Source organism: Natrix helvetica, assembly GCF_964273705.1.
Source record: "Natrix helvetica genome assembly, chromosome: 1".
NCBI classification, from domain to species: domain Eukaryota; kingdom Metazoa; phylum Chordata; class Lepidosauria; order Squamata; family Natricidae; genus Natrix; species Natrix helvetica.
This window is the reverse complement of record NC_138548.1, coordinates 254,274,166-254,346,254: the sequence shown is the minus strand read 5'-3', so window position 1 is coordinate 254,346,254 and position 72,089 is coordinate 254,274,166. Positions and strand designations below refer to the sequence as shown.

At 40.5% G+C, this 72,089-nt stretch overlaps 1 protein-coding gene across 1 annotated transcript; it reads right to left on the bottom strand.

Moving 5' to 3' along the window:
* Positions 1-26,721: 26,721 nt before the first annotated feature.
* On the bottom strand, positions 26,722-70,732 carry LOC309398741 (heparan sulfate glucosamine 3-O-sulfotransferase 3B1-like). Its single transcript, XM_081965910.1, has 2 exons — positions 70,026-70,732; positions 26,722-29,838 (listed from the first exon to the last, which is right to left on the bottom strand). The coding sequence occupies exons 1-2, from the start codon at positions 70,586-70,588 to the stop codon at positions 29,220-29,222; spliced, it is 1,182 nt and encodes a 393-aa protein (XP_081822036.1). The 5' UTR covers positions 70,589-70,732; the 3' UTR covers positions 26,722-29,219.
* Between the last annotated feature and the right edge of the window lie 1,357 nt (positions 70,733-72,089).

The window sequence follows — 72,089 nt, the reverse complement described above, 5'->3', positions numbered from 1 at the left end:
CTAGAAATGGGAGTGACTTTTCATTCCTTTACTATACCACTAGTCTAGATATTCTTCCTCTTCATAAGAGATTGATGATAGATCTGATTGGTGCCCAATTTAACATACTGGAAAAAAGAAGTGAAAGGTGACCCGTGAGTTTGGAATTATTTGCAACATTTTGAATGTTACTCCTTTTCGGTACAACAAGTATCAAGGTTAATTTAAGGGCTGGATATTTCTAGCCACTTTCTTCCAAGACCACAATGGGTTCTCCAAACTGGTATTGTTTAGTTAAACTGTATGAAACAATAACAGTTCATTTACACATTCATTCCTGAGAAAAGCTTCACTAAACGTTGCATCAGTTCATACTTCTGCAGGGTGGGAGGGACAGAGGTGTCCCAGTTCTGAAATGGCTCCGTATTTCTGGAGAGTTTCCGGTTGAAGATCTGAACTATAAACTATATAAGATTCCTAGAAACCAATTTATTTATCCAGACATTTTTTGTCATTCACAAGATCCCTATAGTGAAATAATCTACTTTTGTTGGCAGATTTAGATCATAAGATAGCCCAACAAGTGACAAAATATGCAGGAGCAGTGAGGAAGAATCAGGGCTAGATCTATGGCAGCTATAGCATTCAGCTGTAAAGGCAATAAATTGATTTAAAGATTGTATTTATTGCTGCTGCTGTATGTATTTATGTATAAAGGCCTTGGTGGTTTACTTATTCAGCAGCTTTAAATATATGAGTCTTAAAGATGAGACATGTCTCCTGAAGTGTCTCTTTTGTTAAAAGGGTAGCGATAATTTGGTTGCATACAGTGCAATCATTTATATATACATGCACGCTGCTGTCCACTGAGTTTTAAAAAATATACTTTCCAGGAAGGATTACAGTCCAGGTGTTTAAATATTAAATTCAAAGATCTGATGATTTAGTGTTGAATTGGGATAGTCTCTAATGTATAATGAATAGTCCTCCTTCCAACTGTTCCATACCTGATTTGTCACGCACACTGTAGTAATGAGCCTTAAGATCACTGCTGGTCCTTTACAACGTGTTAGTATGTGCTGTCCTAAATTGGTGTACTTTACAATCTTCAGTCTAGAAGTAACCCCAGGTTCAAGGTGCCAAAGAGCCTTGAGTTGCAGTGTCCAGACAAGCATTGTTGAAGCGTCTTCCTTCACTTTACACACAGTCATTTCAGGCAATCCATTCACATTCAGTCTAAAATAGATACAGATGCTGCTTCCAGATGCTGCTGTGCTTTTACACTCTGGCCAAGTCTCTCTATGAACCTCCTCTGCGTGTAACTCAATCAAGATGATGGAAACAACAGGGAATGTTATATTTGTGGTGGGATTTGCATCAAAGCTTGGAATCTCAGACTGTGTTGAACATAGGAAACATGTGCAATGTTACATGATTTCCCCATGCTCTGCATCATTCAGGTTTCAAGACATTGTGACAGCATTCGACACCCAATGAGAATGTAACACAGAGAAAGAGGCAATACCAATATTGTCTCCAATATTTCATGATTGTTTTCATAGCAATAACATTGTTGATCTCTTCTTCCTCTACCAAAATGGATACTTGGGCTGGAATTGTCCACACTGCTTGTGGAGTTGATTCTCTCATTACAGTAATTGTTGTGCCAAAACTAAAACACAGGGAGATACCTTCATAATAATGGGTAAGTTCTAGACAGATACAGATATTTTGCCGATCAACTCTTAAATCCTTAGCATGCCTGTCTTTCCTTTGGAAGCAATTACACCCATTAATCCTTTATCGTACATTAATCCTTTGCACATGACATTTATACTAGTTGCTAGTAAGGAGTTCTCCTATAATATAAAATTGCTGAGACAGATTTAAACTACTTTCTGTTGTAACTTAGTGTCTTCAATAATTGAGAAACAGACTCATGTATACCAAAGCTGATGAACATGCAAGTTTCCTACGTTCCTGTTTGTGAATCTGCAGGCATGACTGTTTGCATACTGGCATGTACTATCCTAACATCAAGAGTTAATTAGCAGTATGATATGTTAAATTAAGTAGCTGTCAGACAGCTCAGGCCTTTAGCATTAATCCTTTTAGAATTCTAAATTGAAAATGCAGTTTGCTATTTTGATATATCCCTAAATCTTATCCTAATCTCTCCCTTCATCTAAGCCGAAATGTATTCTGCCAGATGTGATGGATTCTTAATTAATATATTTACAAGAAATGATGATGTGCAAATACTTTGTCTGGCAGTCAAAGCTGGAAGAGTAAAGATCACAGATTGTAGTCACATTGATAATGGATGCCTTTATCAAAGTAATGACTTTTGTTTTTCTTTCTTGTATGGTGTTCTGCATGCAGAACTCGCTTCAGTCTAAGGTCAATCTATAGGCACTAGCCTATAGACGCCAAAAGTTTTTTTTAAAGACTTCCAAATATTCAGTAAAAAAAGTAACAGTGAACTCCATGAACCAGCACATCTATCATTTCACAAGATTGTTGCTATATGGCAACAATAGGTGCTGATGGAATTAAAAATATTTAGTCGGTAAACAGCATTAAAATGTTAGAGAACAGGGGAGGGAAATGTCCAGGATTTAAAAAAACACTTTAGAAAAGCCAAACTAGGGAGCACCAAAAATGACTTCGCTTAAGATCTAGTCAAAAGGTCTAGAGCCAGCTCTCTGTGCATGGGTGTGTGTGTGTGTGTGTGTGTGAGAGAGAGAGAGAGAGAGAGAGAGAGAGAGAGAGAGGAGAGAGAGAGAGAGAGAGAGAGAGAGAGAGAGAGAGAGCATACGTGTACTGTATACATATTTGGTTCCATTGGAAACCTTCCGATGTGAGACAAGAGTAATAGCTTTAATTAGAGGCAGATTTCCCCCATGCCTGGCTATTAGGTAGAATGATGCTTGAAAACCTGAGTTGCTTCATATATAAATAATGAGATTTCATTGTGTGACTCCCATATTGCATATGGGCCATAAACAAACAGACTTTCCGTTGAATTGTGGTTATAGGTACCATTTGTTTTCATACAATAATCTTCCCTAATCCCGCACTCTGTGGAGTTTTTCAGATTATAGCTCCCAGAATAGCCAGCCAGCATAGCTTTTTCCCTTTTCTTGGTGGACTTTGGGGGATTGGAGTCCCAGTATCAGACTGGTAAACATTGCTATAGTGTTATCACATGTAGAAATGGAGCTAATGAATCTGGCTTTGTACACAAAGAAGTTGAACATATAGTCAAATCAAGCTATCAGATCTGATTTGAAATGAATAAGCCACTTAAAATATATTGTCTCATGGCTGTATGTTTCTAACAGTTAATGCAGAATCAGAGTTCCAGCATTCTTCACCATTGGCTGTCTAAACCTTGCCTGCTAAGAGTTGTCACAGGGAGAAGGGTATAGATTTATTTATCATAGCTATGGAGAATTGGATAAGACCCAGTGAGGAACTGCCTATCTACTGCAGCTGTGGATGCTTCATTACCTTCAGCCATTTGTCAGAGATGCTACAAGGATTCCTACCCTTCCAACTATGTCAAGGGTGTCAAACCCACATCATTATGCTAGTGTCATGTGACATATCATGACTTTTCCCCTTTCGCTAAACTGGTCATGGGAGTGGCCAGTGTGTGACGCATCCAGCCCACAGACCCTGAGTTTGACATCCCTGAACTATGTGATTCCATGATTTTATGATTCTGTATCTAACAATTCCTAACAAGTCCAGAATCTCATCCTGGAAGGAAGGCAGCCCTTTGTGGCTGACCCCAGTGCATAGTAACTAGTACAAAGAAGTAGTATAATAGCAACCAGATTTCAATACTGAGCTTCTCCCTATATTGTCTCCACGTGATGAGTATTACAACAAAGCTAAACTTCTTTAAAGACATTTGTTCTGCCTTCCAGATTTTTGAATATTTCAACCAGTTCTTTGCAGAAATTACTTTACCTACTCCTCAAATGGACTAAAATCCTGAATTTGAGCCGATGTAAAGCATTGGTCAGGCTGCCAGTGAAGATTAGTTTTCCATAAATGAAAGGATACAAAAACTAGAGGGGGGGACAAAGATGTTGTACTACCATGAATGAAGAATGTTGAGATGCCACTTGTAGATAACTCTAGGTTTTTTTACCAGAGGAATTAAGAAAAGGGCAAAAGATCTTGTGGCCTCGGGTAAAACTTCAGCCCTAAAGGAAAGTCATCTGTCTCTCTCACCCGTGGTGGCAGACAAATATTAAAGAGGAAGCTGCTTGTTAACAACCAAAATTTTGCATTTTGACTGCTCAGGGTCCAACCCTTTGGTGACCTTGAGGTCAAAGGGTCCACCTCCCATTCATCTGTCCCTTTCAGGTTAGGTTCAGTTATTGCATAAACTGAGAACTTTCCTTTCTGTACAGAGCACAGATGGTGTGAGCTCATGTTTGCGTAGAAACAGATCTTCAGCCTGAGAGACAAAAGTGCTCATTAGATGCCTTTCTCCAAATTCACATTGTCATTTTTGTTTTAAGTATACTTAGTCTTCATGGTCCTTTAAGGCAGTGTTTCTCAAACTTGGCGACTTTAAGTCCTGTGGACTTCAACTCCCAGAATTCCCCAGCCAGCGTAGCTGGGGATTCTGGGAGTTGAAGTCCACAGGACTTAAAGTCGCCAAGTTTGAGAAACACTGCTTTAAGGACTAAACTTACTACTTCCTTTTTTAAACAGGTTTCATTCTTTCTTTAGCAAATCCAATTGGCTTCACTTCACTTAGGTGACATAACAATTGATCTGCTGGCTTCAGCAAGTGATATGTCCTCTTTTTAGATGGCTATCATCTCCTGGGAACATTTTTATTGTTCAGCTGGTCTATAATTTGAATATAAAACTCACCTTGAATCTATGGTGACACTATTTTCCACTGGTCATATTCACACATACTTCAAAATCCACAGACCCACAAAAGGCACTTATTTTTCCTTGGGACATCAGCATATTCATTAATTGAATCAATGTTGCATTAAAAATATTATCGCAAATAAATGTTCTGTTTTGGCCTCATAAACAGTTTTATGTGGTGCAAAAATGTTTAAACAGTTTAAAAATCTAAGAAATAAATAAATAAACAGTTTTATGTGGTGCAAAAATGTTTAGATCCTAACCATTTAGCACTCAATTTTAATAACGTGCTGTTTTCATTTTCAACACTCTCTAATCTATTGCATCTTGTTACAAATTTTCTACCCTTAATTCTTTACAAGAATCCCCAAATTAGTGGCATTAAGCCACTTCATCTGTGTTTGGCATGCACATGCACAAAGATACATGCACAGAGGTAGTGGGGGGGAGAAGAGAAAACTGGGGAAACAGATATATTCTGGCCAGCCTAGTAAGTTGCATCCAACTATCTGTTATCCTCTGCAGGTACTTAGAAGTAATATTTCAGTCCCAGTTCCTCTCTACAATCAAATTACTTTGTCTACTCAGATAACTGCTAAAATAAAACAATCCTGGAGGCATCTGGTTTGTCGCTTTCTATCTGGGAAGAATGTGTACAACTGTGCTATAATATGACCAAACCAACATTATTGACTCATAGCTATGCAAAATGAAAAGATAGTTCAGCACAACAAATTATGAATGTCTGTACTCTCTTCCTTCAAGGAAGGCAGTTGATGATTTCATCCAAATGGGGATAAATTGAAGTGAGCTTCAACTTTAGTTTGCCAAGACAAGCCACCTTCAACCCATGATAGCTAATCATCCCTGTTTTGGATTAAAAATAACTAAATACAAAGACCATCTGCTAATAGTCCAAAATTGAAGTAGATGTTTCAGATCATTTCCTAGAGATTGCAAGGAAGGTAGAGAAAAGAATAGGCTTTTCTCAAACAGGGTTTAGGGCAGGGGTGTCCAAACTTGGGAACTTTAAGACTTGTGGTCTTCAACTCCCAGAATTCCCCAGCCAGCTGGTGAATTCTGGGAGTTGAAGTCCATAAGTCTTAAAGTTCCCAAGTTTGGACACCCCTGGTTTAGGGGGTATTCAAGCTTTCCCTGGCTTCATCCCCTAAGATTGTCCAGTCAACTTGAAAAAGAGTTTAAATTCACTTGCATGTATGCACACACTAACATTGAGGGAAACATTTGGTTTTTTAATATTGATTTTGGGATGCACAGTATATTGTTAGTATCAATTAGGAGGTGAAAGAAGAAAGTTAGAACCACAAATAGTCTATTAACATGCCCCCATCATCTTGGTTTTAAAAAATTGAATTGTGAAATCCATGGATGCCTTCTCAGAAGTTTACTCAGCTTCCCAAGTAAGCACATTTGGGACTGCTGCTAAAGAATATGATTCTACCCAGGCGTATTTATGAGGTAAGCTTTCTTGAGTCCAGTGAGGCTTATATCCAGGTATAAGTTGCTGATTTGAACCTGGGTGATAGAAAAGGAAGCAAAGCCCCTAGTTGAAAAAGAGCATCAGAGGATTTTCAGTATGGGCAGCTGCAGAATTCAGTTCAGGCCCCTAAGTATCCAAATGTCCAATATGTGGTGGTGGATTAAAATTAGAAAGCTCTATGGTAGGTTTAGCTCCAGCCTCAGCCATATTAATTCATCAGGTGACATTGAGCTTATTTTATTATTGCCGAACCTCTTGTCTCTTACATGATGTTGTTGTTGGGAAAATTGGAGGGGGAAATGCTATGTCCTTTACCTTGCGCTCCAAAAGAAAGACAGTATATGTAAAAAGTAATAATTGAAAATAAATACTGAGCTTGAAGCATCAGCCTGGTTCATGTGGGTCTATTCACAGAATCACTATGTCATTTATTATGGTGTCACCTTTGATGCTTTCTTCTTCTATAATGCTGAATGCTACAGGTACTAGCAAGCAGCATCTTCAGGAGGATGGCAAGGAGGAGGCAGCATGACAAAAGCAGAAGGTCAGAGACATGACACAATTCCCACTTTTATCTACATGTACAATGCCATTACATGCATGAAAGAGGCATTATTTGTGGCATGATAATACAATTTCGTTGAACGCAGCAATGATGGGTTTATATACAATATCATGTATATACTCATCAGTATATATGCAATACTGGTGAGTATATTTTTAACATCTATAAATGTCATTGGTTTGGGGTTGTTGTTTTTTTTTGCAGGTCTTAAGAAGAACCAGTTCTTGGGAGGAGGAGGACTGTTTTGCATTACACAGTCATGGATTTCATAATTATAATGCATGCATCACAGTTGTTCTGTCTGCAATTGGCTACCCCATGCATGTATTGAAATGCGTAACATGGCATTCCCATCACTATCCCTTGCCAGGCAGCTATTATCAAAGAGTCAAGTTCATATACAGGGCCTGGCAAGTATATCACCATTTGAAGCAAACTGTTCCCTATGATGGAAAATATCCCCACCACCACCACCTTTTCTATTCAGACACTGGCTCAGCCTAACCTCGCTTAGCTCAGAAGAGTTCTACGTACAACAGCACGGCTGTAGGGAAGCCAAGAAACAGATGTCAGGCTAGATGTCATCGCTCATTGAAAGACTTTATTCTTCCCATGTATTATTGATCCGATATTTGCTCCTTGGGTCAATTGGTGTTATAGTGAACTCCAGCCATGCTTTCATGCCCAAGGCCTTTTCTATGAATAATAGCAGGAAACTGAAAAGCAGGTGCAACAAATGAAATTACTCTTCCTCATATATTAGGTTTGGGGCTTAAGAACCACAAGCATTTTCAGGGTATTTTTCATTGAAATGACAATAGGAAGTTATTGAGAGTAAGACACGTCCTGTATGAATCTAGAGAATCTCCCTTTTTGCTATCCTAGTCATAGTTACTGTAAGGATGAAGGGATGAATAGATAAGGATATTTCACCTCATATCTAAACACACATAGATCCTCGTGGAGTTTATACCGTAGATTTGTATCTTCATATTTCCATTATAAAATTAGAGGTAAAGACTACATTGCAAACTATAACACAATATTTTAGAAATATGACAAAATATGACAACATTGCAAGGACTTGTCCAGCCAGCCACCAGGAATCAAGACTAACCTGAAAGCATAGAAAAGGACATAATTCCCAATAACAAGCTTTTTTTTCAAGAGGCAACTGGACTTTCTGGTTTTTCTTTGAAGACATTTCACTTCTCATCCAAGAAGCTTGGATGAGAAGCAAAACGTCTTCAAAGAAATACCAGAAAGACCAGTTGCCTCTTGAAAAAAAGCATCTTTGGGACAATTGTGACCTGGATGACTGAGAATCTCCATAGTCATCAAGCTGTTTTACAGTTTTACAAAAAACTCTCAAACATGGAATCAACATATGGAATTAAAGTTCAGTAAATGGAGACAGGACAATCTGTGCAGGGTATTTTAAAGGCGATTACTAAGCCCTTATTTGTTTTATGAGTTACTTCAGGACACTAATTACTTCGGGGTTATAAATGATGACTTACTTCAGTCTCTTCCGATAAACTGGGAGACAAGAGCCTACCAGGAGGCATATTATGAAGGTGAAGCAGGCTACAGAAGACTCAGAGACAAAAGATTCACAACTTGTGTGACATCAGCAGAGAAATGCTTGATGTTCATTAGCTATGGTTTAATACCTGCTGCTTTCATCCAAATTATTTGTGCATAAAAATGCAAATTAAACATAGCTCTTGGGTTCATTGTGCATTTTGCAAATTCCTCATAATATTGAAGAAGTTGATTACCTGTGATTTAAGGATGCAAAAGGCAGAAAAGAGAACATTGCATTGATGAACTAATTGAAATACAGAGTAAGAAATAGTCTTCTTTTTGGTGTAGACTTTATAGTCCAGCTGCATATCTCCTCTCATCAGCTTCAGTCAGCATTTTTTTATTTATTTATTCTTCGCACTTCTAGACCGCCCCCTCTCCCAAAAAGGACTCGGGGCGGTGTACAGTCCACACAGCAAATAACAGATAATAAATATAAATATAAATATAAATATAAATATACATATGGAGGAGGTTAAAAATTAAAAGAACTGTACAGAAGAATATGAATATGGCTCTAAAAGCCCTAAAATCAATTAGATTTAAAATAATACCCTTAAAATACCAGTTGAGATTATATTTCCAGGAGGTAACAGTTGTAGCAGTTATAATTATGCCAGGCCAGCTAATCGAAACAGGTGAGTCTTCAATTTTTGTCGGAAGGAGCGGAAGTCCGTGGTGGTTTTAATATCGGGGGGGAGGTCATTCCAGAGGGTTGGGCCCATCACAGAGAAGGCCCTATTCCTTGGCGCCGCCCGCTGGCATTGCCTAGTGGACGGCACCTGGAGGATTGGCCGCAGGGATGTATGTGGGAGGATGCGATCCCACAAGTAACTAGGTCCTGTGCCATGGTCTTGATCATGAAAGATTGAACTGTCTTTCAGCAAGATGAGCTAAAAATTGCCCATCCCTATTTTTAAGAGATGGGGCATCTGTAGCAGGTGTGGCAGGTATGATCAAGGGAATAGAGGCTAGCCCTTTTTAGAGGGCATGGGACATATTTTACTTTACTTTTATTTAGATTTTTATACCGCCCCCTCTCCCCAAAGGGCGGTGTACAGTCAAATAAAAACACATCAATAAATAGAAAATACAAACACAAAGAGGAGGCAATAAGAAACTGTACATATCTGAAGTAAAGTAGTTAAAAGCAATATTTAAATACCCTAAAAATACCAATTAAAATATCTGCCAGGAGGTAGAATAAAACTATAAATGGGCCAGGCCGGCTAAACGGAACAGGTGAGTCTTCAGTTTTTGTCGAAAGGAGCGGAAGTCGGTGGTGGTTCTGATATCGGGGGGGGAGGTCATTCCAGAGGGTTGGGCCCATCACAGAGAAGGCTCTACTCCTAGGCGCCGCCCGTTGGCATTGCTTAGTGGACGGCACCCGGAGGAGTCCTTCCCTGTGAGAGCGAATCGGTCACAGGGAAGTGTGTGGTAGGATGCGATCCCGCAAGTACCTAGGTCCTGAGCCATGGAGCGCTTTAAAGATAGTAATTAACACCTTGAAACGCACCCGAAAGACCACAGGCAGCCAGTGCAGCTCGCGCAGGAGCGGTGTTACGTGGGAGTACCTAGTACTCCCCATAATAGCCCGCGCGGCTGCGTTCTGGACTAGCTGCAGTCTTCGAGCGCGTCCCAAGGGAAGCCCCATGTAGAGGGCATTGCAGTAGTCCAGCCGAGACGTCACCAGTGCATGAGTGACCGTGCGTAGGGATCCCGGTCCAGTAGGAGGCGCAATTGGCGCACCAGGCGAACCTGGTGGAACGCCCCCCTTGCCACGGCTGCCACATGGTCATCCATTGACAGCCGGGCATCTAGGAGGACGCCCAAATTGCGCGCCCGTTCCACAGGGGGCAATTGCTCGCCCCCTATGGTCAGTGATGGAATCAACTGACTGAACCGGGGTGCCGGTAGCCACAGCCACTCAGTCTTGGAGGGGTTGAGCTTGAGTCTGTTGTCCCCCATCCAGACCCCGACGGCTTCCAAACACTGGGTCATCACCTCGACAGCCTCGTTGGGGTGGTCTGGGGTGGAAATGTACAGCTGCGTATCATCAGCGTACAGATGATACTCCACCCCAAAACCACGGATGATCTCCCCCAATGGCTTCACATATGCATTGAACAGAAGGGGCGAGAGGACTGACCCCTGAGGCACCCCACAAGTGAGTGACCTCAGGGTCGACCTCTGCCCCCCTGCCAACACACATTGCATCCGGTCAGAGAGGTAGGAGCCGAACCACCGCAGAACGGTGCCTCCAACTCCCATCCCCCCCAGCCGGGGCAATAGGATACCATGGTCGATGGTATCAAAAGCCGCCGAGAGATCTAATAGGACCAGGATAGAGGAACAACCCCTATCTCTGGCCCTCCAGAGATCATCGACCAACGCGACCAAGGCCGTCTCCATGCTGTGTCCGGGCCGGAAGCCGGACTGGCGTGGGTCTAGATATTCGGATTCCTCAAGGTGTCGTGGAAACTGCTGTGCCACCACATTCTCTACAACCTTCGCCAAAAAGGGAAGGTTGGAGACTGGACGATAATGTGCTTCAATAAATGAGAAAAACATACATAATCTTTGAATGAATGGCTCTTCTCAAAGAAGCTCTAAAGATAGATTTTTGTCTTCCTACAAATGTCTTCTACAAAGGCAATGCCTTATATGTTTAGTTTTCAACTTGTACTATTTGTTTAAAAGCTGTTCAAAGTTATGAAAGCTCTGAACAAAGTTTTTTATGACTGTACTTGCACTTACTAGAGAGCCATGGTGGCACAATGGTTAAAATGATGTATTTCAGGCTAATTCTGCCAAATGCCAGCAGTTCGATTCTCAGTGGCTCAAGGCTGATTCAGCCTTCCATCCTTCTAAAACCAGTAAAATGAGAACCCAGATTGTTGGGGGCAATGTGCTGACTCTGTAAACTGCTTAGAGAGAGTTGTAAAGCACAGTGAAGTGCAATTGCTATTATAACTTTCATAGATTCCTCTCAATCACATGATCAGAATATGATACCAGTATATATTATTGATGATTGCAGAGTCCCGAGGTCATATGATCGTCATTTGCAACTTTCCCAGGGAACCTCTGATAAACAAAGTCAATGGAGAAAGTCAGATTCATTTAACAACTGTGTGATTTGTTTAATGACCATGACAAATAAGGTCATAAACTTAGATGTGATTCATTTAATGTTCTGCTTTGCTAAGCAATGGAAATTCTGATCCCGGGTGTGGCTATAAGACAAGGACTACTTGTACTTTTGCTATAGGGGTTCATCATACAATGTAATTCAAGGGTATCGTAAAGCTGGGAAATTCATCAACCCTCCCAGTTCCTGTGATTATGGCATTTACCAAATCACACTAACAGTAGCAATGGCTTTTGTAGGACACATAAGTGGCAGCCTATAAACATAAGTAAAGATAAAAACATCCACATGTACTTTATAACCATTGAAGATCCATGGGATTATGAATGCATTTTAAAAATGCTTTAAAAAGTGGGGGGAAAGGTTTTCACAGCACAGCTGATTGTCATGGAACCTTTTTTATTCACTTTTTAAAGTATTGTTAACTACCTATTCACCGGAACCGGTAGTAAAAAAAAAATGCTTTAAAGAGTGAAAAAATGATTCTGACGATCGCACAGATCAGCTATGAGCTGCATGATCGTCGGAACCATTTTTAAAAACCTTTAAAGCCTTTTTTTCTACCTATTCACCCAAACCGGCAGGGGAAAAATGCTTTAAAAAGTGAAAAAAAAGTTGGCCATGCCCACCCAGTCACATGACCCCGCCCCACCAAGTCACACCCACAGAACCAGTGGCATAAAAATTTAGATTTCACCACTGGGGTATAGGTAGTAAAAGAATGAATGAATATGACTTCACCACTTATTTAAACCAAAGGTTGTTATTTGCTGGCTTGCTGGCTTCTTTTAAAGAAAGCTGTACTTCACGGACTTTAGTAATTATGTTCAGGCACATTTGCTTCCTACTAAATTGCTTATTTTACTTGAGAGATTCGTCCAGTTCAAGGACTGTCAGAGAACTAAGCTTTTTCTGAAGGGCTACTGCATTTAAAGGTGCTTCTAGCTGCACAGTTCCAGGTGCAAAAAAAACCCAACAACAACCCCAAGGCTGTTCAGCTGTAAACTTAGAGTCTATAGTTGACATATTGTCGGGATATATTCAGCTACTTTCATGAGAACAACAGTAGGATTTTCTGTCCAAGTAGGTCAAGTATTATTCTATTGCCTTCTTAAGTCATTACTGACATTAAAATAATGATTCTTGAAAAAACTCCATGTACAACATTTATATCTGTCAAGACTGTGACATTCCTTCATTGTTAAAAAAAAATCTTTTGGGGGAATGAAGGATATCCCTAGCAATACGAAAACATGGGAGAATTACAAATGAATGGCAATGTTTGCTGAACCACTTCAAATCTAAATGAGAAAGCCGTGGCAATTCCAGAATAAATGTTTCGTCTCAAAGCACCTGGGGCTTGGATTAAAGATTGACTTTTTTACAGAAGAGAGCAGCAAGAAGTTGCTAGACTTAAACTTCCCCACTAAGATGTATCTCCATTTAAACTATAATCTGTCTACTTTTTTATGCAAATGTTATGCAAGTCTCTGTCATATTTCAATGCATAAGAGTTTCTGTGACTAATCAAGTACTTCAGCCCAAAGAAGTATGACTAGCCCCATATCATCCAGAGAGGATCATGGTAGAGTAGAATTTAAAGCTATGCTCCACTCATCTGCCTAGATATTTACATCACGTTAGTTTTGGGGTCAACTTAAACCTGTAGATCATGGCTGTCAAACTCCTGGACCGCAAGCTGGGTGTGTCACATGCTGGCCATGCTCATGCCTGGTTTAGCGAAGGGTTTGACACCCGTGCTGAAGAGTTTCTATTTACTTGAGTTGTGCAACAGAAGCATCACTATTTAAAAATTTAAGTTGTTTTTCAAGGTTACCTTTCTCGGTAACCTTAATTAAATAATCAATAGGAAGCCTTGAAAGGACTACTTAAACATTAGAAAAAGAAGCTCCCATATAAGATAAGAAGTGCTATGATAAAGATATTTGGAGTAGTTGTATGCTGTGGACCTTCAGTTCAATTTCAAACCAGATTCTGTAACAGCTTTGTTCCTGATGTCATCCATCTGGTACACTTGCAAGATTCGTTTTTCATATAGGTGAGTATGTGGGTACATGTATAATATTTATTTATTTATTTTGCCATGTTTATGTAGAGTATATTGGGGGTGGAGATTCTTTGAGACCTGTATGCAGAGAAATTTCATTTTAATGTATGCCAATTAGTGTACATTCAAAGTGACAATAAAGTTATTCTAAGTCTAAGTCTAATTTCTGGCATATCTAGAGAAAGCACCAGCTGAGTTAGCACTGACCCGAGGTTAGCACTAATCAAGCTAAGAATCAAACCAGCGTGGGGTTCGGATCAGTGTTAATTTAGCTGGTGCTTTCTCTAAATCAAATGTCTTAAATTTGATTTAAGAAATAACTAGATGGCCAAGCATCCACCTCAGGTATCATATTTAATTCTAGGATATCACTGGAATTTAACTTATAGTTTATTAGATTTCTAGACCGCCCCCTCTCCCCGAAGGGACTCGATTATTAGACAGGAGAATTTATAGAAAGAAGAATCACAATGTAAACTTTAGCAAAAGAGGTAAATCTACAATTGTATTTATGACTGCTGTACAGAACAGCAGACCCCATTTCTCTTTCTTTTCTATTTTTTTTTACATTTTTTTCTTTTCTTTTTTCATTGTGCACTTTATTTTTCCTTTTCTTTTTTCCTTCTTTATTTTAGTTTATATTCATCTGTACTCTTGTTTTTAAAACATTTATTGAAATTATTAAATTTTATTGAAAAAAAATTAAAAAGGAATTTAGCTAGGATGTGGGGTGTTCCTGTAAACATGAACAATGGATATTTGAGAGTTTAGTTGTACTTTATGAGATAATACCTGACCCAACAGGAAAAGGCAAAAATAAACGGAGACCTTGCCAGTATGCCATGGAGCAAATGGGGTTTTTTTTGACTGGCCATTATGCCACCCACTATCGCAGCTATTTTGTGACTCTTTGTGTCAGAATCTTTTCATTGATCAAACATGAGCATTGCCCCTGTAGGTTAGGAAGTACTGCAGAAAAGGATTTTATTCTCGGGGTAACATAACTTCATTTGGATGTTCAAACATGAAGTCATCTAACAATCTGGGTTTGCAGTTCACCGGGAGGCCTTGATTATGTTAAGTCATGCCTTAGCCACCCCCTGTTTGGATTATAGTAATGTGCTCTCCATGGGATTGTCTCTGAGCAGCTTTCAGAAGCCACAGCTGGTCCAGAATGCAGCAGCACAAGCAGGTTTTGGTGTTTCTCATTACGTTTGTATAACATGGCTACAACAATAAGAGCTCCCAGGAGGCTTCTGTATGCCATCAAGGTGCTGCTTATCACTATACACTCCTTCATAATGCAGGACCAGACTATTTCTGGGACTGCTTTCTCTAATTGTTTCTACTTACCCACCAGGTCTAGCAGAGAGACCATATATCAGTGCCCTTCCATCAAAAAAATGTCAGCATAGTGGACCCAGAAGTTGTATCTTCTGTCTGGCAGCGCCTACCCTGTAGAACAGCATCCCTCTGGAGATTTGAATGACCCCAAACCAGTTAGGCTTTTGCAGGGCTCTGAAGACCTGGCTGTTTCCCTAGGCAGTTGGGCCAAGAGGTTAGACAATCTCTGATGATGATATGTGTGTGCATGTCTAATTATTGGGACGTATTGTTTACCTCAGACATCATGGGTTATTGCTTGTAACTATTATTTTAATCCTTGTAGACTGCCAAGAGTCACTAGGAGAAAAGAGAGAGAGAAGAAAACAAGCAAGTAAATTTAGGCCCAGTAACCTTATTTATAAAGGGAAAACCAGAGCTTTTTATTTAAAAATGTGATGATGAGGAAGGGGAAATTTCTGTTCTGTCCATCAAGTTCCCAAGTGGGGGAGATTTTTCCATTCAAGAAAAGGCTGTGGCTGTTTAAATAATGGACCCAGATGGAACTCTTTCATTGGGAGGAACAGTTACCTCAAACTCAAATGGGAGGATGAGAAAGCAGAGTTGACTGAAATCTGTTTGTTTGTCTGTCATCAATCTATCATCCGCCTAGCAATCTATCAAGAGGCACAGAGTTTTCAAGAACCACTGGAAAGAATACTTTAAAGTACTTACTATGGATAGTCCCAAAGGAGTGGCCTTCGTTATTTCCAGTCTTAGTGTTTCATTGTGCAACTAGTTTTAGTTAGGCGGCAGACACAATTTAGTAGATGGGGATCAATGCATCCAACAGTAATCGTATCAACCCTGCCCTCCTTACATTGTGTCACTTGCAAAATCTGAAAACAGTGGAATAGTATATATATATATATATATATATATATATATATATATATATATATATATATATATATATATATATATATATATATATATATATATATATATATATATATATATATATATATATATATATATATATATATATATATATATATATATATATATATATATATATATATATATATATATATATATATATATATATATATATATATATATATATATATATATATATATATATATATATATATATATATATATATATATATATATATATATATATATATATATATATATATATATATATATATATATATATATATATATATATATATATATATATATATATATATATATATATATATATATATATATATATATATATATATATATATATATATATATATATATATATATATATATATATATATATATATATATATATATATATATATATATATATATATATATATATATGCACATGGTACTAGTAAAGCTGCAAAGTAGCCACCTTCAACCATAAGCTGACCTGCTTGTTCTAAAGCTGTTTTTAAGGGATTGGTAGACGATTGGAAAGGAGAGGGAAAGAGAGGAAGAGGTTTTATTTGAGAAAAAGATGCAGCTGTTGGATGGAGAGTTTTTCCTTTCCATGGAAACATTTATATCAATTGTGTATTTATTGGAACACCTGAAGGAAAGAGACATTCAAAAATAGCTGGTTGACTCTTGAGTCTTAATTCCAGGTCCTGGGGGCGGGGGCAGCGTTTTGTGAGCAGATTGCTGGTTAGACTGAATTCTTCCTCCTGTGACTGAAGAAGGAACTGTGTCAAATTGCAGGAGCAAAGCTTGGTTTGATTCCTGTCATTCAGCTGTGCTAGAGGATTACCTTGGGCTATTTCTTTAAAACACTTTGATTTGCTTTCATGCCAAGAAGACATATTAAAAAATTATTCAAGACCAGATTAATGAAGGGAGGGAAAGTCATTAGAAATAAAAAGAAAAGAGAGATAATTCTGCTAGAGATGTGACTGATGTCAGTAAATAAATCATATTTGGCTGACACGACTTAATTAGTTAGAAATGCAGTCCTTTTCTAAAGTTGCTTCGATTAAGCTTTTAAGCTTTTGACCCATAAATTCTGAGCTAAGTATCCTAGATGTCAAGAATATTTCTATAGCTCTTTGCCTATATTATTTTTATATAAAAATGGTAGAATTCTAAAAGATTTGAATTAATCTTTTCTAGAAGGCAAAATTCCACATTTTAAGGTTGATTATTTTTGAAAGGTGATTATTTTGAATCCTTAGATATCTAAGGATTGTTCCTTATGTTCTAAAATGAATTTATTAGCTGATGGCATGTGTGCATTTGTTATATTTTTATTTTGCTAAGTATTATCCTTTATAAGCATATATTAGCTTTTCATCATATTTTAATATCACCAAAATATGGAAGTTGTAAGTTCCTGACAACTGAAGTAGCAATAGCACTTAGATTTATATACCACTTTATGGTGCTTTATAGCCCTCTCAAATGGTTTACAGAGTCAGAATATTGCCCCCAACAATCTGGGTCCTCATTTTACTGACCTTGGAATGATGGAAGTCAACCTTGAGTCTGGTGAGACTCGATGTGCCAAACTGCTGGTAGCTGGCAATCAGCAGAAGTAGCCTGCAGTACTGCACTCTAACCACTGTACTACTGCGCCAACTAAATCAGGTTAGGGAAAGATGAAATATGTTATCTGAAAGTACCTCAACATTTGTACCCCCAAAGTTATTGTACTTATCCTATTGGGAGATGAAGGTATGATGTTTTATGGTATTATTCTACTTGCACAAAATGTTCAAGTCAGCCTCCTCAACTGGGACTCTGCACAATTCTAGGTTTACACAAGAGGCTGCTAAGAGGGCCACAAAAGATCATGGTTGAAAATTTTCATGAGCTACACAATACTAATCTTTGCAGTGGAGAGCAATTTATTCACCACAACTCAGCTGCCAGCTTGCCACTTTGATGTTGTCATAAACATTCTAAAAAGTGAATTCTATAAGTTAGAGTTAGCTTCTCTTGAACTTTTCACATTTTTTGCATTTTTATGCAGGATTCCCTTAGACCTGAGAATGATTTCAAGGGTTTCTCCAGGTTAAAAACAGGAAAAAGGCAGGTGGAAGAGATTCTATGGGTGTGAAATGTTTATGACTGTAAAGCACACTCTGTATTCAGGGGTGAGATTCAGCTGGTTCAGACCAGTTTGGGCGAACCGGATGCTAATTTTACATCTGGTTCACCAAACTGGTAGTTTCAAGGACTGGCTTGCCCTGCCCACCCCACCCCTCCCAGGAGTCTCCATGCAACCCATTTTGGATGCCAGGTAAGTGCACAGCCCTCAAGTTCCAGAAGTCCGGAAATGGGCCTATTTCTAGTATCCAGAGGCCTCTGGAGCATGGAGGAGGCCGTTTTTTCACCCTCCTGGAGGCTCAAAGGAAGCGAAGGGTGAAAAATGGGCCTCCTGGAAGTTCCAGAAATCCAGAAATGGGCCTGTTTTCAGCCTCCGGAGGGTCTCCGGAATCTGGGGCGGCCATTTCTGCCCTCCCGGAGGCTCAAAGTAAGCCTCTGGAGCCTAGGGAGAGCAAAAATGTGCCCAACCCCTGCTGTGGTGCAGGAGGCCGAGGCCTCGCCCACCGTGACCACACTCACCCAACTGGGCAGAGAACCGGTTGCTAAAAAATTTTGAATCCCACCCCTGTCTGTAGTTTAGTGATGTATCTCCTCTACAATGTATAAGGACACAGACTTCGCTGTCTGCCACAACTAAGGAGGGAGATAAGCAACCTCTTGGCTGGGAGCCCAGAAAGCTATCTCTATGAAACAAGGATCAGTAAATTGTTGTTTCCTGCAAAATTCCCCTCCTGTCGCCCCACCTATAAGCTCTCTGGGAGGGGCCAATCAGTAGCCACCTCTTTCTATTTCCTTCTGTGACCCGTTTTCCAAAGCTGCTCCCTCCTCCTCGCAGCCCTATGCATATGTATGTTAGGGAAAGCCTCCCTCTGTTCTTCCTCACTGCTCCCTGACTCAGATGCCACCTGGTGGCCAACAGACCTCTCTAATCCCTGCTCTGACTCTGAACACCCCCCAGAGTCTTCCTCAGCCTCCAGGGCAGTCCCATAGTGTTCATCGCTGTCAGATTCCACCAACAGCTCAGCCGGCCGCTGTTGGGCCACAAAAATATGTGACACGACTTTTGTTGATTACTGATGGCATTCCTAGCAGGCATAGTCTGATTAATTTACCATTGAAAGTGAAATGGTGCTGAACACTTGGGCCAGGTAAGAGACTTCTGTTTCACTACATTACTAGATTTGAAGTGAATACACTGAATGGATATTGGGAAACCAAGCTGGAATGCTACAGACAGCTAGGGAAATGTATAAACAAAGAGGGACAGTGCACAGTCAGCATATAACTGTTACACCTCACCCATAAAGTTTATTCAAATTCCTTCCTAAGCTATAGATTGACTGGCTCAATTCTGTACCATTTCCATGGTTTTGCTTAGTAGAATATAGAATATAAACAGGACATACTTCCAGAAGAATGTATTTATCGTAGATTATACTCAATATCTCGTACAAGATCAATTAACATAGTCCAATCACGACTTATCTAAAAAGGGCTAGGTTGTTATACTATCTTTATTTTATATAGTATGATTCATTGTTCATCCTCCATCGGTTCTAGAGGCTCTCAGTAATAGTAGTTAAATCTTAAAAGCTAAAACCAAAGAGAAAGCATAAATCAACAGTTAAAAAGCCCCCAAAGAGCATTTTAAGGCATTGTAAAGAGCAATTGATAAAAACAGTACTGAGGATTGTATTTGAAGAGTCTTCTAAAATAAGATTTTTCACTGACTTCTAGAAAGTAATTAATTTTAGATTGGGAAAAGTGGAGATGCATGATCAGAAAGTACTTTTACTTTCTTTGAGGAAAGGAACAATTGCTACAGACACTTCCTCCTCCATCTTCATCTCCCCGCCCCCTTCTCAGGCATGAGCAATCCAGAGAAGCTATATTGACATTATATGTAACGGTGTCATGTGAATTATGCCTCATTTGCACAATGATGTAATGATAACACTTGCTTCTCCACTGGCTGTTCATGCACAAATGCACAGAGAGAGCTATATGCATGAATAACATACTGTACATATTGTGCTTTCTTTCCTATTTATAAAAAAAAGCATTTTATATTACTTCCCAAATATTTTCAATTAGCTTACCATAAGATGTTAGAACACCAATTAAACTGCTATGTTTAACCAATTAGTGCAAAACATACACATTAAAATGAATCAGAGGGGAAGATTATATTAACCCGAAATGAATCCAATAAGTAACCATCTTTCCCATTCACATCAGGAAGGCCCGGGAGGAATGATGGTCTTTAGAAGATGCCTAAGCAGTTTAAAGGCTCTTTGAAAATCAGGAGGGAAGAGACTGTTTATTAGCTTATTAATTTGTGACATCTAGGAGTTTTCCAAATAGTGTTTATTAATGTAATGTTAACGACCAATAATTACCAGTTACTGGGTCCTAATCACGTGTTTCAAAATCTTGGACTAGCTTCAACTAAACAATTTGGCACCCATTAAAAGGGAATATTTGTAGCTCAGGATTGAACTGTGGGGTCCTTGAAGCCCTCTGAGCTTGGCTGTTTTCTTGCAGATGTTTCATTAGCAAACTAAGTAACATCATCGATGATTGAAGGGAATGGGATTTGCTCTTATTTTATAAACTTCACTCCCTTCCTATCACTGATGATGTTACTTAGTTTGGTAATAAAACATCTACAAGGAAACAGCCACGCTCAAATAGCACCAAAGACTCCACAGTTCAACCCTGAGCTACAAATATTCCCTTCTAATGGGTGTCAAATTGTTTAGCTGAAGCTACCCCAAGATTTTGAAACACATGATTGGCTTATCTTTTCCTAAATCTTTTCCTAAAACACGATTTCTGGCCTCTGAGTACAAGGCGGGGGTGCATGCGCACACACATTCTTTTATATACATTTATAGAGTGGGATGAGATCTCAAACAAACATTAAGGTGCAGCCAGCATGGCATGCTTAAACATATGTTCTTTGAAGCTGTCAGTTCTGCATTTTCGGGAAAAAGCAATTCTCTTTGGAAAGGGAAATAGATTATTAACCTGTTTGTGACTTTTTGTGTATAGATATGCTTTCTGTTCTTTCAAAAATGTACAGGACTACTTTAGTCTTTTAGAAAACCATGCCAAAAGTACACTTTGGACAGCTCCTACAGACAATTTTGCATTTGGCAGAAATGCTTCTCCTTCTTTGTATTTATAAAAATTGCTAACAGAAAGAGAAAAAGTGGTTTTCAGAAAGCTAGATGTGCCTATATCCAACACAGCAAAACTTTTATTTACCTTCAGTAAATAATTTAGTAATTTTAATTGTTTTAATTTTGTTCTTTGACATGGACTGTACACCGCCCCGAGTCCCTTTCGGGAGAGGGGGCGGTCTATAAGCGCTAATAAATTCAAATTCAAATTCAGGCATATGTGGAAGGCCATTACTTTTGGGGTGGAAGGATATCTGAGTTCCAAGGTTGTGCAAGCAAGGTTAATACAAATAGCAATAGCACTTAGACTTATATACTGCTTCACGTTGCTTTACAACCGTCTCTACACTGTTTACAGAGTCAGCATATCTCAATCAACAATCTGGGTCCTCATTTTACTGACTTCAGAAGGATGGAAGGCTGAGTCAACCTATTGCCTGGCATTGATAGTAAGAAAAGGGTGAGGGAACCACACTGATAAATGAAGCTTCAACCATGCTGAGAAGGATCACAGGGAGGTTGTGACAAACTCACATCATCATGGCATCATCACATGATGTATCACAATTTTTTCCATTCGCTAAATTGAGTGTTGGCATGGCCAGCGTACGATGTATCCAGCCCAAGGGGCAGACGTTTGACAGCCCTGAGTTACAGGAACCTCAATTTTCACTAAATAATATGAAACAGTTGTGATGTAAAAAATCAGGTCTTGTCAGCCCAACATGAAGGACCAATTCAGAAAATAGGAACACAAGAAATGCTAGTGTTATTGTACAGGATAATTAAAAAATAATAATTTTGAAAGTCTCACCGTGTTTCCTTTTGCCTTCCTCTTATACCAAAGGTGGGGCAATCTTGTGACCATAACTTTCCATTTTACTTTCTTGTCCTTCATTAACTCTGCTTGTTGGAAGCCAATTGTGAAGTACACAAATGGTGATCACAGGGCCATGGGATGCTGCAAAGTTTGTAAATGCAGGGATTGGTGGCAGAACTTTTTTTTTACATCAGCAGAAATCTGAAGTCATTAAATGAGGCAGTCAGTAAGGTGCAGTATTTTATTAAGGGTGATAATTCAATTAAAATTCTCAGTGTTGTCTATAGGCTTGGGCAAGACAACACTGAGAATTTTAATTGAGTCCAATTGACAGAATCTTGTCAAACTAAAGCTACATTACTAGATTCATTTTGAGAAATTCTAGAGTATGGCAACCCAGAACTTTTTACCCTCTCCTCCCTCCAGTTCAGGACTATGTGGTTTCTTAATGTGGGACTCTCCTGGGGAAAGCTCTGGGTTGCCAAAATTCTCCCCTACTTCTCCTGCAGGTGCACAAAAATAATTTAAAAAAGAAAATGATAGACTTATGAATCAGCAAAGATCCAGTAAAACTGAATAAACATACTAAATGACAGAAGTATATAGGCCCTTTCCATTTAGTCTAAGCTCCCCTCATCCTTCTCTTAGCAATTAAACATTAAAAAAATAATCAACAATTCTTTTTTAAATATTACTAGAAGTAATCCCTTACTTGGATATCAAAAATAATAACATAAATATTACAAATAATCCATTACACTTTTGGCATTTCCAAAAGAAAAAACTATCCAATCCAGATAATGATTAAGTAGCTCAGAGCAAGTGCAAGTGGGTTGCAAAAATCTCTGCTACCTGCTCACAAAAAGCAGATGTTCAGAGTACATATAGGCAATCTCCAGATCTCACTTTTTTCCAGAGAGAATTTCAGCATTCCAGATCTCATCTAGCTATCTCTTTGGCTAGAATGTCATTATGAAAAATGTGGGTGTTGGAAGTAATCACAAACCAGTCAGTAAGTCCTCATGGATCAGGAAAACTAGTAAGAATGGGCTCAGGTGTTCTCCAGAAATTTCCCCTTCTATGGAACAGCTTATTCCTGGAAGGGGAAATAGCCCCTTCCTTCCCCGACACACGAGGGAGGACACACTCTGGACCTCTTTTTTGTCTCTGGCCAGTGGTTGAGTGATCTGGGAGGAGGGGACTTAACCATCACTCCCCTGTCATGGTCAGATCACTCACTCCTTCGTCTTGACTTCCCTGGTGCTACCTCCCGCTGCGGGGAGGCGGAACCGGAAAGCACTAGATGGTTCCGCCCCAGGCGCCTGATGGAACCAGATAGGTTCCAGACGGAGCTTGGGCCACCTCCTGTAACCTTGACCCGCCCCCGGGTAGAGGACCTGGTGGTCGCGTGGAATAATGCGACTACCGGGGCCTTGAACCGGGTGGCGCCTTTGCGGCCTCTCCGGCGGCAACGATCCACCCTGGCCCCTTGGTTTACCGAGGAGCTGAGGGTGATGAAATGCCGCAAGAGACGTCTAGAGAGTCGTTGGAGATCCTCTCGTTCCGAACTTGATCGAACACAGGCACGAGCCCATTTAAGGACGTACCTTGTGGCATTGAGAGTGGCCAAACGCCAATATTGTGCCACTCTCATTGCATCCGCAGAGAACTGCCCTGCCGCCCTGTTTCGGGTGTCCCGCTCCCAATTGTTTCAGAGGCCACGGGAGGCCCCTCTACAGGGCAGAGCAGAGGAATTTGGGAAATATCTGCAGGATAAAATCGCTCAAATCCGGAAGGATTGGGCCCCTGTTAGTGGTCCAATGGAGACGTCCGTGGCGAGTCTTGAGGAATCGACCTGGGAGGAGTTTGACTTGGTTGCCATCGAGGATTTGGACAGAATGCGTGGACGACTGCGACCCACCACATGTTTATTGGACCCGTGCCCCTCCTGGCTTGTACTGGCATCCTTGGAGGTTACACGAGACTGGCTCCTGGACCTAGTGAACGCTTCGCTGAGCGAGGGGTCTCTCCCAGCTGCCTTGAAAGAGGCGGTGGTGAGACCCTTGCTCAAGAAGCCTTCCCTGGATCCTTTGGAGCTGGCCAATTATCGTCCTGTCTCCAACCTTCCCTTTTTGGCGAAGGTTGTAGAGAGTGTGGTGGCCTACCAGTTTCCACGGCATCTGGAGGAAAATGATTATCTAGACCCGCGCCAGTCCGGCTTCCGCCCCGGTCACAGCATGGAGACGGCCTTGGTCGCGTTGGTGGATGATCTCTGGAGGACCAGAGATAGAGGTTGTTCCTCTATCCTGGTCCTATTAGACCTCTCGGCGGCTTTTGATACCATCGACCATGGTATCCTGCTGCGCCGGCTGGAGGGGTTGGGGGTCTGGGGCACCGTTTTGCGGTGGTTCGGCTCCTACCTTTCTGGCCGGACGCAGCGTGTGTTGGCAGGGGAGGAGAGGTCGACCCTACGCCCCCTTACTTGTGGGGTGCCACAGGGGTCGGTCCTCTCACCACTCCTGTTCAACACATATATGAAGCCGCTGGGTGAGATCATCCGTGGTTTCGGGGTGGGATACCATCTGTACGCTGATGATACTCAGCTGTACTTTTCCACCCCAAACCACCCCAACGAGGCCATCGAAGTGATGTCCTGGTGTGTGGAAGCCGTACGGATCTGGATGGATGACAACCGACTCAAACTCAACCCCTCCAAGACGGAGTGGCTGTGGGTACCGGCTCCCCGGTTCAGCCAATTAATTCCATCATTGGCCATCGGGGGCATTCAATTTGCCCCCGTGGAGCGGGCGCGCAATTTGGGCATCCTCCTGGATGCCCGGCTGTCCATGGATGACCATGTGACAGCCGTGGCAAGGGGGGCGTTCCACCAGGTTCGCCTGGTGCGCCAATTGCGCCCCCTACTGGACCGGGACGCCTTACGCACAGTCACTCATGCGCTGGTGACGTCTCGCTTGAACTACTGTAACGCTCTCTACATGGGGCTTCCCTTGAAATGCACCCGGAGGCTACAGTTGGTCCAGAACGCAGCCGCGCGGGTAATTATGGGGAGTACTAGGTACTCCCATGTGACACCGTTCCTGCGCGAGCTGCACTGGCTTCCTGTGGTCTATCGGGTGCGTTTCAAGGTTTTGATAACAATCTTTAAAGCGCTCCATGGCTCAGGACCTAGTTACTTGCGGGATCGTATTCTGCCCCATACATCCCTGCGACCAATCCGCTCGCACAGAGAGGGCCTCCTCCAGGTGCCGTCCACCAGACAGTGTCGAGGGGCGGCGCCTAGGAGTAGAGCCTTCTCTGTGGCGGGCCCAGCCCTGTGGAATGACCTCCCTCCGGATATTAGGAATACCTCTGACCTCCGCTCCTTTCGTGTAAAGCTCAAGACCCACCTTTTTCAAGCTGCTGGCCTGGCTCAACTTTGATCCAACTATATCGCTCCTGACGGGTTTTTTTATTTGGGGTATTTTAATTGCATTCAATTTATTTAGGGGTTTTTAAACATTGTGTTTTTACTTGTTTTTATCTATCACTTCACCTCCTCCTTGTATATGTTGTGTATATGTCTTGGTATATGTTTTGTTATATGTATGTCGATATATTTATTTCCTATGTTTTGTTGTACGCCGCCCCGAGTCCTTCGGGAGAGGGTGCGGCTAAGAAATAAATATTTATTATTATTATTATATTATTTGGAAAACTTGCTGTTTTAGACTATAGGTTGGGAGTAGTGCTCTCCAAATCTCAGGGGACTGCAGAATTCATCTTTGACCAATTGCTGAAAGGTCAATTCAGTAACAACTGGGAAGACCAAAGTTCTTCCACACATTTCCAGATAACAACAGATTGAAAACCAGAGGTGCCATTCCCTTTAATTGGTGTCCTTAGAAAAGGCAGAAGTATCTCAACCTTAGCCAAGGCTTTTAAAACTTTCATCTGGTTTCTTAAATTTTTATCATGCATCTTGCTAGGAAAAGTTGATGTCAACTTTGATGAAAGCCATGAAAGACAAGTCACTAATTTCCCAAGGTTGGGGACAGTAGTATTTGAGAGGTGGGCTGGCGCTGGGGCTGGGGGTTGTAGCAATATACAGTATGTGTGGGTTTTTTTTTTCTTTGTTTTTAGTTTAACTGCTTTTCAATTCTTCCAATGGGTGGGGAATAAATGATGCCACTACTAAAATAGAGTTTGCATTTTGTGCATCTATCCACATCTATGTATGTGTGTGCATGTCAGTTAAACAGAATGATTTTCTTTGTTCTGCCGTCTTTCTTGTCCTCTTCACAATGGCAGGACAACTCCGTTCTTCTGCAGAAAAACTGCAAAATCTGCTAGCTATCCTGGCATGAAACCACACTTTTGTTATAAAAGTAACAAAGATGATGCGAGGGTTTCCTCTGTGGTGCTCTTTCATCTGGTATTCCAGGCCAGAATATTGCCTTCTATATTAGATAGTGTTCCAAAGTTTTCCAAAGAAAGATAGCTGCAGCTTTAATTTGTCAATGAAAAGGAATGATATAGTCTTCATGATTTGGTAAAATATATTTTATTTCTTCAAATAGTATGAATCAGAATTCCATTTTCCTAGAAACCTCTGTGTAAAATTAATTTGTGTTGTACATACCACAAAATATTCAATTTACAGTTTTTGCTTGTCATTTGTTTCCTTTTACAAGTGTACCATTCTAACCCACAACATGTTATAGCAAACTCAAAAATATTGCTAATATCAGGACATACTGCAGTGCTGAATGGAACTCAGCCATAAATTAATGTTATAGGTTGAAAAGACGTACAACCAGAGCTCCAAACCTTGCAAATGGAACAAAAATTGGCAATATGTATGAAGGCTACTATCTTTGCAGTTCAAATATCATATGATATATGCCTCTCATGGCTACTTTATTTAATATTTAGGTAAGGCCTCTTCAATAAATTGGCTTCAGAAGGTTTCCATTGAGTGGGCTGATCAGCCACGATTAGCAGTTCAATATTATAACAGTGAATTGACGGCAATGTCATCACTCAAAAAAAATACACACACACAGAAAGCAAGGTTTGTGGATACCATACCTATCATGCTTTATGCAACTAGGAAAGCATCCTTCACCCATTCCAAAACAGAGATCAGAAAGTCCAAGCGTACGCTCAGCAGTTCCATTCCCCCCAAAATCAAAATGTTTTGAAATAGAAAGCATAAGGCCTAGAAATTAAAATTCACTCCAATGTTCTAGAACAAAGGATGTTCGTTGGATTGACCATATGAAAAAAGTCATCTGTTTATCAAATACATATCAGAGTTAAATGGATGTATATATGGGTGACCATATATGCTGCATCTTCTAATGAGAAGGCGATCCAAATGTCTTTCTTCTTATAGACTGTATTTTGTCAGAAGATGTAATACATTCCTCAAGACCAAGAGCCCAACGTTAAGGATGAATATTTACAGAAAAATCTACGCCTTCAGCCAGTGTGTTTGCATATGTATTGGTATGGCTATCCATGCTTTCCTCTGAGGAATCGCCCAGAATAATTTTCTCATTGGTTTATTACTATATCCAATTATCTCTCAAGATAAGAATACAAGTGATAATCCCATTCAGTCTGATTCACATTTGTCTTGGGGACCTTAAGAACTTATTTTGACTCTATTATAATGCACTCAGGCTCACACCTATGGAGAACAAAATTTCTGATGGAACAAAGAGTAACAAATTCTCTCAATATGCAATGGATTTTGTTTGCCAGATGGGAGCACCCTGAAAAAACTCACTCTTGACACTCATTGCAGGACAGTGCTGTTAGGTATATACACAAAAAGTAGCTTAAGGGTTTGTAAAATTATTTGATGAAGTTTGGATAACTACATTTCCCAAATATCCATCTCTAGTGCCTCTTTCAGCAAGCTTGTAAAATGTTCACTCACCTCTGATCTATAGCATTTAGTAAACGGAATTAATTTCAAATGGTATTGTGTTTTGTGCTTATATTTAAACTATTTTTGGAAGGAAACGAAGCCCCATAAAAACAGGCCTTTATTTCATTGCCACAGTCAACATGCCACAGTCAACAGGTTGAATGTAGCAATGAGCTAATGGTATTAGCTTGTTTCATGGGATAGGACGCCACTTGTGGAATGATCAGTCATTGTGAGAAATCAAAGTGGGATTCAGAAAACAAACAGAGGCTTCACACTCTTCTTCTGTAACAGTTGAAAACTAAGCTTGAAAGAATTAAATACTGTGTCATTTCTGGTCTCCCAAGTAATCACTTCACATTTCTTCAGCAGGAAGAAGTTAAAAATGAGAGATCAGATAAGCTGTACATAATCATATAGAAAGTCTACTGTGTGACAAAACTTTTGTAGTTAAGGGGAAATGCTAAGATCTGATCAACAAAAATGGGAAACAGGAGGCAGTAACAACTCCATAGCTGGAGAGTGTTTCCTTCTGTGCATATGCCACGCCCAACCATGAAAGCAACTGCCTGAGGTTTAATCGTGTTTTTTTTTTTACTTCCGAGCTATTTCCAAGCTAACAAAAATACAAATGTTTGTGGATTGACCTAGGAAGGAAAAAAGCCCAGAGATGCAATATGAAGGGCCTTGTACAAAATTGTTTTTGACATGCCTAGTACCCGTATCAGAAAAAAAAGAATAATAATAATAATAATAACAATAAAGATTGTGCTTTTCTCATTGTCTCTTAACCATTATTCGCCAACACCCACCCACCCTCCTTATTTATTTTTTAATATTAAAAGTTCTCCTGGGAAAATACCTGGAAGCACTTTCCAGCACATGCTGAAGCCAGGCGATGAAAATCCTGGCGAGACTCAGCCCGATGGAATGTTCAAACTAAACAAGAAGACAGCTATGAGCTACAGTGGGGTTAGGCAGCTTAGTGAATTAATTGCTTAAGAATTAAAAAATAAATTATTATAAAATAGATTTCTGTACATTTTACATATAGACCTATCTACATGTATAGGAGGAAAGGAAGCTGAAAGACGGGATTGACTCTGGGAAGTGCCATCAATCCCAGCCAAAGTCATGGCCAGTCATCTGGTAGAACTTCATGTTGAAGGGCCGATAGAATTCTCGCAGCCTTTGTATTACTTTCTGGTCAATGTCGGGGTGGGTCCGTCCTTTCGTCTTGCCCAGGCAGTGGGGCTTGCTGCTGCCTTCAGCCTTTTTCAGGCATGGGAACCCCTTGGTTTTGTTGAAGTAGAAATGTTTATCTGTGATGATCCTCTTGAGGCCCAGAAAGTCCTGGACGCGGCCCAACTCGCCTGCTGGATCACTGATCAGTCTCTCCCCACTGACAAAAAGGATTTGCCCAAGCGGGAAGTACAGGAGCCAATTTTCTAGGTGCTTGGCATAAATGCCAATCTGGATGGCACTCCAGGAGGTATCAATGAGGCCCGTAGTCCTGTTTTTGAAGGTCAGGCTCTCAAAGGACGGGATGTCTGGCTTCTTGGAAAGGGTTTGTGTGTAGTCAGAAATGGCTCGGGTGACCGGGTCTCTCACCACCACAATGAGCTTGGTGTCCTTTGACATAGAGGAGATGCGAGCTGGTGCTTCCTTAGTGACAAAGTAGCTGGGCGTCTTCTCCATGGTGATCTGGCCATCAAGAGTCCTTGGCATCAATTCCCTGCAAAGAAATAAAGAAATTAGCAGACTGATGAGAAAAATAAGGACATTGCTTCAAAAGTTTGTTTGTTTATTTTTATCTATTCCTGCCATTGGCAGTTTAGCCAATTCTTGCTACTGACCATTTGGCAAATTCACAGAGTCCCAAAGACAAAATATATCCAAACATACCTGAAAGATTCAGATGAAAATATTTGATTTATTTGAAATTTACCAGTAAGGTGGGAAGGGAAACGTGTATGCCAAACATGCTAAAAATGAATGATTTAAGAGTTACATTGGCAAATGGGATATTAGATCTCACAGTGCTAATAAATACAACATCAGATATAAAGTTGCACTTAGGGAGGGTGGTATATGAATGAGTCTTTCTCTTTCTATCCTACTTTTTTCTGCCTTACATCTGCCCTACTATTACTTTAGCCAGTCTGCGCTTGCCCTCCATATCAAGAAACTACAAGCTAGTAAAACATTGTATGGATTAAACATTGTTCACCAAAGAAACACAAAGGCATACACAGACATTCATTTCACTATGCTATTATTAAATATTACACTTATATTGTTTTATGGATTTTGTTAAATATTGTCTTGTATTCCATGTAGAGAACTCAAGATTCCTGAGTAGATTACAAATACAATAAGTTTTCAATATTGTTGACCGCTAGTCAAATACTTTGTTCTTTTGTTCTCTTCTAAATAGAAAAGATTAAATGGGCCAAAAGTTATGACCTAACTGTAGGATGGAATTTCCCTCTGACATTCCAAATTTCTTACACTCTGGAAAGAATAACAAGGAGTCACCAAACAGCTGATTTATCACATCTAGAAATTTACAGCCATTGCTATGGTTCTAATCAGTCTTTCCTGCCGTATTGCTATCCAGAAGTCTAGGTTGCAACATTCATAAACCTGAACAGTATCAAGTTAGAAAGCCTAAAATATGAGTAGCAATTTTTTGAGTTGCTTTGTGTATTACTTTGTATAGAGCAGTGATGGCAAACCTTTTTCCAGGAGGCCCGTTTTCCCCCCAATTCTGGCAATTGCCAAAATTGCGTGCCTGCTCACCCCAATTCAATCCTCCCTACGCACCTGTGCATGCACACATGACCCCACCTCAGGATCCAGAGGCTTTCTTGAAGCCTGGGGAGGGCAAAAACACCCTCCCCCCCCCGAGGCCCTTCCGAAGCCAGAAACAGATCATTTCTGAACTTCCAATTGGCCCATTGGGCCCGTTCTTTCCCCCTCCAGGTTTCAGGAGAGCCTCTGAAGGCTGGGGAGTGTGAAAATGCCTCCCCGGGCCCTCCGGAAGGGTGAAAAACAGTTATGTGGTGCGCATATGCGCACGGAGCTGACAGGTGCCATGCCAGCAAATAAAGCTCCGCATGCAACCTCTGGCACACGTGCCATAGGTTTGTCATCACGGGTATAGAGGGAGAGGCTACTACACATATTCTTAAAATGTGAAGATGTTAATTATTATTTTTAACCAATCAATTGGCAAAATAGCAATGGCAATAGCACCAAGACTAAGGTACTGCATCAGTGCTTTACAGCCCTCTCTAGGCAGTTTACAGAGTCAGCCTATTGCCCCCAACAATCTGGGTCCTCATTTTACCCACCTCAGAAGGATGGAAAGCTGAGTCAACCTTGAGCTTGGTTGCAGGCAGCCGGCAAGCAGCAGAAGTAGCCTGCAGTACTGCATTCTAACTACTGTGCCACGGCGGCTCTTTAACCTTTAATTTTGAGGCAAATCATTAGCTGTGAATTGAGGAAGGAGATCTACATTTGCAAAGAAGCATAGCAGACGCTTTTGAAGAAGAAGTGGAGGAGTGGAGAGGAAAAGGATTGCAGATATCACTGTTGAGTCTAGAGGCCCTTGGAGATTAGTTTTGGGTAGAGCTGCCTCCCTACGGAATTTTAATCTTGTTTGTAAGGACTGAACAGGAGTTCTCTCTCACACACACAACAACCAAGACACAAGCTGCTGAGCTAAACAGCAAAACCCTTGATACTTCCACAATTTGCGCTAGGAGGAATGAAATACAGGTGTCTGCATTAATGTATTTCTCTGTCTATGAGTAGAGAATGGCTGGTATGTGCTTTGCTTTTGTTCTGGTGTGCCTTTGCATCAGTGCTGACTCCTGGTGACTGCCTGGACAAGTCCCTGCAGTATTCCTGGCAAGGTTTCAGAAGTGGTTGCCTTTGCTTTCTTTTTAGGGCTGAGAGAAATGGTCTGAGGTCACCCAGCTGGCTTTGTTCCTAAGGCAGGACTAGAACTCCTGGTCTTCTTATTTCCAGCCTTTCTGCCTTAATAACCACTACACGAAACTGGCTTTTAATTAGCCACCACAATGGATCAAAATTCTCAATGTTGTACCAAGACGTGCACAATGGCACAGAAATTGTGTGTTCCTGGGACACGCACACAAAAGAAAGAGCACCTACATACAACAGCCAGGTAGTAATAGCAACAGTACCTGACTCACCCTGGGTTAATTTCAGAAGCTGAGCAGGACTGAGGTGGTTAGGATTTGGATAGGAGATAACCAGGAAATCCCAGGCTTGTAGGCTAGATTGAGATATTGAAATGTTTTAATATTATGCATTATTTTTACAGGAAATTAATCATAGTTGAAAAGGATTTGTTGTTTTTGTTGTTGTTCTGATTCTACTATTTTTTTGAAGTGTGGCTTCAGGGATGGATGGGTAGATAGGCCAGAAACCACAGGCACAACTGTGTGTATGTATGTGTGTGTGTGTGTGGTGTCTCTCTGTTGTGTGTTTGCATGGATATATCCACAGATATTTTATTGGGAAAAGAATTAGTTTCAGCTGAGTTGCCTTATGGGGAGTAACACAGTGTAGCAATAAGAAAGCAGAATATATATTTTCTGTATGCATATATTCATGCGTATACACAGATGCTGTCTGCTCTTTCTTTGGGGGATTTTGATCAGATCTTCCCTAAATTGGGGCCATCCAAATGTCAATGGCTGACAGGCATTGTGTTTTAGGTCTGAGATAAGAAATCTGCAAGTTTAGGCCCACAAGCTGCTCTCAGGATCATGGAATGTACCTTCAGAATCCCAAACTCTGTGCCATTTAAAGAATACTCTTGCAAAAACGGTAGGATATTGTTGTTAGTTTATGTGTAAGAAGGACAAGACAGGAATGAATAAGGGAGGGAGGGAGGGAAGAGGAAGGAAAGGAGGGAGGGAGGAATACCAAAATGTGGCAGAATATGAGGCAGAGCCACCTAACTTGGCTCTGGTTTCTGATATGTAATTCAATTCTGTTTATATCAGGGGTGTCAAACTCAAGGATTCGGCATGCATGATGCTTAGATCTGGCCCACAGGACCATCCTGGAAACAGCAAAGGACTGGCCCGCAGTGCCTCTGCCAGCAAAAATGGAACTTGGGAGGCCCATGTGCTGGAGCAGGCTATCACAGCTGAAAATGGAGCTCCCAAGTCCTATTTTCCCTGGCCAAGCACTGCAGGAAGCTGCTGCAGGCACCCCAGACACAAGTGATGTTGAGCTGGCCATGCCCACCCTGACCATGCCCCCCCCATGCCCCCCCCAAAGTCAAACACAACCCTGATGCGGCCCTTAATGAAATCAACTTTGACACCCCTGGTTTATATCATTGGCATGCGTCAATCCTCCAATGTATTGCCATCTCTAGTTTTGCTAGATGATCACCTGGACCAGATGCTCTTCAAATGGTTAAAAAGGTATAAAAGTGTGGCCCTGAAACAGAATCAAGAAAGAAGCTCTAAGACTAACTGGGCAATGTTCTGGCAGGAGAAGCAGGACTATCCTACAGAACCAATGCATGAGCCTCAGATAGTAACAGGCTATGTGGTTTAAGATTTCCTCCACAAGATGCTGGCATAGGTGCAGCAATGTACTTAGCCTGCCAAAGAATTAATCTTCTTTGCCCATTACCTACTTAGTCTTCCTAAATTTAGTATTCTGCTCAGACAGTTCTAATCTCCAACATTCTTTAGTCTAAACACAGAAAAACCTTGAGTGGAGGAAACAAGTTCCTCAAGAAAAATGCCACCTTGTTCTAATGTGAAGAAGAGTTCAGAGACTGAGAAGGCACCAAGGCAGTTGACAGGTGGCCATGTGGTAATCCAATCACAGAAAGCCTAACACCTTTTGTGACAGCATTTTGTCCGCCCAGAGGGATTCTCCTCTAATCTGTTGACATTTCTCAATAAAGAAAATTGAGCGGTAAGGACTTTGCCAAGAAAGAGGGCACTGGATAAGGAGAAGTGCTCTACATGCTGTGACTATGTCAAGCTTACAACAATAAGATGGCACACCCCTGAGTTGCTACTGTTAACACTTAAAACTGTGACAAGTGGTATGCAGAAACAACCCATGTTGATGGATTTTCTTACAGAAAATCCAGGATAGATAGAAGCACATACAACTCAACAGCAGATTAACGACAGGATAAAAGAGAGGATCTGATTTAAATGCATGAGTCATTTTCTGTTTTCCATTTTTTTTAAAGAAATGGCTACCAGAAGATATGGCCACTTGTTTGTCTGAGAAATCCACAAATCCACCCATCTTGTTTTTCTTCTGAGGTTTCTCAAATATTAGTCACCCATTGGGTAATCCACTGTTTCCTTGTTCAGTTTCACAGTGAAAAAAAAAAAGATAGGATCTTCTTCTCCACCCAAGGAATAAAACGAGGAATAAGATGCAGGGCTTACAGCTGTAAAAATGGCAAAGGTTTCATCACTGACTCCCAATCTAGAGGAGAGCAAAAATATTTTGAAACTGACATGTTCTAACCCCAAGAGGTTGTCCAATCTGTTCCAAGCTCAAACCATTTCCAGAACCTGCAAAAAGTTTTGTTCCCTTGTTTCTCTTTGAAGAGTCTTGCACATGTATTCCCAGCAGCGGTGAATTAAAGTGCCATCAGTTGCTTCTTAGATATAATTATTTGAAAAATAAAAGGAGCATATTGAAGTGTGGTCAGAAAACTATCCAATAATCATCTAAGAAGCAGTCTTGAAAATCAATTGACACAGTAGTCATAAAGAAATTCTTGAAAGAAGGCTGGCAGTCCATGTTGATGAAATCACATATTATAGAGGGCAGAAGGAACAGCCTTGAGGGACAGGAGGAAATGCACCTTCCAAAACAAAGGTCACATAAAAGGGAACTGAGTTTGGGGCAGGAATGTATCTTGAGTAAATATCTCAACAAAACTTTCCCTAGTTCACTTGAAAGATAAAGGTAGAGAGGACAGAAGTACATTCAGACTTGCAAGATTCTATTACTATAACTTTAGAATAAAAGTAGTGCTGACCGATGTAACATTGGATTCCTAGTCTGATCTACCTTGAAGGGCTATCCAGAGTCTTACTGATTCACTGTGTTCAGATATTTTTGTTTTGTCCTCCTATGGATGTAAGACTAGAAAAAGAGGATTCTCCTAATTGAAGACACTTTCAAGGGATGAGGGGGGCCTGAACCCTGCAAAAACCAAGGCTGTCCATGACAAAGTACTCCATTTTGCCCAACTGGATGTCTACATTTGCTTTTAACTCAGCTACATAATCATAGCCTATCTCCTTTTTGCTTTTTACATAACTATCAAAGATACATTGATAGGAAGCAAATCCTACAATGGCAGCAGCATTCAGCATTCTTACAGTCAGAGAAAAATGGATGTCTAGTACTAGCCAAAATCACAATTCAAAGGCCATCAACTTCATTATTATAATGCAGATAATAATCATTTACATGTAAGAGCCATTGTGGTGCAGTGTTTAGAATAGCAGTAGCACTTAGACTTATATACCACTTTACAATGCTTTACATCCCTCTCTATGCAGTTTACAGAGTCAGCATATTGCCCCCAACAATCTGGGTCCTCATTTTACCAACCTTGGAAGGATGGAATGCTAAGTCAACCTTGAGTCTGGTGGGATTTGAACTGCCAAATTCCAGATAGCCGGCAGTCAGCAGAAGTAGCCTGCAGTATTGCATTCTAACCACTACGCCACCACAGGTCATATACAGTATAAGCCATAGTGCAGTATTGCAGGCTAACTGCCTACAGAAAGGAGTCTGATCCTGACCGGCTCAAGGTTGACTCATCCTTCCAAGGTTAGTAAAATGAGGAGGCAGATTGTTGGGGGCAATATGCTGACATTTGTAAACTGCTAAGAGAGTGCTGTAAAGCACTGTGAAGCAGTATATAAGTCTAAGTGCTATTGCTATCATTAGATCAGTTAAATCCTTTATTCACTTTAAAGTAATTCATCTTCATTTTATTTCCAATTATGCAACAACGTAACAGATTAAATTCTCTACCCATTCGGTTCCCATGGTCAAACTGATGGGTTGTGTTGTTTCTGAAAGATGGAAGGAAAGTCTGAGTAACATAATTACAGATCTCCACTTCATAGCCAGGCACTTGTATTATATAAATTATTTTGCATTTTTTAAATTTTTAATCACTGCATGGGAACAGAGATTGTGCAAACTCTCTCTCACACACACACTGGAATTATAGGGTGGATGCCCGATAAGGTGACCCTGTAATATAGGTTGTAGAACAGGAACTGCCAACTGTTGTGTGTGTGTGTGTGTGTGTTTGTGTGTGTGTGTGTGTTCCTAATAAGATGGATGGCATATAAATTTAATAAATGTGTGTTTGTATGTGTGTATGTAAAGAAAAGTTGAAGGAACCACAGAACTATTAAAAAATAATTTACACATCCAACTTAACCTGTATGGGGCTATTCAAAAAAGTAATAATAATGCATTTTGTACTTAAACGTTATGGTGTATAAGTACCAAATAGATTCCCTTGTTCTAAACCACTGCATCAGCTACTGAGTTCATTCTGCCATTTGGCAATCCTGACCTGACTGCAGTTATGTCAGATTTACCGGGAAAACAAAACAGGAAACATGACCAGATAAACTAACTCTACTCTATGGTAAAACAACATTTCTGAGCCTCTTGCCCTCCCCTCCACACTACCAGCTGCAGGCTATGCTGTCTCTTATCTGGCCATTTCCTAGGCAGTCTCTTCACCCCGTTCTCAAGGTCTTTCCCACATACCAGTGCAGATTATCCCTCCTGAACTCCCATAGCTCCACTCCCTGGAACTGGGTTGACTTTTTAATATTCCATGGGAATCCACAGCCTTTTGGGCACTTGTGGAAAAGTAATATAACCTTGGATTTCAAACCCTCCTGTTCTGGAGGGGGAAAAAAGTGGGGGGGGGGTAAAGAGAGAGACTGTCTCTCTTTTTGATATATATTTCACAAGACTGATTCTACAATCAGATTCTACAATACAATTTTCAATCAAGCTGCCAAAAATGCTGAATCAAGCAAGCTTTTATTCCTTTGCACTCAGATGGCATCTTGCCAAGACAATAAATGCATCTCATGCATTGTATACCTTCAGGCAACTTACTTCTACACATCCCTTCTGCTCAATCAGGGATCAGAATGGCATATTTCCCATGGTCTTTTTAACCACATAGGTCAAAATAAACATTAAACTGTCTAGTTTCCCTACATCCAGTCAATATGCATATTATCTATATGTTGTCTTTTCTCAGACACCCATCCTTTAGCAAAGATTGCGACTCAACTGCTCGATCAATTAACTTTTTGCTACACCCAACGGTGTCTGAGTTAAGCTTCAAGCATCTCTGGCCTGCTATAAAACTATTTAGGAAATCATTCTTTCAGTTGAATATTGCACTATGTAGAGCTTCACATTCAAGACTTGCATCCTCTATCACCATAACAGATCTCTTCTCATTGGTCTTTAATCTTCCCTCCAGACTGTCATAACAGATGTAGTACCACAAGTACTAAATGAGTCAAACAGAAAGCAAGCTTTTATTTGCAGGTAGTTTGTCCTTCTTTGGGGAAATCGGTACTGAGGCAAAAAGCTTTTGGAAGGCATAAGCACATCCAGAGAAAAGAGGCAGGCCTCTGACGGAGAGACACAGAATGCAGCTCTTCAGATATTTCAAGATACCTTTCTATCAATAAGCAAAGTGTAGGTTGATAATTCCTGTCTGTGACAAAGTTAAGTATAAAAAGTGGAAAGAGGGGGACATAACTAAGGCAGAATCTCAGCAAATAGCCCGTGCCTGTAAAGATGAAGAAAAAAAAGCTAAGGCTCACAGTGAAGAAAGGCTTGCCACAAAAGTAAAAGAAATAACAAAAAAAGCTTCTTCCAACATTAAAAACAAGAAAAAGGTTAAGAAAACAATTGGTCCATTGCTGGGAGAAAGCAGCAAGAAGGTGACAAGCAACAGGGAGAAAGCAGAACCATTTAACTCCTTTTTTGCATCTGTCTTTACACAAAGGGATAAAACAATCCAATCTATCAAAAACAGCACCACAAAAATCAGATTAGGAACACAAATTGAAATAGGGAAGAAAATGGTAAGTGAGCACCTGTCTACCCTAGATGGATTCAAATCACCAAGACCGGATGGATTACACCCCAGGGTTCTGAAGGAACTGGCAGATGAGATCTCAGAACCACTGAACTATATCTTTCAGAAATCCTGGGGCACCGGGGACCTGCCAGAGGACTGGAAAAGAGCTGATGTGGTTCCCATCTTCAAAAAAAAAGGGAAAAAATAGATCCAGGAAACTATAGACCTATATTCCAGGAAATATTCTGGAAAAGATAATCAAGCAACGAATTAGTGAACACCTAGAAGTAAACAAAGTAATAGCCAAAAGGCAACATGGGTTTGTCAAAAACAGATCATGCCAGACTAATCTTATTGCATTCTTTGAAAAAGTGACAAAATTAGTACACCAGAGGAATGCCATCTATATAGTTTACTTGGACTTCAGTAAAGCATTTGATAAGGTAGACCATAACCTACTACTAGATAAAGTAGAAGAATGTGGGTTAGACAGCATCACCACCAGATGGATTCGTAACTGGCTGACCAACTGCACTCAATGTGTAGTCCTCAATGGAACTGCATCTACATGGAGGGAAGTATGCAGTGGAGTACCCCAAGGCTCTGTTTTAGGCCCAGTACTCTTCAACATCTTCATCAATTATCTGGATGAGGGAATAAATGGGGAACTCATCAAATTTGCAGATGACACCAAGCTGACAGGAATAGCCAACACTGAGAAGATAGGCTTAAGATACAGAAGGATCTTGACAAACTTGAACATTGGGCACTATCTAATAAAATGAAATTCAATGGTGAAAAGAGTAAGGTTCTACATTTAGGCAAGAAAAACGAAATGCACAGGTACAGTATAGGTGGTACCTTGCTCAATACTAGTAACTGTGAGAGGGATCTTGGAGTCCTAGTGGACAACCATTTAAATATGAGCCAGCATATTCTAGGCAGTTCTAGGCTTCATAAACAGAGGGGTAGAATCAAGATCACAGGAAGTGTTAATACCACTTTATAATGCCTTGGTAAGGCCACACTTGGTATACTGCATTCAGTTTTGGTCGCCACGATGTAGAAAAGATGTGGAGACTCTAGAAAGAGGCTCGCTCTCTCTCCCTCTCCCCCCTCCCTCCCTCCCTCCCTCTCTCACTCTCTCTCAGAAAAGGTGAAAACACCCCCCCCATGATGCAGGAGGGCAGCTAGACCACGCCCACCATGGCCATGCCCAGCAAGCAACTGGGCAGAGAATCCATTGCTGAAATTTTTGAAGCCCACCCCTGTATCTTCCCTACTGCTCAGCATTACATTATTGCCTCTGAGTTCTTTCTCCACGAGACCATACTTCTTTGGTTAATTTCATATAGCTCTTAGTTGCTGGTCCAGAAAGCAGCTGATGGGAGGCAATGAAAAATGGGCATGAGGACTGGATAATAGATAGTTGAGGAGGCCACCACTGCTTAAGAAGCAGTTTCTTTATTCTCTTGCTCTCTCACCATCATCATTACCAGGGATTTGTTAGCATGTCTTGCCTGGAGAAGGAGGAGAAGGAGAAGGAGTTCAAGGAATTTGTAGCCATTTCCTGCTTAGGATTTTATTGGTTTTGGTCATGTTAGAGAAACAAAAATCAAAAGGTTTCTTGGAAATACGGTGACTAAAAAGAGGCAAAGGCAGGGGGAAGAGGGGAAAAGAGGAAAAAAATGAAAGAAGAAAGTAGTTAAGGCCCTTCTCGACAAAAGGGTGGTCTTAAAAAGGGCTACAATCTCCCTTGAATTTCTAAGTTCAATTTACTATGGCTTTTCCAGCCTCTTTCACATAGCATAACAAATAAACCCTACCACATTCTAGGATGGATGCTTAGCCCCCATTCCAAAGTCCTGTTTTATTAACCTAACGCTTATGGGACAAGGTCCAATGGTTATGAGAGGTGGAGAGAGAGACCTGATTAACGTTCTCCACTGGCAAAGGCATTGGATGACGTTCTGGCTTCACTAGACCAAAGGGTTTGTGCATTCATTAATACCATTGCTGCCTGAAGCTGCATTATTCATAAGTTTCCTTTAGTTCTGAGAGCAAAGGGGAGGGAGGGGGGGGGAACCTATTACCAGACATCAGCAACTTTTATGCTTCGCATCCAGCCAAGTAAGCAACCCACAGATTATTTTTAACAATGAATCAAAAAGAAGGCACAACTGTTCCTAATTTGGTATTTAAAAGCAAGGAGGACTGCAGTGCACACTTCGGTTGCAGCATTGCTATTTGGTATCTGCAGGACTTTTTTGGAATAAAGTTGCTCGAGAACTTTGTACTGTTAATAGACTTTCCATTCCTATAGGTTCAGATGCTAATCCCTAGGAGAGAAGAAAAGGGTAACTATTAAGTTCTCCCAACTGGAGCATCCAGATGAGATTGGAATAAAGCATGGAAGCTAGAGGGCTGGAGAAGTTTAAACATTAGATCTCCCCCCCACCAACGACAACACACAAAACAAGTAGCAAGCACAGACAAGGGCTTTTTGGCAGCAATCACGGGTGAGTGAATACATTTAAATTCAATAAGGGCTGCTTCAAAGAAGTTAAGAGTAACACAGAAGCTTTTCAAGTGGCCAAGAAGGAATGCAAAATTTGAAGCAGCTCCAAAAGCAGGAGACATTTGACCATCATGATTAATTAGGTCTCTTGCTTCCATGTAGCTAAATTGGTTAAACTGCATTTGTTTTGAACTTAGCAATCTTACAGCTCAGCAAGAGCAGACTTAACAAGCGTTTGAAGAAGAAGAACTGAAGAAAATTCAAAACTGCAAGAACATGGACCTCTCCTGGACAGAAGGAAGCAAATGGACACCCTTTCCTATAGGATGTAATATGGCTGGTTAAGAGAATGCTAAAGGACAAAAAGAGCGGTAGTCTTAAAATGTATAATGAAAATCATACACGGTATCATGAATTTAGGAAACAAGTCATGGGTATCATTTGCATGTTTATTTAAAATTTAAATGTTTTAAACATTTAACTATGGTGAAAGGCCAATGCAACATTATGTGATTTAGAGATTATGGATTAAATCATTCTTGAAAATAGCTGGATTAGCTCAGCAGCATCTGGATGGAATAGCTCAGCAGCATCTCAAGATCTTCTTCAAAGACTGCTCCTCGCAGTCATCTTAATCGCTTCCCTCCTGTCATTGAGTTGAAAGGATAAATTGTGGTGCAACCACAGCTTCATTGCTCCTGAGCAACAGGGACCTGCTGTGGGTTCATCTTCACCCAGTTTAACATGGAGCAATTATAAGGTAGCAGTTAGGGAACTCCCTCTTCTCCTTTCCCCTCCAACCCTCAGGGGTCGCTACTGTCCTGAACATGTGGAAAGATGGGAATTAGAGGGCTATGGGTGCCCTCTCAGAATGGCTAATTCAGTCTTCGTTGCTTTATTTTGTCATAATAAAATAAATCCTGTGAGGGGAAAGAAAAGCAAAAAATGACAGCAATGTGGACTGAGCTGGGAAGGAACTCTGTGAATTTGAAATTGAATCAAGACAGATTTAGTGGAGGGAAAAAACCTGAAGGTCCCAGTCCTCCTGTTGGAAAAAGCTTTGTTGACTTCAGTATATCCTCAGGAAATTCTTCCTTGCCACCAAAGTTTAAAGTTAGGGTTAGGAAAACAGAAGGGGGAAAGACTGCCTTGCAAAAGTTGGAGTGCACGGAATGGGACAACTTACCGCAGCCAACTTGTTGCAGCCAACTCACCATGGCCAACGTGCTGCAGCCAACTTGCTGCAGGATAACTCAACACAGCCAACTCGACATGGGCCAACTCACTGCATGATAATTTAACAATTTCAATTTAATTATTTTAAAGAAATACAAATATTTTAATTTTTTGTCATTCACGTTTCATTTCGTCCCTCCTTTTGCATCCTTTCTTTAGTGTTTCCATTCCACCATTCCTTTGATGTTAAGAGTAACTCTTGTTCTGCAATGAGTTGTCCCATGGCAAGGTGGCCATGGCGAGCTGTCCCATGCTGAGTTGGCCACAGTGAGTTGGCCACGGCAACTTGGCCATTGCAAGCTGGTCATGGTGAATTGTCATAAAACTAGAGTGTGTATACCTGCCTCATTTCCCCTCTGAAGACAAGTCAGTGGTAATATTCTAGAATTTCAACAGCCATAGAGACTACTAGCAAGGATCTTTCACACAGCAGTTGATTATTACACTACTGACTTAAGAATGTGTTTTATTTATATCAGCCTCCCAAAACACTTGGTGAATATTTTTAATCGCTTGAAATGATGGTCCTCTAAAATAAAAGTGGTCACCTTCAGAAACAATGGCCAAAGTCCAATCTTATCCCACCAGATCTTCCTCAGATGTGTTGAATTGGAATGCCATCATTGCTATCCACATTTTGAAACACCTCTTAGCAGGTGATGTTTGCCTTGCTCACCTGTCTGTTTTCCAAATAAAGAGGAGTGATTCTTGCAAACAGAAAATCACACTGAGCTTGGATGTTCATTTGCAAATGTTTCACTATCTGACTAGGTAACATCATTAGTGCACTGATGATGTTATTTATGTCTGCAAACCAATGGTGAAATTCATTTTTTTTTACTAATGGTACTGTGGGTGTGGCAGGGGAAGAATACTGCAAAATCCCCATTTCCTCCCCACTCCTAGGGGAAGGTTACCGCAAAATCCCCCATTTCCTCCCGATCAGCTGGGACTCAGGAGGCAGAGAGTAGATGGGGGCAGGGTCAGTCAGAGGTGGTATTTGCTGGTTCTCCTAACTACTCAAAATTTCTGCTACCGGTTCTCCAGAACTGATCAGAACCTGCTGAAATTCACCCCTGCTGCAAACAAACTACCAAGCTCAGAGTTCTAACACCAAGGAGAGTTTGACCTTAGGCTTCAGATATCCTCTTCAATTCATTTTTTTTACAATACTGTAACTTTCAATTACAAACTCATTTCAGTCTTCAAAATACTCAGAAGCCAGCTACCAAACCACCAAAAGCTATTCAGCTCACCTCATGAGGAACCTGAAGTCTGCTGTCCCTCCAGAACTGATGTAGTTTCCATTTTTAGCCCCAAAGCATGGACAGCATTTCTAATATGATAACTTTTGTCTGTAGCAGGTAGCAGACAGAGCACTTCTTAAACTGTATTTCAGGTGAAGTAAATTCATCAGAAACAGGCAAACAGAAGCATATCCTCATGTCACCCAAAAAAGACCTGACTTGAGTAATTTTGTGGAAACATTTGCTCCCCCACCCCCACCCCACTGGAGCAGAACATTTCTATTCCCCACTATCCTGTCAGAGCTGAATATACGTTTCTTGGATGAGAAGCAAAACATCTTCAAAGAAAAAAAAAGTCTAGTTGCTTCCTGAAAAAGCATCATGACGTGGATGACTGAGAATCTCTAGAAACTTATACTGTAGCAGAACATTCTTCTTCTCTAGAGCCATCTTCTTTCATCTGTTGTGTGTGCTGTATTCAGGCCAGAGCCTATAAATACCACTCACTTTATCACCTCCTCTCATCACTTAGACTCTCACCCTAGTCAGCCCACTTCTGTTCTTCCTCAGTAAGAATTAATCCAACGTCTACCTGGAGAGGGAGGGAATTTTGAAATGGCACAAAAGGCCCACAGCTGCTGAGAGGCCAACGGACACAATGTTTGAAGCCTAGAAGAGCTAAACAGCAGCAGCTTTACCCTTTTTTTTTTACCCTTGGCCTGGCTATAGGGCTGTCAGGAGCAGGGACACACTGACACTATGCTGGGGGGAAGCACATGAAAGGGAAAGCAGCTTTCAATAGGGACAAAGTCATTTTATTTAGCCAACAAGCACTTTGGTTACTGGACCAAACATCTGTACAACAACAGTAGCTTAACATCTTTCCACTAATTCTCTCTACCTTGAGGACATCGAGGAAGGTCAAGGAAGGTCACCAATGAAAAAAACAAAGGGCTTGTGGGTAGAGTTTTCTTTTTCTACCAGACTTTTCTTTTTCTACCAAACATAAAACAAGACTTTGGTAAAAGCTACACATCCAGACCGTTTCAAGGATAGAGCTAATATTCTCATTTCTCGGCTTGTGTGAAAAAGTTCGCAATTCCCTGAATGGTGTTTTTTTCTAAAAAAAACATTAAACCATCTGACCTGGTCTTTCCCCTCTTAGCTGGAGTTATTCTGAAAACACACTTTGTCCTATTCATCAACAACGAAGAATCAATACTTCCTTCTTATTGGTGGTCTTTCTAAATGGGCAGACATGAAAAGATTTAGATAAGAGATGCTGTTTAGCCATCCTGGGAACAAAAATGGTTGAACTACAAAGGTGACAAAGTTTTACACATAGCCAATACTGAACAGAGATAAATCCTACCGTGGATTATTCAGAAAAATCTGAAAAGAGACTTTTCACATATTTGCAATGTCCCACATCTTTCCTGCCATTGTGCAGACCAAATGTTCTGGACCACTTTTGTTACTATAAATAATATTACATACAAGCAAGTGTGATTTAACTGTTGAAAGGGTAAACTATTAATTGAAATTGAAAAGGCCATAGTTCAAATTTGACCTCTGCATTAACTCATTTGGTAGCCTTAAATAAATCATACCCTGTCACCCTCAGTCCTTTTATTCATCATGCAGGGGTTATAATGGTTGACTTAACACTACTTGTAAGGCAACTGTTCCAATAAGTTCATTCAAGTTAGCAAACTGAACACTCAAAACTGCTGAACAAGCAAAGGGAAACTTCAGGAATCAACAACATTAGAGTTCAATTTGAAGTTGTACATTCAATGACTCACAAATGTGATAAACGGCTTTTGGGTTTACATCCTGGCAGGCTACTTCAACCAGATTATAACTGATCCATTTGTAGCAGATTACATCTCTTGATCAGAGTCAGTGCCTGGATTTATACCTTCTGCTGATCCACAAGATGATTTTGTATGGCTTTGACTTTGCATCTTAGGTCAATCCAATCACTGTCGTCTGCAAACTACTTATCATGATTTAGCATTATTCAACAAGTCATGGTTTAAACATATTGTTTAGTGATTCTACTCAACTATTCTCCTGTAGAAAGTAGCATGTGACACAAAACAGTCACTGAAAAGATGACACTCCATTAATATCAAGAAAGAATATGCCCGCTGCTCAGAGAAGGAAGAATTGCCAAGAGACAAGAGAAAAGTGAGAGGTAGCATTTCTCAGGAAAGAAGTAATGAAATAAATGCAAACTGAATGATAAACACTGCCAGAATAACCTTGATTTGGTTCCTCTTCTGCCCCATCTTTAAATAAGATAACTAAGACAGCTTAAGCATGTGAGGAGCTTCTCCCTACTTTTAACCCCTTCCCTCTTTTTATTAGGTTAAAATTCATTTCTTTTTTTTCTGTGTGTCACAGGTTCCTCCAGATGGTAGCACTGGGAGTAATAAGAGCCTGGAGGGGACTGTTTCAGAAATTAGGATTCTAACAGAATGTGCTAGTTTGTAGATGTTTTCAGCACACTCTGTGCATTTTTTTAAAAAAAAAGAGATGACTCCCACTACCTTCAATACATGTTACTTTTAAGTATGTTTAGGGCTTCAACCTGAATTATTATAGGTTTTTAAGGCTTTCTAAGAAGGACTTATATTTATTATGCCAAGAGACAGGTCAGAGTAAGGACAAGATGAGAGACAAAAAAAATTTAATCAGATCCTGTTCCATAAGAGGGTAGAATAATATGTCAGAAGTTGAAAAGGTCATTCTCTAAAACTACTTTATAACCAGAAGGTGACCTCAACAATGCAAACTGAACAATAATTTGTCTCATGCTGGAATAAGAGGTCTACCAAATTAATATACTGTTGATCTTCTCTGCACACTGTGCCTTAAATGCATTTTAATACAAATGGGATTGCCTTCTCCAATCTCCTATTATTGGATAGGTGATTAGTCATAGAGATAGACAGACCCTGTATCTGAAAGTGGATTAGCCTGGTCATGAACAGGGGACATCAGTTACAAAGCATGCTTAGAATGGAAGCCATTGCGTCTCTAGACTTGTGAAGATAGCTAACTTTCCCAGGAAGTGCAGTCTGTATAGGTATAAACACTGACATGAAGCTGTAATATTTTCCCGCTTTTAACATGATCACAGAGTTCAGACACCTCCCTGTCTGAGGGAGGTGGCTAAATTGTCAAAGTTACTCAGAGTGAGGAAGTGGGGTACAATTCAATTAGTGGGGGCAAGACACTTCCTTGATTCTTACAAGAATTCTGTGACTGACTAATTTAACTCAGTTTATTGTACATACAGTCCAAACCCAGAAATTGGTTTTTGTTCCAAAACAAAAAGACGCATGGTTCTTCCAAACAGAAATTGAGTTCTAGTTAACACAACCCAATCATTTCTCCCTTATTCAACAACTAGAAGTAAGAAATCTTTGTTGATCTGCTGCTGTCCTGTCCACCTACAGATCAACTTTTAGCTCTTCATCTATGTCACATTGACCTGTGAATGGCCCTCAATTCTAATCAAAACAGCAACAATAGCAATGTGAGAGGTATAATGGTGCAATAGAAGTTGACATCACTTCTATGTCAACAGGACACCTGGGAAAAAAACTCTCCAAGCCTGGCAGCATTTTCACTCAATAAAGCATCTCGATTGCAAGAAGTAAACACTTACGCTGACAGGTGCATATAATTTGCTATACAAACTTTAAAATCAGTGAGACAACTAAGTCCAGCAAACTCCCTCTTCTGATTTTCATGTTGATTTTCCAAGCAAACACAATTAACATTTGGAAGGGAGACAATCAGGTTTATCCCAAATGAGTATCACATGTGTATCTGCCTTCAGGGCAAGAATTGTGGGTGGAAGTTTGGGACAATAAAGTTCTGGTTATAAGCAACACTTTTGTCTTCTTGGAGCCATGGAAAAGAGAGTTAGACATGCTGGGAGATTCAGAAGAATCCATACACTACAGGCACAATAAAGACCACTGTCATAGAGAGAGAGGATAGTGATAACCCACCCAAGAAGGACATGATCCCTTAAGAGAGTCCTGTTCTTTATGGGATAAATTGTGTTCATTTCATACTTTTATATAATGTACTTCATCCTGCTTGCACCACAGAGAGGTTTGCAAAAAAGCTCACACAAATATAGCAGTATTTGCAGCAATGGTGTGATTCAACCAGTCTAACAACCGAGGCGCAGCAAAACAGCTGAACCACAGCAATCGGTTCTGCAGCACCTATCAGCTGGGCAAAAAAACAAAGAAACATAGCCCGGTAGGCTATGGGCAGGTGGGAGGGTCCATCTGAATATCAGAGCTCTCAGCTGATCTTTGGAGCTACCAGTTCACCCGAAACCAGGCTGAGCTGGTAGAATCCCACACCTGGTTTGCAGCCATGAAAATTGTTGTGTATTTTTATTTAAGGAACTTTTGCTGGAGTTGCCTGTTCAGACTAATTAAGGAGGCAAAGCTGAGATCAGATCTCAGGGTATTGATGAACTGATGTTATAAGAGAGGAGGGATCTGAATTTGCTCAGCATGCAAAAATGCTTTGAGACAAGCCACAAAAGAGGTGCTTTCCAGAAGGAAGAAGGTGGATAGAATTTAATACCTGATAACACCGGTTGATCCCAGGAGGAAAAGGTAACTGGTATTGGGCAGCCCTAGATTCGAGACAAGCTATTCCCAAGCAAGAATTGTGAACAATTTTCATAATTTGGAGAAGGAGGGGGTGGAGTGTGAGCTGAAGTCTAAAACATGGGCACACAGTAAGGCAGACTAGCTCAGAGTGCTTTGCAATAAAACAGCAAAAATCTATTTATATCAATGCATAAAACAAAGCCATCCACCCTTGGTGAAGGGCACCATTTATCTACCTGAATATTGGAAGCTTCCAAAACAAAACGACAAAAAAGAATGCTTGGTTTGAGAAAAATATAATTGACTGAATGAAAACATAGGGTAATAGTGAGAACTAAAAGAACTTCCTGGACCAAAAGCTTTAGGGAAAAAAAGAAAGAAGATGTTACTGGAATGACAATGCAATAAAGAAGATGGAGTGAATCTCAAAAGATTTCTACCCAGGAAGTACTGTGGGTAACAAAATGGTGTGAGATCATTTTTTTTTAAATACATGAACCGGATCATCTAACAAAGCCAAATCCCAGAAGTTTCAAGACAGGCCACAAAAGCAGATACTATTCACTCACTTTACAGTTAAACAGTAATTCTTCAGATGACTGTCAAAGGGGATTAGATCACTGCACAAAGAATATTAATCTAAATGCTTGTGATGTGGGGGAAGAGAAAGAAAACAGTAAAAGTCAGTAATCTAAGGAAGGTGAAAGACGATAGGCAACAAAAGCAGCACTTTCTCTTTGATAGAAAGGTTCCAATATCTAACCAGCTTTTTTGTAAACTGGTACCTTCCACCTGTGGGTGACTTCAGTTCTCAAATTCCCAAGATTGGTAATCCAGCACAACTGGTAGGCATCAGCCTGAGAAAGGTTGTTGAAGACAAATGGGATTTAGATACTTTTACTTTAACTATGCAGATAGCATCAAGGTGTCTTTGACAAAGAGAGTGACTGAGGCATGAAGGTGCTCTCTGCTGTAGGTATATATAATTTCTAGTTACATAGATAAGTTTTAATGAAAGACTCTGCATTTCCAGCTCAGTAATTTGACAGGGACAGAACAAGGTTGTAATTAAGAGCGGCTCCCCTCTCTCCACTGTTACTATGAAAACTGGCTGTTCATCAGGGCATATTCATTGCTTCTTCCTGGCTTACCGGAAGCTGCTACTTTGAGGGTAGCAATTTCACTCCGCAGTGATAGGAAGAGAATTTAAATCAAGTCAATGCCCCTGTAATCTTAATCATCCAAGTTCACAGGAACTCCTGCAAAGCAACATGTTATTATAAGTAGCCCTTTGGAATGAGTGCTCTTCATTTATTCGGATGTTTTGGATGATCCCCAGGCTGGCCTGAAATTGCTGAACAGCAATTCATATTCATTCCCACAAAGCCAAAAGTTCTGCCACCAAGCAGGCTCTTTAGATATTTCAGGGATGCACTCTAGGGTGGATATGATATTCTCCAGATGCTTTGAACTACAATTCCACCAACTGCAGTCAGAATGGAAGATATAGTCCAAACTTCCTACTTTAAGGAATAAAACTATCAATCTGTAGCATTAATTGATTCACCCCTATGGGACCCACAAGGGACTTCATAGAACTGAGCTTCTGCAACTGATTACCTGTTCTAACTGCTTAGAACTGATTTTCTAAGCAAACCAAAGTACTTCAGTACCCATTAAGTAATTTACATTAACTAGAAACTTTGGTTCGTAGGCCTATTTACTAACCAATTAGGGCAGCGATGGCGAACCTTTTTTGGCTTGCGTGCCACAAGTTGGGGGAGCACAGGGGGGGCGTGTGCAGGCGTGCCGCACCCATAATACAATGCGCGACCCCCCAGTGCGCATGTGCGCACAATGCGCGACCCCCCATTTTTACATGCTTTTTTCACCCTCCCCAGGCTCCAGAGGCTTTATAGGAGCCTGGGGAGGGCGAAAAGAGCCTCCCCCCCCCCGGAGGCCCTCCGGAGGCTTCAGGGACCGTCCGGAGGCTTCCCTGAAGCCTTCGGAGCGCTTAAAACAACCCTCCGAGCAACCCGGAAGTCACTTCCAGTTTGCTCGGAGGGTGGTTTTAAGCATTCCGAAGGCTTCAGGGAAGCCTCCGGACGGTCCCTGAAGCCTCCGGTGGGGGCGGGGAGGCTCTTTTCGTCCTCCCCAGGCTCCTATAAAGCCTCTGGAGCCTGGGGAAGGCAAAAAATAGCTTTTTAAAAGGTGAACTCAGATGGCCAGCGCGCGCATGTGCGCTGGCCAGCTGACAGGGCAGCGCCTTGCGTGCCCTGACAAATGGCTCCGCGTGCCGCTTGTGGCACACGTGCCATAGGTTCGCCATCACTGAATTAGGGCAATCAGAGCAATTTCTTCCATTACAAAGATGTATGAAACTTTCCAAATTTTCGAGGGTGAAACTGGGCATCCAGAAATCCTCATCACCCTAATAACACAATGTAGGAATAAAGCTGTTATTCCTTGTTTCATGTGGCAAATGTGCCAGGTTTAACACCGTGAGCCATGGTTAGAGTGGTTAGAGTGCCATACAGCAGGCTAGTTCTGCTGACTGCCACCTGCCTGCAATTTGGCAGTTCAAATCTCATTGGCTCAAAGTTGACTCAGCCTTCCATCCTTCCGAGGTCGGTAAAATGTTGGGGGCCATATGCTGATTCTGTAAACCACTTAGAGAGGGCTGTATAAAGTACTGTGAAGTGGTATATAAATCAAAGTGCTATTACTATTGCTATTTTGAAAGCGGGTCCTAGAAATGCCCTACTGCTTCAGTTTCCCCACAAATTTCTTCACAGCCTTAATTTAGTACTCAAGGGTCTTGTCTCTATTGATTTGCTGAAATGTCACCTTTCTTAAAATTAAAAACTTAAAGATCATTTTGGTCTCTATCCCAAAAGCATATTTTTTATGCTTTCTTTCTAGTAGAATAAATAAAGTATCCTTGGAACCAGAAAACAGAGCATGGTGACAAATCTAACAAATGCTAGTCCACCTCAACATTTACCCCTTGATCCTAACTGAGAGCACCCTCACTGCTATTGTTGTTTCTTTATGGAGGGAATATAGTCAGTTTCATTTAACTTCACATTTTAGAAGTAATCAGATGCCTTCAGATGTTTTCTGTCCCTAGTCCCCAAATAATCAGCCTCTGATTATGCTGGCTGAAGTTTATGGGAACATAGTGAAAAGCTCTTCCACCATATCCTTCTGGAGTAATTACTTTAAAACCTCATCATGGAGAGATGAGAAGGCAGCACCAAGCATTTCATAACCTAACCTTCTTGACTACTAGGTGGCTTAGTGCAGAGCTGGTATTCAGCAGGTTCTCACCATTTCTGGAGAACAGGGAGCAGAAATTTTGAGTAGTTTGGAGAACTGGTAAATACCACCTCTGACTGGCCCCGCCCCCATCGATTCTCTGCCTCCTGAGTCTCAGCTGATCAGCAAGGAATGGAGATTTCACAGTATTCTTTCCTTGCCATGCCCACCAAGCCACGGAATCTGTAGTAAAAAAATTTGAATCCCACCACTGGCTCAGTGGCTAAGATGCTGAGCTTGTCGATCAGAAACTGTTGGCAGTTCGGTAGTTTGAATCGCTAGTATAGGTTTCCTGCCATGAGCAGAGGGTTGGACTAGATGACCTCCAAGGTCCCTTCCCACTCTGATACTGTTAAGTGTTAAGACTAGGTGAGGGCAGTAGAACCGAGGGACATGGGACTTCTAAATCAGATCTGACAACTTTCCAAATCTCTTGAGTCGTAAAATCATCTGAAAGACACTCAGGCAGACACAGGCACAACTCATCCCGGGCTCAAATCAATAAGCAGTTGCTGAAAGGACCTTGAGAGGCAGTCATGAAAAAATTGTTTTCCTTTCCGCAGAAAAAGATGAGGTTCCTCTTCTCACACACTCCTGTCTCACGCACAAGGGTGCACACACGCACATACACATATTTCTTTTACCTTTGCATTAGTGGAGATGACACATAAAGTCAAGGGAAGCAGGTTTTTCAAAGATGGATGGAGTAGATATTTGCCATATCCCTAGCATGGGATGCTACAAAAGGAGAAAGATTCACTTTCCAAGCATCCATGCTGTTACAAGGGATACTCTGGGCAGAGGTCTCTATTTTCACCAATCCTGTAAATTCAGACAACTCATGTGGCTTTTAAAATCAAGACTTTTGCAGAAAAACCGAGATATATTTATTTCCAGTAACAAGACCTGGAGTAAAATCCCAGGTTTAGGTAAACTAGTCCACATCCTTTAAATATACAATGCTGTGATGCCAACTCCCTAAATTTCCAACCTAACATGGGCAACGACTAGCTGGGAATTATAAAAGTTCTAGTGCAAACACAGCTGGAGGCCACCAGGGCATAACAGCTGCTTCACGAATAATATTTTTTTTTTAGTATTACAATCAGAAATAAACATGCTTTGCCCTTTTGCAATTACTCAATACAGCTGCTTATATATGTATATATTCAGATTATAGACATTACATTCCAATTAACTACAGCTCTGAATGTTGCTTTTCCTTCTATTTAAATTGGCAATATACTTTGGCTGGATAATCTAATCACTTTCCAAAGAAACACTTGGATCTTGCTTACTGGACTACACCAGCAGAAGTTCAACCATTTTCAGAAAAAGTTGCTCAAGACACATTGAAACTTAGAATCAAACACTGAGATGTCACTCCTGTGACAGCAACAAAATTACTTTCATGCAGCTGGATCACAATAGTTTTCTTGGCAATGTTATGAAAATGTTCTATTGTACTATTGCTTTCTTTGGGACAAAACTCTCCAATCTAGGTAACAGCATTTGGAATAACTGTTGAATAAAAAGTTGGAATTTTGGGGTGACTAAGGGTCTAAAAGAACTGTGTGTGTGTGTGTGTGAGAGAGAGAGAGAGGGGGGGGAGGGAGGGAGGGAGGGAGGGAGGGAGGGAGAATGATTGATCTTGAGTTGAATTCATCACACAATTTTTCTCTCTCTCATTATACTGGCTACCTGAAGGAAGATTTAGAAAGGATTGGCTGTCAACTTCATTATTTTGGAAGTATACAGTGGAATCTTTGAATGGAAGATCATATATTTTTGTTACTTTCTTTTTTCCATCTTTTTCCTCCTTTTATAGTTTTTGTTCTTAGTTTTTCTGGAGGCACACGTGCATATGCAAACACACACATACAAAACCCCAAAATGGTACATGCTTGAACTTTGGGCAATGAAATGCTCAGAGAAATTACTTTCAATACTTTAAATCATGAAATCTTAAAATAAGTTAAATAGTCTGAAGTGACCTCCCAGTAATTGGAATCAAATCTAAAGAGTCAAATATAAGTAAATGTGTTTGTACCCTGTCAAAATACCTTATCTCATTTTAAAGAATAAAAGGCATAGCTAATTTCTTTTACATCAAACCTAACTTCTGATATCTTTATGGTTATATTCACATGTCTTTATTGTTTTGGCAACAATAATGACATGAAGTCTCACTGTCTCCCTCTGAGTTGATTTTTCAATATCTTAATTCTAGCCTACAACCGTGGGATTCCCAGGTCATCTGAAATCCAAATATCAACTAGCCCAGCCCTGTTTAGCTTCTGAGATGAACCAGGGTCAGACAGATCATGCTGCTATCATTATCTGGCTATTGCTTGTAGCTGTCCTTTTTATAATATGTGCATATCCCAGGCATACACAACCTGTCTGCCATTGTGCAAAGCATTTGCTACAACATTGGGAATTTTTTATCCATTGGGATTGCTAGGTTTGGTGTAATGATTCAGGCAGCCTGTTAGAAACCAGGAAACCATGAGTTCAACTCCTGCCTTAGGCATGAAGCCAGCTGGATGACCTTGGGTCAGCCTCATCTCTCAGCCTTAGGAAGCAAGCAGTGGCAAACCTCTTCTGAAATCTTGCCAAGAAAATGTCAGAGACTTGTCCAGGCGGTTGTGCCAGGAGTCAACGTTGACTTGAAGGCACCAAATAAATAAAAAATTGTTGATTTAACAACCCCAATACAAAAGAAGTCATTATGTACTGACAATGGCATAATCTTATTTTTTTTAAAAAGTAGTTGGCATTTCTCCAATGTTCAGTTTTCCTCTGGATTTCTTTATCGTAAATTTGACCATTTCATGAAATTTGCAGCAAGTAGTTTCACAACATCAGTGTAATTAGAAGTAAAGTATAGTAAGTGGTTAAGTTGCACCTAGGAATTGGTATCAGTAATTTTGGAGCAACCCCATCAGGCCTGGAAGCTATCTTGGGCATTTGATCTTCAGACCTGCCAGATTTAGTCTGTGGAAAACTGGGAGGGAGTATTGTCTGGAGCTGGGGAGATATATAGTCGTAATAACATTCCTTTCTCTGAGAGTCAAGGACAATCTGCCCTGTACTTGGAGGGGTGTGACTGGGAGGTATCTCCAGTTGGGACGATGCTTTGAATAGATCATGTGATGGACATGTGGGTGCAGGGGTGCTTGGACTTTCTTTTGGGTGTGGGAAAACCTGGAAGCTTTCAGATTCCCAGATGTGCCAGTATGACCTCTCTAATAAAATGGAACTTTGAGGAACTTCTTAGCCTTGGAGTCTTCTTTTGTTGGGGGTCTTACTTGGAACCCTGACACCCACTTCTTCTTAGCCTAAGCAACCTAAATAGGATTGTTCCTAGGGAATGGAATTGTGGGAAATATTCATGTAAACTATCTTGAGCTCTTATTCCCAGAGGGAATTAAGATGCAATGAATGAGTAAACGCATAACTATTATTACTGATCAGTGGTTGGCATGTTCTTCCATGGTGCCAGACAGGAGTGTTCTTCCAGTCCTAGTTGAAGTCTACTTCAAGTCTGAGCTTGGCGTTTTCTCCTTGCATTTTCTCCTAGGATTCTTGTCTCCTCGCACAATAGGTTGCACTCCTTGACTGCCCAGAAAGAAGCAGGAATCATATAATAAATCATAACAATGTCAAGTAAAATTGAGGCAGTGCTTAAAGTGAGGGAAGCAATAGCTCTGGAGTTAGAGTAGGAAGGAAAGAGCAAAGTGGGGAAAACAAATCAAGAGACATTCAAACGAACATCTTAGATATCCATGTTTTGCAGGAGGAAAAATAATGAAGAAAAGTCTCAGGAATCTTCTGAAGTCTTCTCAGTCCTTGGATCACAATTTTTAAAATTAAATTACTTCCTGTTCAATATAAGTAGCAGTCAGCTGTCTTACTGATATTTGGCGCCCATCTTTAGAATATTATGGATTGATGCTGCAAATTTAGGGATAGACCTGATCTCATTTATTTAATTAAATGTTTATGCCTTACCAACCTCCCTAAATGGTGGCTCCTTGCAGAATCCTTGCAGATTCTTTCATCTAGCTACATTTTGTTTAATCTTTGGGCTCCAAACCATTATCTTCATCTTTTCAACATTGAGCAATTATTATTTCAACTGCTAAAATGAAATAGATAAGTTCCTTATTTTTAATAGACTTGCACATGTAAATATATGTAGCAACATTAATTCTGGGAAGCATTTCATTCTTTGTTAATATTACTTATCACACACAGAGAGAGAAATTTAATACCAAAAAAAGCATTGCTTTATTGCACAAACAAACAAACGAAAGAACAACCCCTTTGATTTCCAACATTTGGAAAAATAATTGTGATATATACAGTATATGCCTATCTGACCGGAGTCACATGTTAATGATGTTATAATCTTCCATTACAGTTCTTGCACTGAAGCTGAGGTGAATCTGTCTACTTTGCTTAATTCATGCCAATTTGTCATCTGTATGGCTTCACTAAGATCAGTATCCCAAGCTTCCTTTAAATCAAGGGGTGGATCTCCTATTTCTAATTGCAATAAGAAGTTGTGCTTTTTTTTAGATTGTTCCTTTCAGTTATTCTAAATAGTGGAATATTAAATTCTCAAATTTATTGTAAGTCCACATTTTTATAATTCTAACATTTCTATCGCCCAAAAGAGATTTGAGTTAATATCAGACAACTTATTGCCCAGTCATTGCTCTATCTGATCTTTATAAAGAAGTTCCCAACAATCTTGCAGTTTATAAAGATACTATGTCACCATGATAACCCTGATCTATATATGTTATTTAAAACATTAAAGGAGAAGGATGCTTTATTAAAGCTATCTATATACTTTTCCAAACTTGAAGCATCATTTTAGAGAAATATTTTTAATAACTTTTACTAGACAAATATTTTGGATGGAAGAGCCATTGATTTATAAAATTATTTGGTTGCAATATTTCAATTTGGATCCATGGTTTTGAAGAGTCTTCCATAATAAATCACAGGCCCTAACTGTGCCATTTGATAATACATTATCAAATTGAGTATGCACCACTCTCCCAGTTTCTGAGGTTTATATGAAATCCTTCTATTTATTCTTATTCTTATTTTGGCATGAAAGCAGAAACTGTTCTGTCCTGTTCTGGAATGGAATTTTCACTGTAGGCATTGAAATAAATAATTAAGCCTTGCATGGATTTTCATTTCTACCACTGCAATTCACCCTATTGAAATGTTCTGAAGCCCAGTTTTTCATTTCCCTGTTTAATCGCTTTAATGTTGGTTTTTAATTATTAATAAGAATAATAAATGTTTTAGTAATAGTGATGCCTAAATATGTTAAAGATTTATACACTGTTGATATTTCTAAATCTATAGAAATTTATTTTCGAAGTAAGGGTGTGTGTGAAAAATACCAAATGTGATTTGTGAAAATTAACTCATAATCCTGATGCCTCTGCAAATTCCTCTAACTCTTCGTTAGTACAGTTAGCTGAGTGGGAAGCATTTGAGAGTCAGAACCATATCATCTGCAGATAAATTTAAATGCTATTTCTTGTTACATAATTTTATCCCATAACCTTGAATGTTAGATCCAGGGGCTATTAACCAATTTCATTGTATTTAAGTACGATGACAATAAAGATTATACTTACTATTACTAATACTTCTACAGTTGAAGTTGAATAATAAAGGTGATAAGGGATAACCCCAATTCATATCTCTTGAATTCATAATAGAATCTGAATCATAACTGTTAAATCTTCTCTGGTCTTTAGTCAGTCCATAAATATGTTCAATCATCTTACAAAAGCGAGACCAATTTAAATCTTTTTAGTATTTATTTAAGATCTGTAATTTCAGAGAATCAAAGTCTTCAAATATATATATAAAGTACATATGGCTAGTGAAAGTTTATCGATTTTGTGTAATATTTAATGACTTATAATTACTTTTCAACCAATAGGTAATAAGTTAGTATGATTTATAGTTTGTGAGATGGGTCTATAAGGTACCAATTTCTGATAATCTTTATCAATTTAAGAAAGAATTATCTTACACTGTTTCCAAGATTCTGGTAAGTACTCATGAAAGCAGGAATTAAAGGTATTAAAGATCTCTTTAAATTCTTTTGTTTTTTTTAAATCTCCTGATACTCCATCAGTGCCGGGAGATTTTTTCATCTTGAATAGTGTTAAAGACTTTAGAGATTTCTAAGACAAAGAAAATAAATTCTATAACCTGAATATCCTCTGGAGCTAATTCTTTAAATGTTAATCTATTTGAATATTGATAATCTTTTGTTAGTGATGTATTATTTGAGGAATATATTTGTTGAAAAAGATAGCTGAACTCTTTATTTATATATTTTGTTTTAATATAAGTGACCATCTGGCCATTGGCATTTTTAACTGCACAACGTATTTTATTCATGCATTGCCCCACAGACACAAAAGTATCTAACATTTTGTCCACTAGAAGTTAAATGGAAAGTTAGTAACTAATACAGCTAAAGTAAGCCTTCCAGACCATGGCCCTAACAATCTGTTTTTAGACTGCATTTCTAGTTTTAGCAAAACCCCTCAGAATTGATTAAGTTAAACAGGGACCAAAGCTTTTAGACACTTCCACAATGCAGCAAATATTTCTGAGGATGAAAAATATTTTCACTTTTTAGAAGAAGCCTTGTTCGGATAGAAGTTCCATACAATAAGCACACCCCAAAGCCAGATAAAACATCAGGAATGCTAGAAACAGAGCAAGGTATTGATTCTCCCTCAAATATTATACCACAGGGCATTGAGCATAGAATCCTTCCATACAATACCACTAGTGCTCTTCAATCACTTTGGACACCATACAGTGACAGCAGGTAGCAGTGGATATCTTTGGTTGCTTTCCAATCCTGTAATTAGACTATAGGAGTAAGCATGGTCTAGTATTTATTGTGCTTTAAGGCCATATGGTTAACTACCCAGAGAGCTCTGACCTATTTATTATCTTCTTAACTCATTGATCACCACTCCTCTTGACAGAAGGGCAAAGATTTGGGAGGAATAGTGCCTGTCATCTTTCAGCACTAAGGAGCTGATGGTGATTTAGCAGCTTTCTGCCCTACTCCATCTTTTTGCACATCTAAGAAGCTGTGTGACAAGTTAAACACCATATGTAGTTTCCTGGGTTAATAAGGTGCATCCATTTCAGATGCAGGTAATGTTTTCAGTTCAACTAGCAACCCACACTTGGAAATACACCATTAGTTTGACCTATCAAGTATTGAGTCTTGTCAGGACTTATTAATAATTGCCTCATGCAGAAAAGATACTACACTATGCTATAATCTTGACAAGAAAATGCATCCAATACTATGGATTATTCAGAGGTTGATGGTTTGCTCAACTTCTGGATATATTGAGGAGTTTTATAAAGTTAGAACTATGGATGCAAGATATAGGAAACTTCAGGGTTATCCACACGGAAGTACACTGTTGATTGTTTTATCAGGACAGGATCTGAACTTGTCTCTATAAGAGTAAAAATAAGCAATTTAGAATTGTTCATTTCTGAGTAAGTCAAGAAAGGAGATTTGTGCACTCCTAAGAATTAGGCAGCTAAGAAGATTGTGCCAGAGATCAGCATTATACAGGAACTTGAAGAGAAACAGTACAAAGATACCTGCAAAAAATCTTATGATCCTTCCTTCCTGCCTTAATTTCAAGACTGCAATTTTATTGCTTAGCAGGAAGTTCTACCCTAACTTAGAACCACATATTCTGGATTCACCAAACTTTCCCAGTCCAAATGCACATTTGATTTTGGTTGATGAGGGATTTCAGCTGGACAGCTGAGACTGTGAAACCTGATCAGGGAAGACAAAGCCATTCCTATCAGTGACCTGCTGGGAAGAATACAGCAGTTGCACCATATCAAAAGGCAAGCATGAAACTGTAGTACGCTTATCAGCAATAGTAATCATTCTTGTCATCTACTAAAACAATTTTTTTAAAAAAATAGCAATCCCACAAAAGCACAAGGGCCTTGCTGATGGATCACAAGAGCTCATTCTTTCTTTGGAATCCTGTTCTTTGTAACTACCATGCTGCAACACAAACTCATTTTGTTGTGGGATCTGCTGGAAAGTATATCAAGTCTTGAATTGCAGGTTAAACTAGAAACAGAGACCCATCTGGACTCATATTGGGCTCTTGTTTCCAAGGAATTTCAACTATTCAAGATGCTGAAGATACCGTCTGAAATAGAAATGAAGAGCCTTAAAGTTGAAATAGCATGAAATCAGTCCTAGCCTCATCCTGCTCGGTTTATTTCTAGACATCACGTTAGGCAAAGTATGTTGCATTAATACAGGATTAATGCTTATTTTAATGTTGAAGTGTTCAATCCAGTATCTCTCAGGTCTTGTGGACTGGAGAGATTCCATAATAAGCAGACATGCTGAGTGATTATAGCCAGGGGTGGGATTCTACCATTGTAACAACCAGTTCACCGAGTGCTTTGTTTCAAAAAGAGCTCTAGAACTGACCTTCTACTGCAGCCCCGGTGAGTAAAACAGCTGAGGCGCAGCAATCGCTCTGCCGGACTTATCAGCTGGGGTTCAAACACAGGAAATAAAGGACAGGATAGAGCAGAGGTGGGTGGGCAGGCCCAGCTGATCATTGGAGTGAATCAGCTCGCTTCCAGCTGATTGTCGGAGCTACCGGTTCGCCCAAACCGGTAGAATCCCACCCTTGATTACAGCCTATGTGAGCAGCACTCTATCCTAATTTATATTACTGAAAACTTGCACATGCATCAGAGAGGACCAGGTTTCTTACATATCTCTCCATCCCCAAAGGAAACAATATAGGAAGTCTTTCATAACTGGCAATTAGAATTTTGTATCATCCAAAAACAATCAGACAGCTTGAGGTTCCTAAAGTGAGCATTAATTTTAAATAAACATAAACTGCAATAAAGATAAATACCAATTTCAGACTAGTCCACGGAGTTGAAGAATCCATTTTGTGAAGAACCACCTGTCAGCTTCAGAGAAGCTGTAGCTGCTTACTCCTTTGGTCATCTTCCAATATGATAGAGCAAGGGTGGTTTCAAGAGTGTCACAACTAGCCTGCCTCAATCAAGAAACTGACAATAAGGATAATAATGACCTTATGCAAGGTTACGTGCTAGAATTTGCAGAGAAATGGAACAGCTATTGGAACAGTGAAAACAGGAAGCTTCATGCAAAGTTTTTTTTTAGCGTATGGAAGAAAAGAAGGTGAAAATGCATTTGCTGTTTACATTCAGAAGCAGAAAAAAGGGAGGCAGACACCAAAGAAAGCTCATTTTTAAAACACTTAAAGAGAAGGAACTGTTTAGTAGAGCCAGAGTTTTAACAAATCGAGATGGAGAACAAGGAACAGCTTCCACTGTCTCCAGGTTAAAGAACCGTTTTGGCAATTTTGGCAGTCTGAAGACAAATAGGATCCGTTTCAGCTCCTTCAAAAAGGCAGCTAAGACTTCCAGAATCCACACTGCATTTATTTGCATTGAATGTTGTTTGGGATTTCTCAAAAAGAAACTGGCTCCATGCTTGCAAAGACTTCAACCTCACCTTCCTATGGAAGGCTGCTAGAAACAGTTATTCCTTTTGGAAAACAGGCCCTTGTGATGAATGGAGGCTTGAGGGTGGACTCTACACAACTCAGTTTAGTTACGGTAACAACATTCCATCAATATAATTTCAGTACAAATGCATTACAGAGTGTTAGATAGTCATAGCACTTAGACTTATATACCGCTTCACAGTGCTTTAGAACCCTCTCTAAGCAGTTTATAGAGTCAGCCTATTGCCCCCAACAATCTGGGTCTTCATTTTACCCAACCTCGGAAGGATGGAAAGCTGAATCAACCTTGAGCCACTCAGAATCAAAGTCCTGGAGTGAACAGTGAGTTAGGAGATTCCATATTAACTATTCCATTGCAAAACAATGAACGGACAAGTTCAACTACAGGTGGTCCTCAACTTATGTATGATCTGCTATGAATTTAGCAACCATTTGAAGTTATAATGACACCCCCCCCACAAAAAAAAGGTATTTATGACCTGGTTCTGATAACCACTGCCCCCAGTCATGTGACCACATTTTGGGAGCTTGGATGCTATTTGCAGCTTCTCGTGGTCATGTGACTACAATGATGTTTTTACCTAAAACCAAAGCATTTACTTTTAATTTCCAGCAAAAAGGCTCCATGGTAAACAATGCATTGCTTTAATGACCACAGTACTCACTTAATGACCACCATATTCATACTGTCACACAAAAAAAGGTTGATCATGTGATGACCTGTTTTAAGAGCAGGCTCAAATGCATTTATATGTCAAGGACTACCTTGCAAGTTTTCACTATTACATAGCTAATCTTATCACCATCAATGGCAGCCAATTTACAGATTGAAGGATTAGTTTTGCCCAAAGTAAGCCTGGGGCTCCTCAGAAATCGGATTAGATTTCCATTAAACCTTGATTAGGATTAATGTACCTATTTGTAAAAAAAATAGGGGATGGGATTAAAAAAACTCCCCCTCTTCCCCACTGCCCCTTCCTCAAGTTTACTGGTATAAAGAGCTGGGAAGATAGCCTTGGAGAAGGAATAGAGAGACTGTAAGGGAAACAGTGGAGAAGAGTGCCACAGAAAAACTCAGATTCCTGTGCCTGCCCCCACAACTCCCTAAATTATAGGAGGGAGGGAAGGGAAGACACAAATAGATTTGCAAGATTCTGTTATTATAAGTAATCTTAATACAATACGGTTCTAAGTCTTCCTGTACAATCTGTTGCATGGTCTGAGCTATCCTGAAGGGTTAATTAACATCTACAGACATTTAAAAAGCTGTTTAAAAAAATATTGCTCCCAAACACCAAATTAACTATGCCTTGATAACAGAGTAATGTATTGGGAGAAATCAAAAAGAAAGCTTTTACACATTAAAAAAAGCCATTTTGAAAGTTTTAAGTAATTGCTGCATCATTAATGGTAAACTATATGAAAGTATATTTTTACATGTTTAGGAGTTTGCATACTTACTTTTTCTCCTTTACTGTCTACCTTTAAAAAAAAATTATGAAAAATATTTCCATTTAAAGGCACTGAAGAAAAAGGTTAAGATAGAAAAGTTTTTCCATCAATCTTTATAGTAGCAGTCACTCAACCATTCAGAGTTGGACAATGCAAACGGACATTGTTGCAAGCAAAACTGCATGGGTCCTTATATTTTGCAGATCTAAGTTAAATCCAATAAAAGACTTTTTTTTGGGGCAATACAGATAGAGTTCCATTCCCAAGGTCTGTTCTTAAGTCAGATTTGTAAGCTGGAACAGTATTACATAATACTATTTGCATATTGTAATATAAGTAAATACTACTCATTACACAATATGTGTAATGAACTTGAACCATTGTGTATTTAACTCAAATTTTGCTACAAAAGTCTCTGTTCTAAATTACAGGTCATCCTTAAACCGGCAACCTACTGTATAAATCACTAAATAATTATTGCTACCTTATTTCCCCAAAAATAAGACTTCCCCAGATAATAAGCCCAATCGGGCTTTTGAGCGCATGTGCTAAAATAAGCCCTCCCCAAAAAATAACCCCTCCTTGAAAATATTGCAACATAGCAGCAATCATGAGGTGAGTATGCTCGCTGTCTCCGGCACCTCAAAAGTAATAAGACCTCCCCAAAAATAAGGCCAAGCACTTATTTTGGGGGGGTCAAAAGAAAATAAGACCCTGTCTTGATTTCAGGGAAGCACGGTAGTAAATAAAAGTTCAAAAATGTATATTTTTATACACTTCTGCCTTTTGGTTTATTTTGTTCACTTACAAAGTGCAACTTAAAGAATATTATTCCAAAAGTTTGAGATATACAATCTAAGGAGATTTTATCAATGAAAACATTTTTCTGTCCCATTTCTCTTGAAATTTGTTTAGATTTTTTTAAAATTGTGCTTACAAAATAAAGTAAGGTGCATCCATTTAGCAGTTAATTGTGTGATTTAAGGACTTCTCGTCTACAAAGAGAAGATCTAGTCAAACCGTAATGCATCAAGTTCTATAATTTCTTCTTTCCTTACAGTTATTCAAGGGCCAAACTTTAGCTGATATAAATGCCGCTAGACAGAGTTAGAATATTGCTTCTAACTTTGGCATGCAGGTTTTAAAGTTCTTAAACAGCCAGAATGTCTTTCAGTGCCAAATATTTTCAAAATGGCTATACATAAATTGTAAAACTCAAGTTGCACAGTACTACAGACTCCAACGGGCATGAGCTGATTTTAATTAAACCCTTGAAGCACCGAGTAGACTGTTGAATTAGGTGGCTAGATTTTCCTATCTCGGCTTATTTTGGCATCCTCCCATTGTGGGACATATCTCTGAGTAAATATGCCAACATTTTGTGCCATGTGTCTGCAATCCTAAACCTATCCATTTCTGCTCAATGGAAATTACTTCCCAGTCATAAAAATGTAAAACTTTTGGGATTGGGCTGCAAGAATTTCAGGCAAGTTGCTTTGAAACCATATTATGCAGTTGTCTTGCATGCTGCCCATATAAGCTGCAGAACTGTACTTATTTCAGTAGTATTTCTTTTTTTTCCCCTGTGATCTTTTAATAGCTCTTCCTTGGCGTCTGAACCATGCAATTGTATAATTACTAGTTTCACAAAAGTATTTTTCCTTCCAGGAGGAAAAACTGCTTTCATATTTGCTGAATTAACCTTAGAATAATAGATTAGATACATTAATTAGAAAGAAGCATTTTATTTTAATGAATCACTTAAGCTGAACAAGGGTGGTTTACTAGAGCAAGCTATGCCAGCCCTAAAGCAAAGAGTGCCCTTAAATATTGACTTATTCCACTTATTGGAGTTAGGGGTCCTATCTGCAATTAGTTTTCCCCCCTATTTCTCACCCAGAAGGGTTGATCAGCCATTTTACAGTCTAGTTCAAGCAGCTAATTTAATGCAGAACTCTCAAGATGCTTTGACATTGCCTGCCTTAACAAACCATGACAGCTCTTTAGATTTCCCTTTCCAAAATGCTATAACGCAAAGTGATGAAACTAGACGCAGGCAACACATTCTGAATTCATTATTTCATAACATAGAAGACTCATCCATGCAGTATTATTTAACTCTATTTTCAGCATATATTTTTTTCTCAGCAAAGATTAAGCTGGTGTTGACATTTAGATCACCAGATCATTCAAAAACTGTTCACGTTTGAATCGGGCATATACATCTTTCTCCTAAACTAGTTTTTTTAATGTCTCCATAGAAGCAAATAAAGTATCAAGATAAGTAGAAAACACCAGGTAATGTAAACAGAGGTATTTTCTTAGGGGGTACATCTAGAAACAGTTAACGCTGTTAGCAATCCTAAATAAGCCAAACAGACACACCCCTCTCTGGTTTCAATTTTTCCCAGAAGCAGTATTTTCTTCAGGATGGTTTCAGAATTCAAAAGCTGTAGAAAGATAGAAAAAGCAGTAAGATAAATTAAAATTAGAAACACACATATGACCATTCTCAGCATCTGCTTGTTTCAGGCAACATTCCCTGGAGCAAAACTCTTACTGAATCCAAGATGATCACATCAAAAGAAGTAATGAAAATTATCACACAACTCAAACTTGGCTTTGGTGTAAGATCTGTTCGGAACCACACATTTGGAAAAACTCCTGATGTTTCGTAGAAAACAGGATAACCACCACAGTTTCCCTTTCCTAGATAAACATCAGTTATGTGTGTTGATATTATATTTGAACAATCACGCCTAAATGCTAAATATAATTCATTCAAAGACATAAAAGACAAAGTGTTTGCTTTACTCTAGTAAAAATCACCCATCATTTAGAGTCACCAAATAAATCAATAGTGACTAATAACTTCAAGGGTTCTACCATGATTAAGTTGCTATTGCATGAAATATAGCCAACTCTGAAGTTGAATTGACAGAGAAGAGGAAAACAGCTTTTGCTAACTTTGCAATCAAATGATCCAGGTCTTAATATGGCATTTTAAGGCTTGCAAACCTTCACACTCACTTAGAAATCCCACACAATGCTGGTAGATTTTTTTTTTTAAAGAAGTGCATGGGATTTTCATGATAAAATTATTTCAATTCTTTGATTGTTGAAGGGAAGGAAACTTTTTGAAAGCATAACTGACACCAGTAAATTAAACTATTGATTGCCCTTTAAATGCCATCAGCTCTGCTCCTTACATGAGAGTACACACAGAATTGATCTCAACATTTAAATTAAGTGTTTTATAGCCAAAATCATTAATCTGACAATTAACATTATCCCTTTTGGATCAGTCTGCATCTATTTTATCTCATGGCTTCCATTTCTAAATCATAGCCTAATTTCACATTTACCCACATATCTAATCAGGCGTTCATTCTATTGACCTCAACTGAAGGCTACTCTAAATGAAATCTCTGCATAACTGTAAATTTAACTTACTGAAATGTCTTGGAATTGAAGAGCTCATAATTATTGTACATAATAATTGAACCAAAGTACTTCAGTTCCCAGTCATTTCTGTTGGTGCTACAGTTCCAAACAGGAGTCAACTTCATGGGTATTTAAGTCTTCAAAAAGCCAATGATATTACAACTAAACTACTTGTGCTGTTCATAACCCTAAATTGCCGGATAAGTGGATAAATACTGGATTAAAATATTCTGCAGTTTGTTTTCATTCAGGCCACTTTTTTGTCAGTTTATAACCTCCGTATTTTCCCATTATTATTTTATTATTTTTACTTCCTTCTTAGGAGTACTATCTCAATATGCTGTATGTTTTTAAATAGTTTTCATGTGCTTACTTAGCTCAAGAAATTGATCTACTTAACACCCAGAAACTTATTATTTCACCTTAAACAGGACAGACTGATCTTGTTTGGAGAAGCATAACATAAGGTAAGAAAGTATTCACTGATACTTGATTAGGAAACTTTTATATTCCTAGTCAATTAAATAAACATCTACAATGCATTTCAGCACATTGCATATTTGTTTAGGACAACTTTCTTCATGCACACAATAATTTAATAACAATTAAAGCATATCAAAACCTCTTATTTGCCACTGCTTTCAGAATATGCAATGCTCTCTTTGAACAAGGTAGCAATAAGAATAGTTGAGGAAAAAAGAGAACATCAAATTTTCAATACATGAAAATTTTTGTTATATGAAAATGGCAACACTATTCTCTTGGACTGAGAATAGAAATACATAATGAGTAACATAACAGCAGGGGAGAGGAAGTGAGATATAGTGTATGCACATGTATTACAATGCCACTGTTAAATTGTACCAATCCAGTCCACTCACTTTTTTCAGCTAATTCCATTTTGCTTTATTTGTCCACCATTTTGAATAACAATCCCCATCTTTTCTAGTTCTGCAATCATTAGTCTGCTATCAGATCTCCCTAATCAACACAGTTCACATCTCTTTTTAATCAAAGAAGAGGCATACACAACAAGCCACCGCTTTCTAAGTAAAACCGTTATGCCTTTCAAAAGAGTTCATCTGCCTGCAATTTCATGGCCTATGTTAAGAGTTACATAAAAATGAACAATGCACATTTCTAAAAAACCTTTGAAACTGAACTTCAAGGGGGTGTTAATCATTGCTATGAATTTCCTGTTATTTGAAAGCAAGGCATGAGCCATATACAAAACAAACCCGAGGCCGTATTTCCCAGCTACAGGTTGGGCTTACTACACTTTTCTCATGACGTAATCTGAGCAAAACAATCTATTCAAACCTAAACTTCTGGTTACAACAAGGCCATATCAGAATGGGAGCAATGCTAGGGTTTCATTTTATCCCCAATAATTAGAAGACTTAGGTAACGTGTTGAGCAAAACTGCAAAGGCATACTTCTTTCCTCCACATTCCCAAACTCCTAAATTACTTGGAAACTTTCCTTAGTTCATCTTGCGGTAATAGCTAACTTTTCTTGTCTTCCTGACAGCTCTGTTCATCAGATGCAGGCTGAGGAGGATCTTTTAAAAACTGTCTTCCTTTGCTTGTCCCTTCCATCTGGGAACTCTGCCTCCTGGACTCCATGAAGGACATTCACACAAGCTCACATAATCACCAAGTACTGTATGACAAAAGAGCTGAGCTAGGAAAGTTGGCAGCAGAACAAATCTATCGGGAGAAAAAAAATGGACCCCCAAATGTCTGAGCAATTTTGTCAAGAAAGCCATAAATCCATCACAAATCTTCAGAAACAAAGAGAACATTTGATGATTTGGTTTTTTAATGTAATTTAATTCTTTTTTTAGGATTTAGTTTTGTTCCTTCTTAAATTCTCTTGATAGCAGGCTCTGTAAAACATTGAAAAACAAGCTCTCCCATAAAGAAAGTCTATTGCAACAATTAGTTAGTACCATTTGTCATAACTTTTAAAAGCAGTGAGAGCTCCTAGATATTCTGTTTAGCCAAGCTCCTATTTCCTCTGAGATATTTTAATCCACAAACATTTAACATACAAACCAAATGTTGATAAAAACATCAGTTCACATAATCTGAAACAGAGTAGAAAATTCTCCATTGATTTTTTTCTCTCTCCATACTTTTACTGAAATAAGTGCAAGGCGGGGACGACGACAGTGTAAATAAGGAGGAATACAAATTAGGTTTTAGGACAAGTCAAGGAATACAAAATTAAACCATTTTAATTGAAATATTAAACTTTATTTAAATCACAGCTACTATATAAAACCAGCCACTTCTACAGAATGTGATTTACTTTCTTTTAACTTCTATTCCTGCAACCTGTTGTACATACTGCATTAGTCTTAGGCCTATGGTTTTTGATGCCCTGCAGTTCGCGTCCACTATGCTCCACATACTTCCGCCCAAAAATAATATTTGCATCAGAGGAGGAGATACAAGTTTTTCCTTAACTTTTTGAGAAAAACTGCCTTAGAATGCTTAGTGAGTGTCTCCAACTTTCTATTCCCTTCTCTCTCACCACCTATCCTACATAACCCTTCTCCATTTTCGGTTTGAAATGGTAGAACTCCTTTTCTTCAAAGGGACAGGATCACACAACTGAGCAAATATCTGTTCATGCGCCCTTGGGATGCTAACTTTTGTTGTCATAAATTTGGCTTTGATTTAGAAACGAAGGTGAAAAGGCGAGGAGAAAGGGCCACAGATCAACGTGTGCCAGCAAGAGAAGGAACCAAAGGGAGCAAAGATTAAAAGGGCCAGGAAGCAGACCAGCTGGAGCCAGAGATGGCTAGGTTGGAAACTGATCCCGATCTCCACCGTTGCAGCGATTTCAGTTACGTTCAGACGAGTAAATAAGTGACATTTCCCCCTCACTCCCGATTTAATTGCATTTTTTCCAGAGAAGTTCCCGATTTTAAAACGCGACTCGGTCGGGAAACTCTTGAGCGGACGTCTTCGAAGTTGGCTTGAAGGTGCCCTCAAGCTTTCTTCAGACCTGGGATAACGGAGGAGCGCTGCATTCCCTAGCTAAGAGCGCGGAAGCTCGAAGCCGAGCACCACAGCTGCAGTGCTTCCTTCCGCCCAGCAGAGTTTATACTGCGCACCCGGAGGCGCTTGCCTCTTGGCGCCCGCGCCGACCCAAGAAGGCGCTAGAGAGGAACGCCGGGAAGTGCTCCTCGTCGTTTGAATTGAGCTGCAGAGGTTGAGAAAGCGGGAGGACCGCCGCTTTGATCTGCCACCCCTTCAATGCCCGCGATCCGCAAAAGGGAGAGAATGGGGGTTATTTTTTCTGTCCTCACCCACCTCCGCAACGATTCTGGGGAGTGCGGGTGGGCACAGGAGCACTGCGAGTACCCACACCCAGCGTTACAGGAGAGACGCTTAAATTGCACCCAGCATCGCAAAGCGGGCAACTTTTTTTTTGCGAACGCTTCGTTTTAAGAAACGGATCCCAAGCGGCGACTTCGGGATTCCGTTAGAGTTTTGCTTTCTTTCTGGGGCAGATAAGAAGACTTCTGCTCTCAAAGCAGAAAGCAGTTCATTTCCTCCCCTCCATACCAGCCGATGCCAACCCTCCTTCGAATATTTTCTTCTCCATCTAGATGAATTTAAAACAATCTTTCTCTCTCTCTTTCATTTTTCTTTCATTCACTTTTTCATTCATTCTTTCTTTCTTGCATTCATTCATTCACTCTCTCTCTCTCTCTTAAAATAGGGAGAGTAGATTGCAAAAGATACAACGTTCAGATACCTCCTTCGAGACTCCGCGGGGCAACGGGCCTTCGGGGTCTAATTTAAGAGGAAGGCGCGTGGATCAGCAATTAACGGGCGAAGGGAAGGTCCTTTTTGCATGAGTAGCCTCTGGCCACTAAAGCACTCTCGCTATCAAGCTAGTAGCAATTACTTGGGAGGGGCGTGAGGAAAGGGAAAGGAGAAGGCGCTTTCTTAACTCGGACTTTTCAAAGGAAAAAAAGAAAAGAAACAGATCGCTGTGCGCTATGTTAAGACAGAAAGTTAATCGACTTGCACCCCACCACGCCGCGCTTTGGTCCACGCCGGGGCTCCAACTCGATCACTACGTAGCGGAGCAAGGGGGCAAGACGATGAGGCCGAAAAAGGCAAGAGATCCCCGTCTTTTAATAGGGTTCACTCCCCACCGACGGTGCTAATTTCAATGAAAGCGAGACGGGACGCCCTATCTCCCAAGTCCAGCATACCTGTACCAGGTGAGCCCTCGCTCGTAGTTGCGGTCAAAAAAGTGAGGCTCAGCGCCCACCGCTCGCACGTCCGGGTGGACCCGCAGGAACTCAAGCAACGCCCGAGTCCCACCCTTCTTCACGCCGATGATCACTGCCTGGGGCAGCCGCTTCGTCCCAGAGCCATTCAGGAAACTGGAAATGAAGCTGGGGGAATCCGGAGCCACTCCGTTGTTGCTGCTGCTGCCGCCGCCACCCAACTCTTCGTCTTCTTCGTCTTCGTCGTTCTCCGGATCGGCTCTCAGCTGGATCTTGGCCGTCCGGGCTGGGAGCAGCAGCTGGTTGAGTTCCGGACCGGGCGCTTTCCGAGCAGACGGCGGCGAAGAGCCCAGCAGCATCAGCCCCGGCGCGGCTGAAGCGCACGATCCGGCGACGCAAGAGTAGACCATGCAAAGCCACAAGGCGAGCATGATGAAGAGGAGAAGCAGCACCCACCTCCTTCGCCCCGGCGGGAGCAGCGGCGACGAGGCAGGGGGGCCGGGAGCATCGGGGAGACGGCCGCCGATCAGGCGCGGCTGGCCCATAGGCAGCAGCCCGCGGGCGGTAACCCCGGGAGCATGGTGCGTGGGGGCCCGGCCGGCACGGGTCAGCAGCGCAGCATCGCTCGCAGCCTTCGCAGCCCAGCTCCGAGCCGACGAGTGGCAACGCACCAAGGCGCCTTTGCCGGCCAGGCTGGAGCTCAGGAGGGCGGAGTACAGGCGCGCCTGACTGGCACCCTTCGGAGCCTATAAGAGCAGCCCGCCGCATGGTAATTAGCCCCCCTTTTGTTGATGAAAAGCAGCCAATGGTGAGCCGGGTCTCCCCCCGTAGGGCGGGGAGCGGAGGACTGCGGGAGGCGATTAGCCATTCTTATTGGCTAATGAGCCGTTAAAGAGCCCGGGGAGGCGAAAAGGTTACGGAGCTGCGAGGCCGAGAGGCTATTTGAGTTGAGGCTTCGCCGGTGGAAGCTTGTGCTCCCATGCCGGCGCCTTCGCTCTTTTTTTTCCTCCGGTACTGCAAGAGAGGCGAGGATCTGGCTGAAGTTGACCAGGCTCCGCCAGGCTGTGCTTGAAGGCGGCGGCGGAGAGCGATCCGAGTCAGCGGGCGGCGGCGGCGACCGCGAGCAAAGCCGCTTCTTTGACTAGATGGCGCCACGTGGGAAAGCACAACTGTGCCGTGGCCAAAAACGAACCGTGCAAAGGCGGGGTCGGATGGGAGTGGGAGAAGAGACTTTTTACCCCGGCAGCTGGCCGGTCAGCCCTCTTCCATTGCGAATCCGCTGAGGACCGAGCGCTGCCTCAGCCTGTAGGCGCTTCCTCGCCCCCCACCCCCACGCGCATCGTGGCGGTCGGTCCCACAAAATAGTGAACTTCGGTTGAGCCTTGGTTGTCGCGCGGAACCACTTTTGGCCAGGAGTTTGCGATCCTGAGCAAAAGGGTCTCGCTGAGCCCCGCCCGGCTTTGTTAATTAAGGCTGCAGCGACTTATGAATAAGACTGTGGCTCTCGACGAACCTTTTCCCAGGCATTTAGAGGACCCAGATTGTTGGGAGCAAATATGCTGACTCTATAAACCGCTTAGAGAGGGCTATGAAGCGGCATATAAGTCTAAGTGCTATTGCTATCTTAGCAGTTCTCTTTAAGCTTGGTGTGTTTGGCTAAGTCGAAGTAATTAGGGTATTTAAGCAAAATTTTGCATTTTCTTAGTAGTTAGGACTTATGTGTGAGGTTTCAAAGCCTCCCTTTCATTGGGACTGCTTGGAACCGTTACGTTTCGGGTGCTAGACCTTGTCTCCCATGTAACGGGAGGAACCATCGCCCCATCTCAAGAGTTGCGCTGTATATTAAGCTTCCTCTGGAGTCCAATATAGTCCTGGCACCACCGCCAAGGGAGACTCCCTGCTTCCTCATCCCCTACTCATTTTTCCACAGACTCGGTGGTTGGAATTTGGTAGATTCCACCTCCCTCCTTGCTGAAAAAAAAGGGAGGAAGAAAGACAAGCGTTTCTAAATTGCTGACTCAGAAGGGCAGCTTAAAGTCTATATCC

Bases quoted from the DNA above. Each gene is read 5' to 3' on its own strand.
- LOC309398741 (XM_081965910.1), bottom strand. From the start codon at position 70,588: ATGGGCCAGCCGCGCCTGATCGGCGGCCGTCTCCCCGATGCTCCCGGC. The intron at 29,839-70,025 runs GTATGCTGGACT...ATTTCTTTGCAG, and splicing joins CGAGGGCTCACCTGGTACAG to GGAATTGATGCCAAGGACTC.